Source organism: Pleurodeles waltl, chromosome 6 (assembly GCF_031143425.1).
Source record: "Pleurodeles waltl isolate 20211129_DDA chromosome 6, aPleWal1.hap1.20221129, whole genome shotgun sequence".
Taxonomy (NCBI): domain Eukaryota; kingdom Metazoa; phylum Chordata; class Amphibia; order Caudata; family Salamandridae; genus Pleurodeles; species Pleurodeles waltl.
The window spans coordinates 172966343-173038431 of NC_090445.1; positions in this window are offsets into that span (position 1 = coordinate 172966343).

Below are 72089 nucleotides of genomic sequence, written 5' to 3' on the forward strand. Positions count from 1 at the left end.
ATTAATGACTCTGCTCTTGTACAGCCGCATGAGCCATTGTGCGTCCTCTTGATTTCTCTTTCTATAGGCTAGTCTGTTGTCCAGTGAATTAAGACATGACTGGATTTTCTGGCGTTTTATTGCACTAACTGAAAATAGAATACAAAATTGGTACAATGTATTAGATGTAGGTGTGTGTGAAGGTTTTTTGTTTTTTTACTGCAAAATTCGTGGGGAAATATGCAAAATTATGTGCAATGAAACAAAATGCTAATCTGCAATAATTGAGTGCTATATCTTGTTGTGAAATGCATTCTTTGAATCAGTTTTTGACCCTAGGATGCATTTTGCACTAAAAATATAGCATAAAATACACAATTGTCGCAGTCAAAAGCTGATCATAATCTAGTTGTTAGTGTTATTTCCATGCTCCTGTGCCTTAATTGTGCTGCAAACACAGTATAATTACTTGACATGGCATATTGGTGTAATTTTGAGTAACACGCAGAACACAAAATTCCCAATTTATGCAGGTTTAATTTGTGTATTTTGCCAGGCCTAGTTAGGTGGAAGTGAAGGATTTAATGGAACATTTCACTCTTCTTCTTGAGGCAACACATCTTTCTTACTCAAAGGGATTCATTTAGGGAGTTAACTCAACACAAATCATTAATTTACAGTGTAACCAATTTGGTCACACAATTAAGACCCAAATTGGAAATAAAGTTAAAATTTAACACGCAGGTTAATGTAAACAAATCTCAAAAATGTATTATAAAGATACACAATAATTGTACGGTGGCAAAATCTCCTAAAGAATTTCAGACAAATAACTTAAGACAAACCAAGAATTCAGTTACAGCAATACAGAATATCAGCAATAAGATTTGATGTTCAAAGCGCATTCTTCGGTCTTCCCTCCTATAAACAGGTATAATCTAAGGGCATCTACCTCCATTAGTTTATAGAATGATAAAGAAAAAATCTCAAAAAGTCAAAAAGCTATGTAAAGGAAATTCTCTTTGAAAAGGCATAGAGGAAATTAAAATAAGTCAAGAGTCTTTTTAGAGAGAGTCAAGTATAAGCCTAAACCACATGTAATAAAGATTAATCTTGATGGTACAAAATGTAGGTTCTTTAATAGGAGTATCTTAGCCACATACAGATATGGTCAAGCCAACAGTCAGCTCCAACAGCGTCCTCGGAATCCCTTCTCTCTCACACTCTACTCTGTGCCGACATCAGTGCCACATCAGTGCCAGAGAGAGATGAGATCCCTCACATTCTAATGCTGCATTCTATCATTACACTCTACCACACCACACTTAGCAAAGCATAGGGACAAAGGGGAAGTCAGAGGTCTGTACCTCTCAAAGTCCATGAAAAAGGGTTCCAAGTCAACCTATGATAATGCTAATCAACACCACATAATTTGGTTAGGTAACACCCTCAATCATGCCATCACAGGCTCCATTGTATTATTCTGTCTCAAATTGTCAACTTGCAACATTCAAATGATATCCCAGAGCAGCCCTGAGAACACTACTGCCTTGGTCTTCTGGACATTGTTTGCAACATGCATAAACAGGGAAAGTCATCCTATTCTCGGTTTCTCCATGTTCTTCCGTCGAGGTCTCTTTCTCAGAATCTCTATTACTAAAACAATAGCACATCTATTTCCAAACTAAAAATGCACATGAAATGAAATAACACGCTAGCAGAGGAGAAAAACAGTTCTCGTTAAAGGAAATACAAGCCTTGTTAAGACAAATTAAAAATGTGATTCACCAATGCACATGTTATGTCAAGTTATACTGTGCATATATTAATGTCCACATTCATGTAAGAATCAATTACATGTTCTTAAATAAACTTCATATTATACACAATATAAATGCAATACTTATTAACGCATAGAGGTCATTATAACAAAGAACTACATTTTCAACATTAACTTTCTTAAGGCTTATAAGCTCCATTAGTATAAAGATGGTTTTGTAACATATTTCAATGATTACATTTTGTTTAAGAAGATTAAGGCACACTGTGTACAGAATTCTTTCTAACACTTAAGTGAATGTACTTCATTATTGAATTTGAGTGCGACATTTTACATTAATGACGTTAGAACTCACATTATATATTATCTTACATTTACATATAAGTCAAGATTGTAACATCAGGGATAGAGCGAAATTGACACTGTTCCAGTGTGTAACATGGGTGGTTTGGTTTTATGATGTGAATGAGTGCCCTTCTTGCTATTCTGTCCTCCAGTGAAAATGATGATAGTGCAAACTCACTTACCACCCCACCACGGACCCAAGTGATATGATTCTTTCTTCTTATAATGATGATAGAATTAGAAAAGGATAATTAGCATATGAAAAGGGAACAAACACTGCACAAGAGGTTACCAATTTGGACTGGTAGAGTATGTCTAGGACAAGAGATCATTTGGTACGACGCTGGAGAGGGCTGGAGGCTTAAAGGGGTCATCCATTCTAGATAAAAGAAGGAATCTCTTTACCCAGTCCTGCATCTCTAACAATCCTCGGCAACAGGTATTCTAGAATGCTGTTTTATGGCATCTGCTTGGGTTTTGAGATTTGTTGTGACATAATTCACTGACCTCATTCACTGTTAAGAGTCGAATTGGAAAATAGTCTTTCAAGGACCGACTGTGCATTCATCAACAAAAGAAGTAGAGATAAAATCAAGATGCAAAACCAAGATAGTTAATTAGAGAGGCAGAAAGGCCTATAGCAGTGAAGAGCTGGAGGGGAAGCTGGAGACTATGGAGAGTCCATGTTTCATGTGTTGGCAGTTAACCCCTTAGCTGCTGGGCCTTTTCCCCCCCAGTGCTGAGCCCTTTTTTGGCTATTTGGGGTAGTTCGCGCTTAGGGCTTCATAACTTTTTGTCCACATAAGCTAACCACGCCAAATTTGCGTCCTTTTTTTCCAACATCCTAGGGATTCTAATGGTACCCAGAGTTTGTGGTTTACCCTGGAGGAGACCAAGAAAATAGCCAAAATACAGTGAAAATTTAGTTTTTTCCAAAAAAATGGGAAAAAAAGGGCCGCCGAAGAAGGCTTGTGGTTTTTTCCCTGAAAATGCCATCAACAAAGGGTTTCTGGTGCTGAAATCACTATCTCCCCACCTTTCAGGAACGGGCAGACTTGAATCAGAAAACCACATTTTCCAAGACAAATTTGGCATTTTACTGGGACATACCCCATTTTTACTATTTTTGGTGCTTTCAACCTCCTTCCAGTTAGTGACAGGAATGGGTGTGAAACCAATGCTGGATCCCGGAAAGCTAAACATTTCTGAAAACTAGACAAAATTCTGAATTCAGCAAGGGGTCATTTGTGTAGATCCTACAAGGTTTTCCTACAGAAAATAACAGCTGAAATAAAAAAATATTGAAATTGAGCTGAAAACAACAGCCATTTTTCTTTATGTTTTACTCTGCAACTTTTTCCTGCGATGTCAGATTTCTGAAAGCAATATACCGTTTTGTCTGCTGGACTCTTCTGGTTGCGGGAATATAAAGGGCTTATAGGTTCATCAAGAACCCTAGGTACCCAGAGCCAATAAATGAGGTGCACCCTGCAGTTGGTTTTCATTCTATACTGGGTATACAGCAATTCATTTGCTGAAATATGAGGAGTGAAAAAGAGGTATCAAGAAAACCTTTGCATTTCCAAAATGGGATCAAGATAAGGTTTTGAGGAGCAGTGGTTATTTGCACATCTTTGAATTCCGAGGTGCCCATACTAGCATGTGAATTGCAGGGCATTTCTCAAATAGACGTCTTTTTTACACACTCTCTTATATTTGGAAGGAAAAAATGTAGAGAAAGATAAGGGGCAATAACACTTGTTTTGCTATTCTATGTTCCCCCAAGTCTCCCGAAAAAAATGATACCTCACTTGTGTGGGTAGGCCTAGCGCCCGCGACAGGAAATGCCCCAAAACACAACGTGGACACATCCCATTCTTTCACAAAATACAGAGCTGTTTTTTTGCAAAGTGCCTACCTGTGGATTATGGCCTCTAGCTCAGCCGGCACATAGGGAAACCTACCAAACCTGTACATTTTTGAAAACTAGAGACCTAGGGGAATCCAAGATGGGGTGACTCGCGGGGCTCTGACCAGGTTCTGTTACCCAGAATCCTTTGCAAACCTCAAAAAGTGGCTAAAAAAACAAGTTTTCCTCACATTTCGGTGACAGAAAGTTCTGGAATCTGAGAGGAGCCTTGAATTTCCTTCCACCCAGCGTCCCCCCAAGTCTCCCGATAAAAATGATACCTCACTTGTGTGGGTAGGCCTAGCGCCCGCGACAGGAAATGCCCCAAAACACAACGTGGACACATCACAGAAAACAGAGCTGTTTTTTGCAAAGTGCCTACCTGTAGATTTTGGCCTCTAGCTCAGCCGGCACCTAGGGAAACCTACCAAACCTGTACATTTTTGAAAACTAGAGACCTAGGGGAATCCAAGATGGGGTGACTCACGGGGCTCTGACCAGCTTCTGTTACCCAGAATCCTTTGCAAACCTCAAAAAGTGGCTAAAAAAACAAGTTTTCCTCACATTTCGGTGACAGAAAGTTCTGGAATCGGAGAGGAGCCTCAAATTTCCTTCAACCCAGCGTCCCCCCAAGTCTCCCGATAAAAATGATACCTCACTTGTGTGGGTAGGCCTAGCGCCCGCGACAGGAAATGCCCCAAAACACAACGTGGACACATCACAGAAAACAGAGCTGTTTTTTGCAAAGTGCCTACCTGTAGATTTTGGCCTCTAGCTCAGCCGGCACCTAGGGAAACCTACCAAACCTGTACATTTTTGAAAACTAGAGACCTAGGGGAATCCAAGATGGGGTGACTCGCGGGGCTCTGACCAGGTTCTGTTACCCAGAACCCTTTGCAAACCTCAAAAAGTGGCTAAAAAAACAAGTTTTCCTCACATTTCGGTGACAGAAAGTTCTGGAATCGGAGAGGAGCCTCAAATTTCCTTCCACCCAGCGTCCCCCTCAAGTCTCCCGATAAAAATGATACCTCACTTGTGTGGGTAGGCCTAGCGCCCGCGACAGGAAATGCCCCAAAACACAACGTGGACACATCACAGAAAACAGAGCTGTTTTTTGCAAAGTGCCTACCTGTAGATTTTGGCCTCTAGCTCAGCCGGCACCTAGGGAAACCTACCAAACCTGTACATTTCTGAAAACTAGAGACCTAGGGGAATCCAAGATGGGGTGACTCGCGGGGCTCGGACCAGGTTCTGTTACCCAGAATCCTTTGCAAACCTCAAAAAGTGGCTAAAAAAACAAGTTTTCCTCACATTTCGGTGACAGAAAGTTCTGGAATCTGAGAGGAGCCTCAAATTTCCTTCCACCCAACGTCCCCCCAAGTCTCCCGATAAAAATGATACCTCACTTGTGTGGGTAGGCCTAGCGCCCGCGACAGGAAATGCCCCAAAACACAACGTGGACACATCACAGAAAACCGAGCTGTTTTTTGCAAAGTGCCTACCTGTAGATTTTGGCCTCTAGCTCACCTGGCACCTAGGGAAACCTACCAAACCTGTGCATTTCTGAAAACTAGAGACCTAGGGGAATCCAAGGAGGGGTGACTTGCGGGGCTCGGACCAGGTTCTGTTACCCAGAATCCTTTGCAAACCTCAAAAAGTGGCTAAAAAAACAAGTTTTCCTCACATTTCGGTGACAGAAAGTTCTGGAATCTGAGAGGAGCCTCAAATTTCCTTCCACCCAGCGTCCCCCCAAGTCTCCCGATAAAAATGATACCTCACTTGTGTGGGTAGGCCTAGCGCCCGCGACAGGAAATGCCCCAAAACACAACGTGGACACATCACAGAAAACAGAGCTGTTTTTTGCAAAGTGCCTACCTGTATATTTTGGCCTCTAGCTCAGCCGGCACCTAGGGAAACCTACCAAACCTGTACATTTTTGAAAACTAGAGACCTAGGGGAATCCAAGATGGGGTGACTCGCGGGGCTCTGACCAGGTTCTGTTACCCAGAATCCTTTGCAAACCTCAAAAAGTGGCTAAAAAAACAAGTTTTCCTCACATTTCGGTGACAGAAAGTTCTGGAATCGGAGAGGAGCCTCAAATTTCCTTCCACCCAGCGTCCCCCCAAGTCTCCCGATAAAAATGATACCTCACTTGTGTGGGTAGGCCTAGCGCCCGCGACAGGAAATGCCCCAAAACACAACGTGGACACATCACAGAAAACAGAGCTGTTTTATGCAAAGTGCCTACCTGTAGATTTTGGCCTCTAGCTCAGCCGGCACCTAGGGAAACCTACCAAACCTGTACATTTCTGAAAACTAGAGACCTAGGGGAATCCAAGATGGGGTGACTCGCGGGGCTCGGACCAGGTTCTGTTACCCAGAATCCTTTGCAAACCTCAAAAAGTGGCTAAAAAAACAAGTTTTCCTCACATTTCGGTGACAGAAAGTTCTGGAATCTGAGAGGAGCCTCAAATTTCCTTCCACCCAGCGTCCCCCCAAGTCTCCTGATAAAAATGATACCTCACTTGTGTGGGTAGGCCTAGCGCCCGCGACAGGAAATGCCCCAAAACACAACGTGGACACATCACAGAAAACAGAGCTGTTTTTTGCAAAGTGCCTACCTGTAGATTTTGGCCTCTAGCTCAGCCGGCACCTAGGGAAACCTACCAAACCTGTGTATTTCTGAAAACTAGAGACCTAGGGGAATCCAAGGAGGGGTGACTTGCGGGGCTCGGACCAGGTTCTGTTACCCAGAATCCTTTGCAAACCTCAAAAAGTGGCTAAAAAAACAAGTTTTCCTCACATTTCGGTGACAGAAAGTTCTGGAATCTGAAAGGAGCCTCAAATTTCCTTCCACCCAGCGTCCCCCCAAGTCTCCCGATAAAAATGATACCTCACTTGTGTGGGTAGGCCTAGCGCCCGCGACAGGAAATGCCCCAAAACACAACGTGGACACATCACAGAAAACAGAGCTGTTTTTTGCAAAGTGCCTACCTGTAGATTTTGGCCTCTAGCTCAGCCGGCACCTAGGGAAACCTACCAAACCTGTGCATTTCTGAAAACTAGAGACCTAGGGGAATCCAAGGAGGGGTGACTTGCGGGGCTCGGACCAGGTTCTGTTACCCAGAATCCTTTGCAAACCTCAAAAAGTGGCTAAAAAAACAAGTTTTCCTCACATTTCGGTGACAGAAAGTTCTGGAATCTGAGAGGAGCCACAAATTTCCTTCCACCCAGCGTTCCCCCAAGCCTCCCGATAAAAATGATACCTCACTTGTGTGGTTAGGCCTGGTGCCTGCGACAGGAATAGATCACACAACGGTCAATGTTGGTCCTTACGTGAGGCAGCTGTTGACCCTGGGGTGATCCATTCCTGACACAGACACTAGGTGTAGGCACTCAAGTGGGGTAGTGTTTTTATCAGGACAGGTGAGGAGTCACTGGGTGGTAGGAATATTGTGGATCCCAGCATATTCCTGTAGTTTGTGTGACAGAAATGCGAGAAAAATTGAGTTTTTTTTCAACATTTCAGCTTTGCAGGGTATTCTGGGTAAGAAAACTTTGGGGAAGCCACACAAGTCACACCTCTGTGGACTCCCCCGAATGTCTAGTTTCCAGAAATGTTTGGGTTTAGTGTGTTTCTCTATATGGCCGCCGAATCCAGGACCAAAAACACAGGTGCCTGCCTTACAAAACCAGTTTGTTTTGCCATGGATAATTTTGATGTCTCCACAATATGATTTGGGTGGTGGAATTTGGGGCTGAACTAAATTGGGGAGCTCCCAAGAGAGCACTCTCTCTCTGCTTGCCGCCGCATTCACCTGCTCTCTGGGTTGACCTAACCCACTATTACCCAGTTGCACAAACAGCTTGCGAAGGGACAGCAGGACTGTCCTCATCACCTCCCTCATAATGTACTGGAAGAGGAGTTATCGAATGGGACTCCTCTGACTGAAAAATCACTCCCAGAGTCTGCGCCATTGTCCTATCCCTCAGATGCTGTCTCAGTATCTGATGTCTCAGTCTCTGATCCTATGTCAGAGCGGTCCTCTATAACCCGAGTGTAGGCAGCAGTCATCCATCAAGATGCCATCTCTGCTATTGGCTAAACTGTTGCTCTAAAACACTAGCCTACGTAGACAGTCACAAAATCGATGGTGTGTGAGATACGTGCAACAGTAGAGGCCACCTTACCTGCGCTTCTTCCCTCAATCAGCACGTACTTTCAAGACACTCAAAAAACACCTTGTCACATACCATTCGTCACAGTCTTTAGCACCTCCTGCGCCCAGTCCAACAATCATTATTGGTGCTCCCACTCCCTCCTCCTCGGATTCCCTCATTACCACCCAGCAAAAGTGCCCTTCATCTCTCCATAGACTTTGCTAATGTACTCAGCTATTTACATAAAATACAGATTTGCTCTTTGCAGTAGGCTAATAAACCTTCTGCGCTTCTTTATGGCACTAAAACTGCCACTAGACAAGTCGGACCCTTTTCCCCCCAGGGAAACCACACACATATTGACAAAAGTGATATATATATGACAGCCAATCACCTGAAACTCAACTCAAGCAAAGCCGAAATAATCCTCTTTGGCCCACACAAAAACACCTGGGACCCCTCATGGTGGCCCACCACGCTAGGCCCTGCACCCACCCCCGCCAACCACGCACGCAACCTCAGCATCATCCTAGACTCCTCCCTCTCGATGACCCAACAAATCAACGCTCTCACCTCCTCATGCTTCAACACACTCCGTATACTGAAAAACATTCAAATGGATCCCCACAGAGACCAGAAAAACTGTCACTCACGCACACATCAGCAGCAGGCTTGATTACGGAAACGCCCTCTACTCCGGCACCACTCTAAAACTCAAGCGCAAACTACACGCATCTAGAACTCAGCAGCACGACTCATCCTCGACCTCCGCCGACACGAACACATCTCTCCACACCTCAAATCCCTCCACTGGCTCCCCATTGACAAAAGGATCACCTTCAAGATCCTCATCCTCGCACAGAAATCACTCCACAACACAGGCCCTGCCTACCTCAACGAGAGTCACCTTCCACACCCCCACACGAAACGTCCGCTCAGCTGACCTCTCTCTCGCCTCTGTCCCCCGCATCAAACACACCACCACCGGGGGCAGATCCTTCTCCTACCTTGCACCCAAAACCTGGAACGCCCTCACAACCCACCTTCGCAAGACCCAAAACCTACTTCTTTTCAGGAAGGGCCTCAAAACCTGGCTTTTCGAACAGTGAACCTCCCAGCCCCTTTCCCTCCCCCCACCCCCCCCCCCCCAAGCGCCTTGAGACCCTCACAGGTGAGTAGCACACTTTATAAATCTCTTTGGTATATATAGATCTACCTCTATATATATATATATATCTATGTACATAGATATATCTATAGATATATCCATGTACATAGATATATCTATCTACATAGATATATAAATATAGATCTATATATAGATCTATTTTTTTTAGTTGTTGTATGGTTTCCTTGGGGGCCAAAATGGCCCCCAGGGAAACCCTACAACATCTAAAAAAAAAATTGCCCCCACAGGGGGTCACCCTGCCCACGGGCGACCCCCTGTCATTTTTTTTATTTTTTATTATTATTTAAAAAAAAAAAAAAAAAACAATCCCCTGGGGGCACCTACCTTTTTTTTTTTTTATTAATTATGCCCCCGGGGGGGGGCGGCCCGTTTTCCGAGGGGGCCGCCCCCCCAAAGTGAAATCCCTGGCGTCTAGTGGTGTTTCCTGGCCCCCGATCGCAGCTGTGCTGCGATCGGGGGCCAGGAAACACTTTGAGAAGGCCTCGTAAGAAAGGGGAGACTCTCCCCCTTTCTTACGAGGCCTTCTCAAACTGTTTCTGGCCCCCGATCGCAGCACAGCTGCGATCGGGGGCCAGAAACAGTTTGAGAAGGCCTCGTAAGAAAGGGGAGAGTCTCCCCTTTCTTACGAGGCCTTTTCAAAGTGTTTCCTGGCCCCCGATCGCAGCTGTGCTGCGATCGGGGGGCCAGGAAACCTGAAAGTGTTTCCTGGCCCCCGATCGCAGCACAGCTGCGACCGGGGGGCCAGGAAACACTTTCAGGAAGGCCTCGTAAGAAAGGGGAGACACTCCCCTTTCTTACGAGGCCTTCCCGAACGTGAGAAAGGCCGTTTTCCCCATCAAAGCAGGAAGCGGCCGCAAGGCTGCTTCCTGCTTTGATGGGGAAAACACCTTTGCAACGTCAGCGCGCCGCGAGGCGCGCTGACGTCACAAAGGGGCGGGTGGGGGGTCGGGGGGAGACACGGAAGCTTCCGTGTCTCCCGGGGGGGGTTTAAAAAAAAAATAAAATCCTCGGGTGCGACGCACCCGAGGATTTATTGATACCCTTCCTGGTGTCGGCCACTGGTCGTGACCCGCACCAGGGAGGGTGTGTGGGCGTCGGCCAGTGGCCGACGCCCGCACCTAACAGGTTAATCACCATTTAAAGTGAATAACAAAAACTATATAACAGTTCTTATGACTCTGTAATGTAGTATATGGCATTACCAGAGCCTTCAGTCTCATAGATTGTTATTTTGGTACCAGAAACTCTCAATCTGTGAGACCTAAATTGCCTAAGCAGGGCCCAGCACCATTTAATCATAGTATTAACTTTGCGCTTTTATGCAGCGTTTTGAGAAATGTGGCATGTAACTCCTCTTAATATAGGTGTTTGATTAAAGAAAGAATCCCCAGTATCCTCGAAAACTGGAACTACCTAGTTCATTTTAAATTCATTGCAATTACTTCATGGGTGTGATAGGACCCCAGTGCACAATATTCAGATCAAGAAACAGGTATAACTTGAGAAATAAGCACACTATGAACCTCCATGAAAATAAAATAATATAAAAAACCCTTGCTCCCACTTTTTGTGGTAGAGCCCACCTTGGACTTGTTTGGGTTCAGGGTGTGGGAAGCTGGATGATGAAGCATGCCACATTTTGGTGAGGGTGAGGGCCCTGCATTTCCCAGAGATATCTCTGTATAAGGAAAAGGCAACACAAATATATGATGCAAAACTTTTTTGATGTGTTACTGCTGATGTTGGGAGGGGGAAGGTTCAGGAAACTGACCTCTCACCCCTCTTTTGTGGAATATGTACTACAATAAACAGAAAATAGAACAGGAGTTCTCGCTAAAAGCCCTCCTGTAAGTAAGCATATTGTATGCAGTTAATGTTAGTAAATGTTAGTAAAATCAAAACGTCTTGGGTAACATAGACCTAAAATAGGGGCTTGGCCAACTTTACTTTGTACCTCGTCAGCTTCATTTTTGATTGAAAGCCCCTGAACAAAAAAGAATTAAAAGTAAATAGAAATGTTACTCCTAGTTCAGGAACAACTTGCAAGCAATCTTTCCAGAATGGCTTTCTATCAAGTCTAACACCATGGGAACAACCTGAATGTCTGAAAGTTCTTAAAATAAGAGAGTTAGAATCCAGTGGATCCAACGTAGGTTCGTCTTAGGGAAACCGCTGAACTCTACCACCCATGTTTTCAAAACTTCGTTTTTTATGTTACAGTGTTCTAAATTGGCCTTGGGTATATGCAGTGCTTTAAATGGAAAAATACTTTTGAGAAACAAAATAATGTAATGTAATAGAGTACCTGCTTGTTTCTCAGAAGTGCCGGTACTCTCCAATTAAAAGTATTACATTTTTCTTGAGATAAGCCGGTACTCTCCCTCTCAAAATAAAAAAGTGCCGGTACTCAGTACCGGAGAGTACCGGCCCATTTAAAGCACTGGGTATATGTATTGCTTCATAAAACTCCTATATAAACGGTTACGCTATGTAAGATATGGGTCATCCTTTTCCTCTCACACTTGCTGCAAAGCCACTTACATAACTCTCCCCCCGTTTCCATTTGCTCATTGCACTATCTATTGCATTCACCCTCTTGCTTTATACCATTGATACACCCCAGTTGTTTTGCTATGCATTCAATGTATCTCTTTTTGGTAATACAATCAGTCATAGCACACACTTTACATTTACAGAGCCAACAGACGAATGTATTCGCAGATAAGGTGCATTAAGAAAAATCGCACAAAAAATTTATTGCAGTATTTTCCTTCTAGTGCTTCAAACTCCTGATGAGGCCTGTGAATCATTTTTGATTGGATGAAGGTGGGGCTACCAGCTTATTTGTTCTGATTGGGCGGTGGACTTTGAATTCAAAGTGTTCCATATGTGGGATGAGTTTTAGGTCTGGACGGACAGCACAGCTGTTGCCATACCTTATATGATCAACCTAAGATGAGGTTTCAGGAGTATGGCAGAGTGGTGCTTTGGCTCTGCCCACATGTTGGTGGACAGGAGGACATGTTTTTATTGGGCAGAAGTGATGTGACTACACTGAAAAAAGTGCCTCCCCTCCTTGCAGCTTTGATTATTTAGTTTATCCGGCTGCCAGAGTCAGCATCAGAATGCCTGTCTAGAGAAAGTATCAAGTGCCAAGCTTACAATGGGATAGAGCTTTCCATATTGGGGGCCCACGCATAGCGTTGGAATGTTTAGCTGTTTAGCGATCTCAGCACAGTTCCCTTCCATTTCATTACCAACTTTAGACTTCAGGATGTAGTTATGTGTTTGAGAGCATTATTGATGCCCAGGGCTACACTAATCTACATGCATGTTTAAGTCTTGCTTGGCAGCGCAGCTGTCGGTGACTTTATATGATTAACAAAAACATATTGATTGTGAAAAGCATATGTTAAAGGCAATAGGCACTTAAGGGAGGATTGCTATTATTATATATTTAAGCCCACAAATAGGTATTTTGTTACATTGAATTTCAAAGATTTCCATAGTAGGCAAGAGGTTTTGTGTTACTTGCCCCCCTGTGACAAATTTTGAATATAGATTTGCTTTGTAGGGATCCTTGTTAGGCCCTCTTAAAAGAGAGGCAGTATTTAACATTGTCAGTGGTAGTTTTCCATACCTTTCTAATTTTATAACTGTGGGCTTGATGGCTGCCTTGTGAAAAAGCTTGACTCAAAACAATAAGCCTGAGTTGGTTATGGTGACAAGCTATAAATCTGATTGGTTCACTGGGAAATGTTATGTTCAATACCATATGTCTGATCTGCTTATTAGAAAGGTTTATGATGAAAGCAGTTCATTCAGCTTATTTAATGTGAAAAGTTTGCTAAAGTCACTATGCCAATAACCGTTGCTTGTTATTACATTGTGTAACAGGCTATACACGTAATCTCAGATTACTGTAGTTGGCCACGGTTTAAGCAGTGGCCTCCCATTCTGACAAATCCTGGGGGTTTTCATTATGATGATTCTTGTTAGCCTCTAATGAGAGAATGTAATAAGGTGGTCTTTTATTGAAAGTGGTTCCTCTCTTCAACAAATAATGACTCTAACTTGTCAGGGTGAACTCCAAAGTCACTAAATTAACCCAGGCTCAACCCCCAGGTAGCTATGGCACAGACAGGTTTAACGTAGGGCAATGAATAAAGTATTATGTAGTACCAAAAGAATAATAAAGTCAAAACACCAAACTATACAAATCACAAACCAAATTATAAAAATAGAGTGAAATGTAATAAACAAGATGACACCAAAACTAAACAATACAATAAAGAGAGAACATTTAAAGTCTTAAGTAAAAATAGCCTAATATAGTGTATGGAAATGGTAGAATGGGACGTAGGCACGATTCCAGGCCTCCTGCGATGGAGCGCAGGTCAGATGCACAAAGATGGTTTGTCACAGTCAAATAATTTACCTTCTCACTTACTCTTGCTTATGGGGCTCAAAATGCTCTGTGAATCCATGTTTCAAGCTGTATCCAAGGAAGGTGCATTGAAATCAGACACCTTTTCCAAAAGGTCTCACAGGCGGCTCCAGAAGCCATGAAACTCCAAAATGTTTCCACGGCCATACTTTTCAGAGTTTATGGAGTAGCTCCTCTGGGTCACCTCTAAGGCTCCTAGCATCTGAGAGACAGTCCTTAGGGGGCTGTACTCACTCCACCAGAGCCCCCCTAGAAAAAAACTTTTCAGGTTAATTTGCTACTGGTCAAGTGGTTACTTTATACAAAGGGCCTCTTACAGCTTGTTGTGTCACTGTAGCCACACAGGAGACCAGTCAACTGACCCTTGGAGTCCACTTTTTTGTTTTGGGTACAAGAGGGAGTGAGTCCAGTCCTTCAGGGCTTCTCTCGGGTCACAGATAGCAGGTCAGTTCTCTTCTTATCTTCCACAGTGGCAGACAGTGTTCTTGGAGGGTGCATTGAGGTGCAACATTTATATTGCCACTTGCTTGTGGGTTGGGGGAGACTCCTGGCTTCTCCCTGACCTCCCTTCCTGAGTAAAAGCATGAGCAACCCTGCTGACTTTTGCAGCAGTTTCAGTTTGCCATACTACAAATAATCCCACAGAGTACCTTAATCCTTTATTTCAATGTGTGCGCATCCAAGGTGTGGTGAGGGTAATGAGCAGTACCCTCCTCTGTGGAGACTCAAAATGGGTTCTGAGGGTAGCTCCTCTCCCACTGGGTTTAGTGCCCACCCGCCATGGCTGACAAAGGATTGCTTTCTCCAGATCTCACCTTACATATACTTGTGAAAAGGGAGGCCCTTTACAAGTTAATGAAGGTCCTGAGTCCACCCTAACTGGTCTTCCTTAAAGAAGAAGAAAAGGGAAGAAAAACACAGCCCCACTCCCAGTTCATTATTCCTGCTCTGTGCCTCATTAAGGCCGAGCAATGTCATGCCAACTATTAGTAGGTGAATGCTAATTAGTGTGTTATTGGTTGAGGTAGGTAAAAGGTAACTCTCTAAAAGTTACTTTTTCTAAATATTTATTACAAATACTACCTTGCTATTAGACTAGATTTTATTTGCCAGTAAAATAGTCTTTGAATGACTTTTTTAGCTGTTTCCTGTCAAAATTTACAGATAAACGTTTATCCAGCCATCGCTCTGCCAGTGAAAATAACTTTTACCTGGTAGTCACGTGCCAACTATAACTTTGTATGTGTTCCACTTTTAAGTATCAGGCCCTACCTTGTAGATGACAATGTGTACTTAGGGGTGAACTATTAATATTTAAAAACAGGGTTACCCGACTGTCAAAAAGAATATTTTGACAGGCTTGATAGGTTTTTTAAGCTGCTTCAGTCAGGCATTACATGGTAGGTCTGAAGCTATGCTTTACAAGCCAACCCTGTGGATGGCATCATAGGTGTTACAGTCCACAAGTAGCAACTTCACTTCCAGGCCCTGGGTGTATTTTCAACTTTATACACAGGGGACGTATGGGCAAGTTAAATATGTCAATCAGGGTAGTCCAATTTAACCCTTTTTAAAGGGAGAGCACAGCCACATTTGCTCCATACCATAGTAGGCAAGGGTTTTGGTGATCCCCCCCCGAACAAATTTCAAGGATATAAGATATGAGCTGCAATAATCCTGTTCGTATCTCTTTGAAGAGCTAGTATTTTGCTTTAGCAACTGTAATTTTGTATACAGTTGCAAATTTGCAACTGTATGCTAGATGGTTGCCTTGTGGGAAAGCTTACGCTCAATACAGTAGTCTTTAGTTGGTTATGGTGACAAGCCAATGATAACTACTATGGACTTGATTGGTGTGCACGGAAATGTTATGACGGATGCCATAAACATCTGTTTATTATGGAAAGTTTTGACTAAGGCAGCAGGCCTGGCTTATTGTGAAAAGCATTTGTTCAAGCAAATAGGCCTCTAACAGTGGATTGTTATCACTTTATGTGACAGGCTGTAGACAGGTATTTGGTTATCTTATAGATTACCATAGTAGGAAGGGGTTTTGGTCTCACAATGACAAATCCTAGGGGTAGCATTTATATGTGGTGTTTCTTGCTAGGCCCTATTGGAAGGGGATTGTATTCTGTTTTGTCAACTGTAATTTTGTACATAGAACTTCATACTCAGTGGATGCTAGCTTATAGCACTTCAGTGGCCCTGTGCTTGATTTATTGTCAAGTCAATAGTAAAGGCCAAAGGCTTTATTGGTTCAATTGGAAAACTGTATCGGATTCCTTCAGTGTTATCTGTTTGTAATGCAAAGTTATTAAAAAGCAACTAGACCTTCCTTACTTAATGTGAAAAATATATGTTAGAGACAATAGGCTTTAAAGGGTGGATTGTTTTTACACCCTGCTTAAGTGTGTATGTAGGTAATTTTTTACACACAATGTCGCCGTTTACTGCAGGGGTCAAGGATTTTTGGTTTTGATCACACATACATGGGTGTTGAATTTAATAAAATATTTACTTGTCCATGGGACAGGTTGCTTCTTAAATGTACTTGTTCTGTAAAAAAATCTAATTGTCCCTGTGGTGCCATGTAGTACGGTGACTAATTATGGCAGCAATTTCATTATGTAAGAGCTCTGACAATAGCCTCTATGATTATGCCAGGGCTATTACTATAGTTGGGCTTGAATATTGCAATGTCAATCCCTACTATAGCAATTTCCTTATTTTGCCACATTTCCACAGATCCACATACTGGGGCTGGAGGAAGCAGTAAGCAATAGTTTCAGGGCTGGAATGCCTTTGAGTCTGCAAACCTACTAACCTGCATGTGTTAAGGATTTTCACCAGCTCTTCTCTAATCTTTTGCCATAATAAGAAAGGTTGAAAATGTACTCCTAACAATGGCAGAAGCAGAAGTTCTTCCGGGGTTGGGGAAAAAAGTGGTTGGAGGGAAAGTGAACTTGTAAACTCTCAACTGATTTTTACACGAGCAAATCTACACAAGCATATTTGCTCATGCTAAAATACAGTTCAGAAATATTTTCTAGGAGTATGCTTTTCTGGTCTACTTCTGTAAGTTCTTGTGAATTCTTGAAAGGCACAAATTCAAAGACATATACCATTGGTGCATTTTTGTGATTTTTTTAAAGAATTGGGTCCTTAATTATGTCTGGTGTTAACAAAGACATTTTGTTTTTATTAAACTTCTATTTCTCTCTCTATCTATCGGCTGGCTTTACTGTGAGAGATTGCATTCTACTCTTCCAGAAGGAGCATATTGGCACACAAAGTAGTTTTGTTCAGTGCCAGGAATCACTGTGGCAATCAGTGGCGTAACAAAAAAGGAGGGGGCCCCCCTGCAAAGAACATGGAGGCCCCCCCTCCAGCTCACTCAGGGCAGTGCTGAGTGAGGGGGCCGCTTGAGGGGTTTGGCGGGGCCTTTGTTATGCCACTGGTGGCAATATGTGCTTTTTGAGACCAAAACTTGTTTTTTTTCTTTTTGCCATTGTTTGTTACAAAGGTGAGGGCCTGGCAACTCACACAACAATAAAGTGTTACAAAACCATGTTGAAACAGGAAACACACTGACAAAACTGAAAGACTCACAAAAAATGTTGGATCAGTTGGCTTTGCCAGTGCTTGTTTATTTTTATGCTCTTGTTGAAAATGGTTACACTGATATGATCTTGTTGAAAATGGTTACTCTGATTTTCCACAAGGAATGTTTTTTGGAAATACTAGCATGCATCAACACATTTTACTAAATGACGCTGCAAAGAAATAGCACCTAAAATTTCATAGTAGCAAAACGTTTTTTTCCTACTTGCATTTTTTTCTGAATGTTTTATTTTGAAAGCAAAGAATCGTCATTCTGGCTTCAAGCTTCTGCAACTATTTGAATCTAATCAGCAAGCCTTATAGGGAGCATTATATTTAGCCTCATACTGTTAAACTTCATCAAATGTGTGTACACTTTATTTTTTTACTGGAACCACTGTCAGTAGTGCAGTGTGACCTTAAAACGTTTATTTACAGCACTTACTCAAATAATGAAAGCTTTTCATTAATGAACCATAAATACAAGTCGGAAAAGCATTAACCTATGGACACACTTATTACCTTCACTGCAGATAATATGTCCTGGGTGTCAGGCAAGCAAACTGTGTAGATAGATTTGCAGTATGCTAATACTTGTTAGGCTACATTAATAGAGATTTTATATTATATTGTCAACTGTATTTCTATAAGTATTTGTAATGGTATTGTAGTATATCTGATGGTTACCTTGTGTAGATGCTTACAACCAATACAGTAGGTCTGAGTTGGTTATGGTGACAGGCCAATGTGAAAGGCTATAGGCCTGATTGTTTGTAATGAAAGTTGCAATAAAGGCATTAGGCCTGTCATACTGATTGTATAAAGCATATGTTGAAGTCAATAGGCATTTAAGGGTGGACTATTATTACTCTATATTAAAGCCTACAGATGGGTATTTTTTACATGGAGTCTCAGATTACTCTAGTAGGCAATGGTTTGGGTTCAGAGTACACTCTCTGACAAACCATCAGTATAGAAGATGTACACTGCGAGAATTCTTGTTAGGCCCTCTTAAGAGAGAGTATTTTTCTTTTTCACCTATAATTTCAAGCTCTTTTGTGATTTGGTATGATTGTATGCCTGGTGGTTGCCTGTGTGAAAGCTTAAGTTCAGTACAGGAGGCCTGAGTTAGTTATGATGACAAGCTAGTGATGCCAGCTAGAGGCCTGATTGGTTCACTAGGCAAAGGTATTTCAGATGTCATGCCTGATAAGTTGATCCATTTTTTAGGAAAAGACAGTAGGCTGACATCTCTAACAAACAGATGCTAATGCCTGTAGGCATTTAAGGATGGATTGTTTTGCTCTGCATTAAAGACTACAGATAAAATGTATATATATTACACAGTGACAGTCGGCACTGTGTAGTTACAGTGAGGTCACAATTCTATAGGAAGGGCATCTTCTGTTTTGCTAATAACTTTGGAGCTGTTCCACAAATCTGTAGGAAGCGTACCAAAAAAAAATGTTCATCCACCATGGCTTCTTCAGTGAAAGTTCTGAGCCTATTCATCAAGCAGGAGTCACAAAAAGGAAGGGGGTCCCAAAACGTTGATTTCTCTTGTTAACTTCCATGAGAAAAATTTCTCTCCAATACAGAAAAATAGACTGAACAGAATTACACCAACTTTGTCAAAAAGTTAGATCTTTACTCAGAAAGTGTGCTCTTTGTGATTTGGTGTATATCTGCTCCACTGTGTTCAAGAAATGTGCATTTAAGGAGATACTCCAGTTAGGCTTGAAAATGTTAGGTATATCTGGACGGTTGTTCCAGCAAGAGTCCAGCAGCACCGAAAATTTAAAAAATAATGACCTCTGACTGGCAAAGGGAGCTTTTTCTCCCATTGACCATATTGGTTCCATGGGACTGATCCCGCTGTACCAAGCAATTTGATTGGCTGCTGCCACCATTGCGGGACTCGGGGACTCGGTCACTGTGTCCTTAAAAAAGTTTGTAAAATATGGTTTAACAGGGAAGGGTAGGAACACTTTGCACTCCAGGCAGTGGTGGGTGGCCCCGCCTCACTATAACATCACATTCATCTTTTGTGTTTTTCAGTGAATTTGTAAGGTTTTTTAGAGGTAAGCCAGGATCTTTTTACCATACCTACCTATAACCTATATCTCGTGCACAGCACAGGCACCCATCCCGACTGGCTTTCCACGGGGTCTGCTGTGTTGTGGGTTTCTCCCTGGTTCTCTGTAGCCGCGCCCTCCTCTGGTCGCACCCTTGTTGTGCAGCTTGTTTCACGTTTCCTGATTGTGACGCTCTGACCGTGACTAAGCTCCTCATAAAATAACTCGCAGGCTCCCAGGAGCTCCCTGCCCGTGTCCATCCTTCTGTTCCGCCCCAGAGCACACTGCTGCCAGGACCCCTTTGTCCTGCACGCCAGTGCTGCATTGATGCCGCCTTTTCATCCTTGCAGCTCACAGTCCCAAGCCTTGGCAGTGACAAATAACTGCGCGATTTATATCGAACAAGCCCGTCAAGTTTACTTTTTGAATTCAATTACCGTAATTCACTTAAGCTCAATACAATTCAATTCGGATTTATTGGCGTGACTTGGTGATTTCAAAGAGTTGCCAAATCTTTACCAGTTGGCCTTTGAATGCCTGGTAGTGTCACGGCTTGACAGGGCTGACAAATATCCGGCTGCGGCTTCTGCTATCTGGTGATGCACAGCTCCCCGCAACAGAGAGTTCAAAGGGAGGGCATTTTATACTCCATTGAAGGATCCTTTCTACCTGCCCCCTGCAGCCTCCCTAAAAAAATGGGCACGCTTTCTCCCTTCTTATCTCCCCTAGACACCCTTTCCTTTTGTGATAGATGTACTTTTACTTTTCCCTCCTGCTTTCCTCTCATTAGCTCCCTGAAGCACATCATAGGCGTTAGAAGATGCTATGAAAATCACAGCGCTCGGCCTCTTTCGGCTACTTATCCCGCCCTCCTTTCATCACACACTGCCCCTTCCTCTCTCCAGCCTCCTAGGCGGCCTTGTCTTTCAAGCAGCGTCATTTTATTCACAGTATAGAATCTCTCTCTCCTGTCACCCCTTTCATCCCAGACTGTCAGCCGCCGCCGTCCTCCCCACTCTGTTTGCGCTCTCGCCTTATTAAAAGACTGCCAGGCCTTTTATGCAGTCTTTTCATTTTTACCTCCAGAGCAACCATTATTTTCCCTTTCTCTCTCTGGTTCCTTTTGAAAATGAAACTGCACAATAGGAAATGTTTTTTTTTTCTGTCTGCATGACTGAAGTGGCATAATTAGACCCTATTTACTGATTTTTGAGTTTACACTTTTGACCAATATTTGACAGTCAGTCTACATATTCTGCCTCGCGTTTCTAAGTGCCACTATGCATTTGTAATTGCATGGACGTCAGTTCACCAAATGCCAGGGGTAGAGGGAGACATCAAATGCCCTTTGACCGCTACTTCCACTCACATACTAACACATACATACAAATTCACACTTACCTACACTCTCTTTCTCACATAAACACACTCTCACCCGCAAGTACGCACACGGCACTCACTCAAATCTTTTTGACTTACCTCTGTGGTATTCCAGCTAATTGTGCTCGATTTTTATTACACTCATAGGAAATGATATACTATTATTTTCTATTAGTTTAATTAAAAAAAATTACAGAAAACAAAGAGAGCGGAGCCCCTACTGACGAGCAGCCCCTGTGTTCCTGGCACTGAATTTGCTACCTCTATGGCCAGGGGTCGCAAAGGACAGGCCAGGGGTCGCAGCTGCGACCCCTGGCGACCCCTAAATGACGTCCACGTGTAATTCCCGCATCTTCTTTCATATTCTGCTTCCTTTCAGCTGGCAGTGCAATGGATGATGGCGGAAGCATAGATGAGGTTACCAGCTCCAATTAGGTATAAACTATTATGAGCCTTTCTAGGAGCAACCCCAGGCCTCCGTGTTTTTTTTTTGTTTCATCAGAGCGTAATTCCCAAATATTGGCCTGTATGACCCTTGCGATTTTTGTTTTTCGGCATGTTATGGTTTACTACTAATTTTCGCTTGCGAAAGTCTTATTCGAGAAGAAAATGTCTAGCAGTAACCTGTGAATCTGAAAGGCCGTGAGGGCTGCATGTGGTGTGCCTGCAACCTTCAGAAACATATGGAAAATACAGCGCGTAAGTGCCTGGCGTGACTTTTGTTCGCGAGGGAATCCCATACTTTTCACACAGACAAAATCATAAGTATAATTCGCACAATTCACATAATGGTTCAAAAATTATGTGGTTTATAAAAGGATAAATATTCATATACGTGTGCGGTTGTTCTAACTATTAAGACCATGCTGTAAAGTGAGACAAACTCAGACAACAAGTCCCGCGCCCTGGCGTGTCCAAAGCACATCACAGCTAAAATATTTCTCCTAAATGTTCCATAAAAACATAGGGAGGATGTTTGGGTTGTTATCCAAATCCACGCACCTCCCAGCCTGTTTATTGTAGTAGAATGACAATGACACCTGACATTTCTTAGCGATTTCCTATGGTTACTCAATCAATACACCTTGACTGGTGGGACCTACTTGGGGGAGGACCAGCCATATATAATACATACATCAACTCTTTCTTGCACCGTGGCACCTTCAGCCATCTAACAAACTGGAGAAATTCAGATTTTTTTCCCCACTAAACTTTAGCCATGCTTGTTCTTTCACTGGCACGCGGATCTAGAGACCTCCAGGCCCTGCTGGGGACTTTATCAAGTCAGTCTTAGACCTTTTGACACCTTTTATCCTTAATCGTTCCAGTTTTACCTTACTATGTGATTTGAATATTCATCTCAATAATCTATCACGTTTCCAATCCATAGCTCCTGAATTTTCCAAGTTTAACAAGCTATCGGTCAATCAACCATGCACTGTTCCATGGAAGGATCCCTTTTTTGATTCCGCATTCGCTCTCTTTCCCTACTTCGGCTACCAGCTGCCCACAGACATGTGACGATTTCCACCTCTTGCCTAAAATAAGGGAGGAACATCTTGTGGCAACTTTGATTTGAATATCTAGAACGCTTGATTAATAAAATGCAGAACATACATTACCATTTATTAAATGGATCACACAGGCTATAGATGAAATCACCCCCATAAAAACTTACGACCCTAAGTGTTGCACACTGTCAGCTCCTTGGTCTACTACTACGATTATTAGTTCTAATCACCAGTGTAAAAGGTGTAATGTGTGTGTCTTATTAACTAAGAAAGCATAGCAAAGCAAACTTACAGAAAGGCAATACATAATTACGATAAACTCATTCATGCCACCCGCAAAACCTATTTATTATAAAGATAAACTTGACAAATATGAACACCTCACTAATTTTCTCAATAGTTAAGGCCTTCCTTAATCGTCCAGTTTTAGGACAAAAAGCCACACCGTCGTGAAACATGTCTTGAGCCTACATTTTGTTTGCAAACCAAGATACTTCAAATCTATATCATTCATGATAGCTTTGGGATGGAAATGTTGTATCCCACTGACAATAAGTGATTAGGCTACCCTTCTATGCTTCCACTGAACTAATTAGAGTTAGACCCCTGAAAATAGTGATTTGTAGGTGAAAAGTTTACGACTGGACGCAGCGTCCTTATTGACCTGCAGTGAGGTAACTGCATTCTAGTGGGGAACTGTACCATCCTTAATACAATGACAGAGCTTCTCGTGGCTTGTCCTCTGTTTCCAAGATGCGAATACAAGATCCCAGTAATCAGAAGAAATTAGTAGAGAATAAACTGATCAGACAGGGAAGCGTATCCCCGTGCACCCCACACTTCATCTACCACTATTACTAGGTTTGTAGTGAAGGATAGCCACCGATGCCTCATGGGATGAAACATACAGGCTGGAAATTGAATTGTCTGCTAGATTGGGCAGAGCTCCACACAGCATGCAGGTCAGTCTACAGATTTATGCACAATCTTCTACTGCACATGCGTGCATGCTAGTCATTATTAATATGGAGATGAGTGGGATTTTCTTTGTATTGCTTTTATTTGCTCTTGCTTGTGATATTGATAGGCCTAGGTGGGCTACCCTGATCTCACTGTTTTTGCCACTGGCCTTTGATTGTTCAGTCAGCCTCTTCATTTTGCTTTGCATTTATGCTGCTGCCTTTGTATTAAACGCTGTCCTATCTTCCTCTATTGAACCTCTTACAGTCCCCCAGTACCATCTTCTCACAGATTGAGGATTAGTCTATATGGATTTTTGCAAAAGGCTGCTTTCTTGGGGGAATGAGGCCCTTGTGTCTACCCAGAGTTGCCAAGCAAGGAAAGGACGAGGAGTCCCTACACCTAGAGGCTCAGACACAATCTGATCAACTTCATGGCAGAAGGAAATAATGGAAGACACAGTCCTCTCATCAGTCTTTATGCTGGTTTAATATAACGAATAACAGTAGATCAGAATTTAGCACCATTGAGACCCTTATGCTACCAGGTATTTCCATAGTGGACACTGCTAATGGTGTGACATTGTGGCACTATTGCTTAGGCTGTGAGCAGTTACAGGTGGAAGTCTGCGTGAGTTGAGAGATAGAGATGTGGACCTTCAAGGTGTCCTGTGCAGAAAGAGTTGATTGTGGCACACAAGGGCCTTAGATGCACTCAGGTTGTGCCGCAGTGGACTTGAAGCAATGGCTAAGTGTGGTGGTGTAACAGCGATAGCATTAAATACACATGGAGATCATGGTCCTACACGAGGTCAAACAAGTGGCTAGAAAAGAAGATATTTTTGTGTTGGAAAGGTAGGTGGATCTTGAAGACATGCTCCATCTGTGTGGTTTGCTGATGTAGCCAAGCATGCCAATTTGCAGAGAGGTTTTGCTAGGACTGAGTTTGCTATATACTGCAGACTTAAATGGCATGGCAGGTGTATCCTGATCAGGTTTGCAAGGCCACCTTACAGATTATAGTTCATCTGCGTCACTGGTCCCAATTCCATAGACGTCAATTTGCCAGGGGTAGTGAAAATGACATCATGCGTCCTTTGACTCCACTTTCACGCACACACACATACTTACAAATACACACAAATTCACACTTACACACACTCTCACATAAACACACTCTCACTTGCAAGCACACACACAACATACATTTAAAAGCATTTTTACTTACCTCAGCTGCCATGGAAGGGCATATCCTAGCCAACTGAACCCCATTTGTATTACACTAACAGTGAATAATATGTTATTATTCACTTTATAGTGAATATTGTGCTATTATTCACTATCAGTGTAATAAAAGTTAACAGAAAAGAAAGAGAGTGGAGTCCTAACTGACCTCCATAAGAAAGAGCTTCCACTACATTCCTGGCACTGAATTTGTCACCACTGTAGCCAGGGGTCTTAAAGGCAGTGCCAGGGTTGCAAAGGGCAAGCCTGGGGTCGGAGCTGCGACCCCTTAATGACGTCCATATCCGACTCCTGAGCTCGTCAAGATTAGTTCAGTGGATGATGGGCACATTAGCAAGGGTATTGGAGAACTAGATATATGTGAATGCTAGGTTTTGGGAGCTTTCTGGAAAAGTACATTCCCGATGTGAGTTGGTAAAGCTGTAAATCAGAATATCGTAGTCAAAAATATTGTTTGACTTAAATATTGTATTGTAATTGCATTTATATAGCGCTTTCTACCCCTGACAAGGTATTGAAGTGCTTGTGCCCCAATTATTGTTTAGAAGCATACCATCCAAGTGAGTGTGGATTTTGTAGCAACTGCAATGGGGCAACATTTTTGTGAAGGATGTTATTGCACACTATTCATGTCAGATGAAATTCTGACAATATTCTGGTACCATGCCGTTTGGAAGGAGTTCCACAGTTTGGAAATTTTACCACGATAGAGGTACCTCCTCGGAGTTGTGGAAACAAGGAATCTACAAACAAAGCTAAAACTTGTAGAGAAGACTAGACACACAACCCTTGCCGGAAAAGTCTTGTGTAGACTTCTTGTAGTCATCAGTATGAAAACACAATGACTTAACTTAGAATTGGTGTATCAAAGGTGAGGATTTAGGAGACATCTGGCCGTGGAGTCTTGGTCCTGCTAAGAAGGTTTTCAGGTTTTTTAAAGATGGGTCAGTAGAAAATATTGCAGTGGACAAAAGCATGGAGCTAATCTAATGATTTTCGTAGAAAAGTCATGCCAGCTCTGCTTTGAAATCCCAGATCCCGTATATAAATATATATTTCAAAAACTTACATTTTCCTAAAAAATTAAGTTTTGTAAGAAAAAAAAAATACAGAGGGAAAAAAAACCAAGAAGAGGCAGAGGAAGTCTTTCCTCAGTGAGTACTGCAATCAGGAAGAGAAGGGGAAGAGGGAGATGACAAAAGAAATAAGCATTTGCAATGCAATTGGTCTCACATGCTTAGAACAAGTTAATTGTCATCTTTTGATGACAGCACCCATGAGCAAAAAGAAAAAAAAAGTTGCAAAAGAAACTGAAAAAAGACGACTTTGCAAAATAAAAAAGTTAGCTTTAAAAAGTAAAACTTTGCCCTTTTGTTTGTCCTGCTGGGCACGTTTTTGCCAGTCACAAGCTTTCTGTTTGCAGGGCACTAGCAGTTAAAAAGAACAAAAAGTACCTCGACCACATTGGGAGCAGCGGACAGGCACTGATTAAGTTGAATCAATTAGTGCTTGATCCCTGCTCCACACAGACAAACTGAAATGATGTCAGGTGTGCCTTGACGAATTACGAGGCTGTAAAGAAGAGTGCCACGCAAACCAACAAATGATGAGTGACAGGTGGAGTCCAAGCCCTTTACTGAACACAACAGAGTTTTGCAAGCGAGACGCATGTGCTAGCGCATGCACTTGCAGGCTCGACCTAAAAAAAGAAGAGGACAGAAGAGAAATAACAGTAAGGAGGGGAAAGGGAGCAGGAGGCAAAGAGGACACAAACAGCTTTGACTAATGCATTCATATCTGCGGTCCATCCGTTTCAATACATATGTGGATCTAGGGTTCCCATTAAAATGATATTTTCGGAAAAAATGTAATTACATTTTTTTAACATATGTTTATTAAATTGCAGAAGGAAATCCTTTTCCCAGCCATTGCTTATTTGATTTACTTGCATTTGAATATTGAGGTGAGTGGGCGTGTCCAGAGGTCATGAATCTGGTTTGTTTTATCCTGCCCAGAAACCACTGTGCTCAGGCTTATAAACATCTGAAGTTAGTAAATTACGTACAATTAAACTGAGTAAAAGTTATTTACACTGCGTGTGGTATGAAACACTGTACAAGTGTAAGTTGTTATTAATATCTTACTCAGGATGACATGAAAGCTTGAAAGGCATGTTAGAGTATTTTGTCCTATCCAAGTGAGGAACAGACTGGTCCCCACGATCTACAATAAATGTTCATTTTAAACAAAGGAATTCCTGCTGTTGCTGTGTAGCCGGCTTTTATGATTTTTCAACAACCCTTTACTAGTTAAGCCAAAACACAACCTTTTAGCCTAGTTTGCTAAGATCATAGCTGTATCATTCATTGTACTGGAAGGACAACGATACCCAGTGGGTCTCCTACTACCATTTAGTTAAGTTTTACCATTATCCGGTTTCACACAGGGACAGCTTTGGGATTAGAGCCACAAGAAGGAGTGGGCTGGATTGCAAGCGTGAACGCTGTAGCATTTTGCTACATTTGCTCATTTTTTTAACTCTGTTGCTGACTATAAATTTGCGTTATAATTGCATTACATCAGAGACACTGATGAAACAATATAGCCTTATGGCCTGCTGTCAAGGGCTATACCAGTTGTTAAAGGCCCTGGACCCGAGTTATAGGCTCTGGCCTATAATGAGGGAAATTATAAGTATAGCCCGAGGCAGAAAGACTAGAAGGCTATTAGAACATTCCACCTACCGAGGGTAGAATTTTCTTCAATAAAAAAGGGAGAAACACAAAGACCATCTCTAGAATATTGGAGCAGAAGCCCTATATCAACAATTATTAGCCCTGAGCCACTTCAGTTTCTTTACTGGAGACCTCAACTTTCCATTTTTCCAATGGTAGATGTTTATTTCAGCTCTCTGAAGTTAAGTTTAGTGAGGTGACCGAACCTTCAGTAGAACTCTAGATCGCATGGTCATCACATTGTATGAGAGCAGTAAATTAACTGTACCTGTATAACTGTTCTAAGAGAAAACCAAGTAAGAGCTAAGAAACAAGGATGAAATCAATAAAATAATTCAGTGCAGCACTTGACAGAGTGTAACTATATACTGTATTTCCTACTGTTATTCAACCCAATAATTTTGTATTCAGAAATGGCCAATCACTTTTGGTCCTAACTCCATGCCTGTTCCATTGGGCAAGTAATTTCCCATTCTAGCACCACATTTACCAACACAGCTTGGCACTACAATCACTGCAGTCGTCTTACTTTTGTCACAGACACTCCCATCACTCAATTCAATAATCTTTCTTCCCACTCTTTAAGACCCCGGGAAATTGTGTCAATGCCTATGATCTTTTACCATCTCTTACCAAGACTAATGGCCTGATTTAGATTTCGGCGGACGGGTTACTCCTTTGCTTTCTCCAGTCATTTCCTTCACACAACACAAGCAGTAAATAGTCTTTAAGGGCTGTATTTCATCTCTCTACCAAACAATTACTTTGTTGGTGCAAATACAATGACGTGCAACTATGCTTATGCCTTTATGCTTTAACAATTCTTTAATTTTTCAGCAAATGAACAATTGAATGTGTACATTTGTGTCATAGGAACGTTTCCTTTAAAAATTCCCCTACCTCAGGTGTATCCACTTGATTTAGAAATGTAACTTCTATCCACTGATGAAATTCATGTATGGCTACTTATTCCAAATGCATGAAAAGCTCCCAGGCCACCGAAGGGACAAGCAATATAAAAATAAATTAGTTTTTTCAATAGGCCAACAGGCAACTTTATCATCTTGCTGGGATGTGTCCCTATTTTTTGTGATTTACTGCTTCATACTCATGCAGCACTAGAATACGCTTCATTCAACACAATGATCTATACTTGGCCACCAAAATACATTCTGACCCTTTGCTTTCTTCAGCTCATTTTCAGATGCTCTTCATATGCCAAAACCCTGTCTTGCAACACTTTCAGCTTTCCTATTTGCCCTGCATACAAAATACCAGTTATCCGCCATAATTCATTTAGAATGCCTTAACATGGGATCATTTTTTCTGCCAATTGTTTTCACACTACAGTATTCTTTGCTTTTCCCCCCACAAATCTCATCATCATTCAGTGCTATGTGCCATCCCTCTCTTATGATAACCACTCCAGATACCCCTGACACAGATGCAATAGATTTCACCGTCATCATCTACAATTTCTTCCCCTCCCTTTAGTGGGTCAGGCATGCATGAATGACAATCTGTGACTACCTTCTTGATGTCAGGTGTATTCTACATGAAAACTGAACTCAAGCACTTTAAGCTGTCATCTAGCATTTCCTGGTGTTGCATTGCCATACCTCTTTATGGGGAAAAAAAGTCCACCAATGGCTGATGATCTGTGTCAACACTTAATGATGTGGCTGTTCATTTAGAATAAAATGTATTACACCTCAACACCATGCTGGAGCCTCTTTCTCAATTGTAGTGAATGTTTTCAGCCTCTCTGAATGATCGCAATGGAAATGCTGTTGGGTCCAATTGCTATTTTTTCTTGAACCAAAACAGACCGAGTGCTACGTTATTAGCATCAATTATTATTACTGAATTACACTTCATATTACAAGTCTTCAAAGTGATGCATTGGATATACACTCCTTCAAAATCATAAATTATTCCTCACATTTGTTGCACAATTGCTCCTACTATATATTTTGAGAAGCAACATCTCCTTATTTAGTCAGTGCCCCATATAATTAACAATTTCAACCCCAATTTTATATTTTTCTTTGGAAATGATCAAACCACTATCTCCCAATACAGATAGAACTTTGAAAAAGGTTAAGATTTTACCATACTCTGTCTTAGTTGAGCCAAAAATCAAAATGCAAAAAATCGTTCTTCATTGTTTGACTTCTTCAAAAAAACAAACGATGCGTAGTGCATTAAAAACTACTGATATGGACACTAAGCCAAAGGACATTCGCTTATAAACATATTCACCCTCCAATGTCTCAAAAGATGTTTTAAGATTTTGATTCTTCAAGCTAAATCAAGGGTTGACAAAGTTGTGGCACTTTTTAATGTTGTTAATATTTCTCTAACATTGGTGGGGGTGACTCTTCACTCTCATTTAAAACACTCCAGTGAACACATAGGGCCTGATTTAGATCTCGTTAGAGGGGTTACTCTGTCACAACGGTGATGGATAGCCCTTCTGCCGAAATCTAAATACCATAGAAAACAACGGTATTTAGATTTTCGCAGATGGGCTATCCGTCACCGATGCGACGGAGTAACCCCTCCACTGAGAACTAAATCAGGCCCATAGTTTGATGCTATCATTAGGCATTTTAGCCACTAGAACACAGAAAACATTTGGAGGCTACCATTTCTTCGATTTCTCCCTCCTGACATAATCTATTTAATTTTTCTCTCACCTCCTTTCTGACAGACACACATTCCTTACCTTGTGCACTTTTTGTTGTGTATTGTTCTTATGAATACTTTTGTACACAAATCCTTTAATAATCCCAATGAATTACCTAGGACCTTTAGAAGTAATGTTTCCCACTTGATGCTAGCATTTTCTCTTGAAATGGTCACAACTACAGTACATCCTCCTACCCTAAGTCCTCATTAGGATGATTATAATCGAACTTCACCTTGTTGCATATAACCTAAATTAACATTAACATTATTTTTCTCCTGAGACATAAATCTTAGCATTGATCTATTTGCCTTCAAATTCTACATCACTAACAAAATACCTTAACACATCTGTGGGGTTAAGTCCATAACCATTCAGAAGAATGTTAGGTGGATTTTAGATGGCACTCCTAAATAACTTCATCACCTATCAACTTATAACTAGTATCTGAATCTACTAATACTTGTACATTGTTTTTCCCTATATTTATCAAGCAGTGGATACCATCTTTGTCTGCATTTACTACTTTCTAAATATCTAAAATGAACTATTTGGAAACATATTCATCATATCTCTCTAATCTGGGTTGACTACTTTATGTTTTGAAACTTTTACCATCTTCACTCAATTTCACTTTATGCAAACTGGCATAATTTCCTGTGCCCTTACACTTTCTTCATTCTGTGGTTCAGGACAAATAGTGGCTGTAGCAATATGGACCTCAAATTCACAACTGAAGCATATATATATATATATATATATATATATATATATATATATATATAAATATCTTTATATATATACATCTATAAATATATATATTTTACTTCCTGAACATTTGGTTTCATGCCAACCCCAAGGGACAGTTCGTTCATTTCCTCAGAAGTTGCTTCAAGACTCTGAGCCTCATTATGAGTTTGGCAGTCTCAGGACCGCCACAGGCTGGTGGAGAAGACCGCCAAATTATGACATTGGTGGCATTCAGTACAGAACACAGCCAAAGCGCCCCCAGCATCGCCACTGCGGTCTGGCCCCCATGGATAACGGTAGCCACCTGCAGGCCGGCAGGGAGCCTATGTTTCTGCCTTACACATTACGAGGTTACACACCGCCAAGGTTTTTGCCGTGGTCGCATCACCACGGAAACCCAGGTGGAAACCAACTGCATAAACGGAGACACTCATCTTCAGGAAGCCATACTCATTCGGAGCCGCCATGGACATCTTCCCACTGTTCCTGCTCGCACGACTCCAGAATCTGCAATGATGACAGCAACCGTAAGTGTACACACTTACCTGGTACTGTTGCAGATTGTCAAATTTGTACACTCACAAAACATACATTCGGAAAGGGGGTGCGAGGGTGACACACACGTAACAGCACACGAAAATGCACACTCACATACAGCCAATGACGGCTTCTCCATTTGGGCGGAGGAGCATAGCCCCCCGCCAGCAGCAGCTGCTGCAAAACCTTTAACAAAGAAAGAATAATAAACCAGATTTATTATCGTTTCGTTTGTTAAAGGGGCAGGGCAAAGGGGATGACGAGGATGAGGGGAGTGCACATGTAGGTTTGGCCGGCAGTTTCAGGCCGGCCAAACACACAAGCGCAGTAGGCTCTCTTCACCCCGACACTGTGTTGGGTGCTCTGCGCCAATCCTGGCGCTGCTCTGAGCAGCGTCAGGATTGGCCGCAGGGCAGGCTGGGACCCTGTGCCTGCCGCAACAGGAGAAAGAGGAGCGGTGCGGCGGCAGATCAGGTAAGTTTTTTTAATTTATTTTTATTTTTTTATTACATTTTACCCCCTCGAATGCCTCCACCCCTGCGTGCCGCACCCGCCCCTTGTGAGTGCAGCGAGCCACGACTGCATACAGTCACACACACACACACTCGCATTTACACAACAACCATGCTACGGCCAACAAACACGCATACACAAGTCACAAACACACACAGGTACACACGGTAACACTGTACAGGCCCACACTCACCCAGTACCCCACAACACGTCACAACTGCAGAACAACCGCACCATCCCCAATCTCATGGCAGGAACCCACACAGGAACACTACAGTGGGACACAACACACATACATCACAACTTAACACCAAGAGGCAAAAAATACACAACCATACTACTTACCGATCGACTTACACAGAACATAATTTCTAATATACCATGCACAAAACACGCACACAGTCAAAGCACACAAAGCCACAGAACACACCAGCAAACACATCTCAACACAAATAACACTCAATACCAACATTACAAAAATATCTTGAACACACATTTGTCCATCACACAACAAACACCCTACTACTTTCAGAGAAAGGCACTGCACACAACCTCACATACTGGCAAAACAACACAGTTAGCCCAAGCAGCACACACACCCACATACAGAAACACAACTAATGTCAGCCAGGAACACCTCCATACTAGGGAAATAAATGCATGACTAAGATTTAAGAAGGAAACCAACAACAGTTTGGGTCAAATGATTATTGAATCGAATAACTTGGAAAAACAAAGGCCATAAGCCATAAACAGTGCAAATATGTGTGCCCCGAACTTGACTCTTGAGTACCATGTAACCTCCACAGGTAGGGGCATCTATGGGGTAGGCAGGCACTTCAGGGGTTATGGGGGGAAGGTGGCAGAGGGGGGAGAGGATAGGTTTAGGTTTTGTAGGGTCACCTTTGGGATCTGGTTTGGGGGGTCTTGGCTTCATCTTAGGTTTAGGCTAAGGTTTTTTTTTTTTGGGAGGGGTAAACGTCTTGGCAGGGGAGGGGGCATGGGTACTTGCAGGTGGGCAGGGGAGGGCTTGGAGGTGATAGGGCTGGACTTGGGGAGGGACATAGAACATCCAGGGGTATCATACGGTGGGAGAGGAGTAGGGAAAAGGGCAAACTCCAAAAGGAAAGCTTTTTTAGACACACAGGGACTGTCATAGCTAAAGGGTTTGGGTGGGGAGGGAGAGGGAGTGGTTGTCTGAAGTGTAGGTGTGTGTGCATGTTTGTGCGAAGTATGTTTGTGTATGGCGGGTGTCTGTTGGGTGGGTGAGGAGCAGGGAAAAGGGCAAACTCTAAAAGGAAAGCTTTTTTAGACACACAGGGACTGTCATAGGTAAAAGGTTTGGGTGTGGAGGGAGTGGGAGTGGTTGTCTGAGGTGTTAGTGTGTGTGCATGTTTGAGCGAGGTATGTTTGTGGATGGTGGGTGTCTGTTGGGTGGGTGAGTGTGAGTGTTTGTGTCTGATGATGAGGGGGGAGGAGGTGCCGGGGAATGCTGTGGTGGGTGAGTGACTGTCTGTTGGGGTGCTGACTGCAGGTATGGTTTATGTGCTGCATGTAGGTGTGTCACTGGTTGTGGTGTCTGCAGGTGTGGTGACTGGGGTGGATGTTAGAGGGTCTGCTGTGGTGCTGTCTATGGGTAGGATTAGTGAATGTTGCTGTAGTGTCTGCAGGTGTGTCAGGTGTGCTGTCAGTGATGCTGGAGGTGGTGGGGGTGTCAGGGCAGGTTATGACTGTTGGTGTGTGTGCATCTGAATGTTGCTTGTGTCCATGCCAGTCTTGTGTCTTGTGGTGCTTGTGTTTGTCTGAGCTACCCTTGGATGTTGAGGTGGATGCATGCCTGTCTGTTTGCTTTGGCTGGGTCGTGGAAGAGGGATTTGGGATTGAGAAGAGAAAGGTGGAGGCGGGACAGGAGACAAAGGGTGACTGGCTGCCATCAGTGTGGAGGCCAGAGTCTGGAAGGATCTCTCCAGGCCAGCCAGTGCACCATGAATGCCCTCCAGGAACGCATTACTCTGTTAAATCTGAGCTGCTAGTCCCTGGATGGCATTTACGATGGTCAACTGACCCACAGAGAAGGACCTCAGGAGGTCAATAGCCTCTTCACTGAGGGCAGCAGGGCTGACAGAGGCAGGGGCAGAGGTGTCTGCAGCAGAGGAAACCCCCACTCTCTTGGGTAAGCTGGCACGCCCAACTGGGTGGGGAGCTACAGGTAGGGCTGTGGTTGTAAGGGGGGAGTGGACTTTGATGGTGCTGGGGTTGTCCCAGATGGGTGTGCCACCCCCAGGGAGTGTCCACGGGAGGAGGATACCGAAGATGAAGACATTGATATTATCTTTACTGTGGTGCTTGTTAGGGAAACTACTTTTCCAACCCTCCTCAGAGGTGCGAAAAGAAAACACAAACACCAGGCAAGGCTTCGAAACAGATGAAATCTTTGTTGAGGTACTGTAGTGCTTTCCTCTTATTTAATTTCTAAGCACTAACATAACACAACAGAAATGCACTTCTGAGGTCAAAGAAGACTTTTATTGTTGTTAATTCTTCCCCAACCACAATGTTTATGAATGAATGACGAATTAGTAGCTTTCAAGTCCGCGTTAATCAAACAAAATATATCAGTTTGCAATATACACAGCAGGTTATATTTATAAGATATTGAATGCAAAGCAAAACAAATACTTCACCGTGTAGGAACTATTTACAGCTACATCTTTCTAAGGTCTGCAAGCTGAGACCCCTGTCAGCCGCGAGAAAGAGTGTCATCTACCCACACGGGAGGCTGGCAACTGGCGCCAAGCTCCAGCACGAGGTCCGGCAGATTCGAATCTGACTCTCTGCAGCCTGTTACATTCGTTACAAAGGTGTGCCCCCTCCTCTCAGACCTGGGAAACTGAGCAAGCCTTTTGGAGACTGGCCAGGTCTCCAAGACTACTCCTGTTCCCAAGCTCAAGGGAAGAGAAACGACGCCCATGTACTCTCTCTTATCAGGTCTAGTCTACTGTGAGAGCAAAACATCTTGGTTCTCTGGTGCAAAAACACAGCTTGGAAAAATACAGAACTCCACGTTAAAGGCAATGGGCAGCTAACCTAAATATCAAATGCAATGTCATGTTAAAGGCAATAGGCAGCTAACCTAAATATCAAATGCAATGTCTAGTGTCATGTCAAAGCCAATAGGCATCTAAGCTGAATACAAAATACAATGTCTAATATCATGTCAAAGCCAAAAGGCAGCGGAGCTGAATACAAAGTGTAATGTATAATATCATGTCAAAGCCAATAGGCAGTTAAGCTGAATACAAAATGTAATATATGATATCATGTCAAAGCCAATAGGCAGAATATCTAATAGCATGTCAAAGTCAATAGGCAGCTAAATTGAATACATCATGTCAAAGTCAATAGGCATGCAATGTCAAAGCCAATAGGCGGCTAGACTGGATACAGCATGTCAAAGCCAATAGGCAGAATACAGAATGTAATGGCTAATGCAATGTCAAAGCCCATAGGCGGCTAAACTGAATACAGAAAGCAATGGCTAATGCCATGTCAAAGCCAATAGGCACAATACAGAATGTAATGACTAATGCAATGTCAAAGCCCATAGGCGGCTAAACTGAACAAAACATACCATGTGCTACTGGTGAACATTGAGCAACTAATATGCGCAGTGATGAAACACAAAGTCATTGGTCAAAACAAAACTCCATCAAATAGCAGGACATTCCGCCCTTTGACCAATGAATTTTTGTTTCACATATCTCATATTTCAAACAAACAAAAAAAACATTATCAGCAAATCAAATTTCAATGATCAAAGCAATCCCTGTAAAGCAATAGAAGTGAATTAACACATTGATCTCATAACCTTTCACATCAGATACATCTACATAGAAAAAGACTGGGCAATTTTTTTTTTTTTTTTTTTCTGAATGAGTCTCTAATTCAACAGTGTTAGCAATTTGATGTGGCATGAGTTCTGCTCATGTAAAGGTGCACGGTCCACCTGAAAGGTTTTCTGGAAGGTAAGCAAAAGTCAGAGTTCCATACGAGAGGGAAAAAAAAAAAAAACACAGCAAACAAGTTGAACTTGAACTGAAGGCGCAGTTTGCGCAAAATGGATCCATGGTGCTGGCACTTTACTCAGCCAGGTTCAGGTTGGGGATTCGGTCCCTTCCCCGACCCCACACGCACACACCGGAAGGGGGACCACACAGCGCACTCAGGGACAGTGGCGAAACGTGGTAGGATCTGCAAAAGAAACAAGTATGACTTTTCTTGCAAATAACATTTTTCATTTAAACTGCACCCTTCCTCTTTCTTTCCCTGTTTTATAATCAGCAGGACGTTTTTGAGGCCCTTTGTTATATTTTCTGCAGGTTCTGGAGGATCACTTGGGGCTTCAGCCCACACATCAGCACTGAGGTTTTTATCTGCTGCGCCACAGCTCCCCTTTTCTTGCACTGTCAGAAGGGCTGGGGCAGACTCCTTCTTTACCAAACCTCCATTCACTGCATTTTTGTCAAGTTGGGCCATTCTGTCTCCAATTTGTATGAATGAATCAGATTCTTTTCTAGGTATCAGCATAATTTCGATTTTTCCTTGGTAATTTGCAGCAATCACTCTCCCTAAAACCTGATCAATTTGCCATTTCTGTTCTGGTAACTTTCCTCTCCCCAACTGCTCTGTGACTGCTTGCATGACAGATTGCTTTTGTGCGTGCTGCACAGTTTTTATCAAATCTAGGGGAATGTGCATCTCTCTCATCTCTGCCCACCTGTAAGTGGCCTTTTCACATTTCTGGGGCACCCACATAGCCATCCCCACTAAGGCAGAATTCTGGGTGAACACTTCTCTCTCTGCATTTTTCTCATTAACATCTGCAAGGTAATTGAACCAGTTAGGTACAAGCCATGTGGCTAAAACATTATCAAAGAACCAAAAATCAGCATAAAAATGACACATCTCATGTAGCTCTTGCTTTAAAATCTGACACACATTATACAACGCTGTTCCTTCTACGGTGCCAGAAAACAACTTTTCAGTCAATGAATCATCAATAAAACAAACATGCTTTTTATCTTCAGTAGACACGAATTCAAATGGTGCACACAATTTCATTGGTAACTCTTTTATCTGTGGTACTCTAGCCCTGTCTTGCAAGTACCAGATCCATTGTATGATTCTAGCTAGGGGCACTATTTTCTTCCCTTGTTCATGATTTAAATGTACATAAGTATTTCCTTCTTGCACTGCGCAGAAACCTAAAGTCTGCATTATTTCATTTGCCAAATCACAAGCGCGCAGCTGCATATTATTTTTCACAGTGACCATGTACAAAAGTGTTAGGATTTCTCTCAAATGAGGGCTATTCTTTTTCCAAAAATCAAACAAGCTAATGAAACTCGGGGTGTCTTGCTCTAAAATCCTTCGTTTTACTTGTGCATTTTGCAACGGTAACTCGTCGTCCGTGTTATCAATTAAGGAATGCACTTTGGCTGCCAAAAACCCTGGCTCACACGGAAACTCAGTGCAGCTCGGAGCTGTCTTAACCCCCTCATTACTGGGATGGGACAAGAAAGATTCTTCAAAAACAGCCCTTTTATAACTTTCAGTCTTATTTTGAATTATTGTATCCTGGCTAATTTGCTCACGTAAATTCCTATTTTCATGTTCCAACTTCCTACATTTCTCCTGCATTTCTCTGTAAGCAGATAAAGGTATCCAGACCTTTCTGTCATCATTACTTCCAAAACACACGTTTTCTACATATATACAACAGGAATTATTTCTCAAAACATTATCAGGCCTTTTAGCTACACATGCATTTTCTTCTGTAATTCCCCAAACAGAAAACAATTCACAGTTTTTCTTAGCACCATCAGGCAGTTCATCAACACATGTATTCTCAGACATGGTCTGCCGTGCTACTGTGATTCTCCAAACAGAAAACAATTTCTGTAATTCTCCAAACAACAAAAAACAATTACACTTTTAAAGTGTGCACTTAGAAATCTACTAACTCGTCAAACCCCTTCTTAATCACCTCTTAATGACCGACACCCCACGACTCCAGGTACCAATTGTAGTGCTTTCCTCTTATTTAATTTCTAAGCACTAACATAACACAACAGAAATGCACTTCTGAGGTCAAAGAAGACTTTTATTGTTGTTAATTCTTCCCCAACCACAATGTTTATGAATGAATGACGAATTAGTAGCTTTCAAGTCCGCGTTAATCAAACAAAATATATCAGTTTGCAATATACACAGCAGGTTATATTTATAAGATATTGAATGCAAAGCAAAACAAATACTTCACCGTGTAGGAACTATTTACAGCTACATCTTTCTAAGGTCTGCAAGCTGAGACCCCTGTCAGCCGCGAGAAAGAGTGTCATCTACCCACACGGGATGCTGGCAACTGGCGCCAAGCTCCAGCACGAGGTCCGGCAGATTCGAATCTGACTCTCTGCAGCCTGTTACATTCGTTACAAAGGTGTGCCCCCTCCTCTCAGACCTGGGAAACTGAGCAAGCCTTTTGGAGACTGGCCAGGTCTCCAAGACTACTCCTGTTCCCAAGCTCAAGGGAAGAGAAACGACGCCCATGTACTCTCTCTTATCAGGTCTAGTCTACTGTGAGAGCAAAACATCTTGGTTCTCTGGTGCAAAAACACAGCTTGGAAAAATACAGAACTCCACGTTAAAGGCAATGGGCAGCTAACCTAAATATCAAATGCAATGTCATGTTAAAGGCAATAGGCAGCTAACCTAAATATCAAATGCAATGTCTAGTGTCATGTCAAAGCCAATAGGCATCTAAGCTGAATACAAAATACAATGTCTAATATCATGTCAAAGCCAAAAGGCAGCGGAGCTGAATACAAAGTGTAATGTATAATATCATGTCAAAGCCAATAGGCAGTTAAGCTGAATACAAAATGTAATATATGATATCATGTCAAAGCCAATAGGCAGAATATCTAATAGCATGTCAAAGTCAATAGGCAGCTAAATTGAATACATCATGTCAAAGTCAATAGGCATGCAATGTCAAAGCCAATAGGCGGCTAGACTGGATACAGCATGTCAAAGCCAATAGGCAGAATACAGAATGTAATGGCTAATGCAATGTCAAAGCCCATAGGCGGCTAAACTGAATACAGAAAGCAATGGCTAATGCCATGTCAAAGCCAATAGGCACAATACAGAATGTAATGACTAATGCAATGTCAAAGCCCATAGGCGGCTAAACTGAACAAAACATACCATGTGCTACTGGTGAACATTGAGCAACTAATATGCGCAGTGGTGACACACAAAGTCATTGGTCAAAACAAAACTCCATCAAATAGCAGGACAGGTACCAAGGTTTATTGGCAGGCCAAGGCAGAAGGCAGACGCACATCCCAGTATCACGTCTTTGAAACAAGCATCTTATGCCCTGAGTCATTTAAGTCAGGCAGTTATATATGCTCAAAGTGCTGCCACAGCAAAACCCCAAAAAGGGGCACAGTCCAAACATGGGCAAGCATATACAAAATAGAAATGCTGCATATACAAAAACTTCAAGACCACAGAGTAAAATTATACATAATGCAGTGTGGGTAGAAACAAGTGAACAGACAACAGGTGGACTGTAAGAAAATGGGGGCTGGGTTGCTGACTGGCTGAACTTAAAGTGTGAGACCAAGCTAAACTTAACGTGGCTTGGAGAGGTTTGTTTGCACAGCTGGTGTAGGTGTCAGAAAGGTCAGCAGGGAAGTCTTGGGGCAGTGCTAAAATAGTAGTGTGGATGAGTGGAACCATTCTGTGAATAAGAGGAGAGCTATTGAGCAAGCATCTTGGTAAGAGAAAATAATAAATAGCTTAGTGGGATTCTGATAATGGCGGAGAGAATGGGAACTAAAGTATGATTTCTATAGGTACATAAATATATATATACATGTATATTTGTTTTTTCCTCAACAGCGCTCCCCTCGCCCTTCTGGCCACTGGGTCCCTCGATGTTGGTGGTATCAGCATTTCAGGTTCCGTGGCTAGCAGCTTTCCCACTCTGCTGTGCCCCATCTCCTTCACCTGCCAATGCTATGCAGACAGAGATAGGGTGATCACATTCTTTACATACACATAACTTACACCATACACAACAGTAACATAAACATCGATGTGTAAAACACCCCCAGGTAGGAACCATTTTGAGTCAACATCATGTCACAACAACGTACTTCCTACAACAATGTCACACCCAACATAAGCCTACTACCTGACTACAACATCACCATCCTATCATTACAGCTAAAACACAAACTATCCCTGCACAAGATGATTTGTCAACATAAACAGTGTGTCCTTATACAGAGCATCACTGTGAAACAACAAACCATCAATGGAAATCAGTGTTCATTTTGATTTCAAATTCATACTTACCACAAATCTACACTTGCTCAGTCCATTGCCAGATACCATGTTCTATGAAATTTACTTCATCACATTCCAATTAGAATACAGAATGTTGTTAAGCTATCACATGTGTAAAATGTAACTGTCTAAAACATTCACATTGGCAAATTACTTAGCTGCATCTACACCATTTGGCATATCCAATTTTGAAGTGTAATAGACTCCCAAACCATTTCTCCAACCCATGTATCAACTGTGTTTTTGCAAAAGATTGCACAGACATTCAGGACCCACTCATCTTAGTCATTTTCACATAGAAAACAAAGGCCCTCATTATGACATTGGTGGTGAATTCCGAATACCGCCACAGTGACTGCCGCAAACATACTGTCGCGGAGGCGAACATCCGTCTGCCACATTATGACACATACACGCAAAACTGACAGAAAACTGCCACAACCACAAATCCGCCAGACCCACTGAACGTGATAAATTACCACCCATACCTTTACGCCACCAAAACGACGCCCTCCAAATAATGACCCACAAATCACCACTGCGGACATTCAATGGCGGTAAACCATTGGCGGTGAACATCGCTGCGACGGATAAGGTCACCCAAACACAAAACAAGACAACATTGGCCAGAACAAAAACCCCACACCTGACACAAATACACACACCCCACACACCCACCAACAGCACTGTAAAACACATACCCACATCAACCACAATCCTTTGCTAACACAACAATACCGATACATTTAGCGATGCCAACATAAAGGAGAACTGCACACACATATCACAACTACCTATTCATCCCACATGCACCACACACCACATACCCCAACACATCACACATCACCCTGGAATGACCTACGGGGGAAGGTGTGTTCCATTGCAGCAAGGCACCAGCTTGCCATCCAGAGAACTGGCGGTGGACCCCCACCTCCTCCCCCAGAGCTGACAGCATGGGAGGGGCAAGTCTTTGCAATCCTTTATCCTGAAGGACTCACTGGAGTAGCCAGAGGACTGGACACTGGTGAGTCAACATTAACTACCTATTACCCTACCCATACCTGCATGCAACCACGACCCCTCACCCTGACACCAATCATCCCACTCCGTCCCACACAGTGCACCACCACAATTAACAAACCTAAATGCCAAGCCCTACATGCCATACCCACTGCATGCCCATCCCTTCCAGCCCTGCATGTACACCCACCACCAATGCATGCACAGCATGGAGAACTAACAATCCCACAATACATCACCATACACATACAAAGGTGGCAGGGCAACAGCAACAATTTAGGGGAAGCTAGTGATGCAGAATATGTCACACACATGTAGCATAATACACCACTTACAACCCCACAGGTACCCCAGCCAATCTCAGCGACGAGGATGTGCCACGGCTACCCAGTCCCCCACCAGAAGATGCCCCCAGCAACTCTGGCGCTCTGGATCTAGATGAACTCCCTGGTCCATTTGAGACCACTGGTCAGTCTGCCACCCCAGCCCACACCCAGTCCACTACAGAGCTCCCCCCCTCAGAATCCAACACCACAGCAGCCACCCAACATCCCCAGACCTCTGTCCCCAGGACACGTCAATCAGTTGTGTGCCCACTTGTACAGGGACCCCAGCCCACACCTCACAGGCAAGACATTTTGGGTCCTCAGGTCAGTGGGCACACCATTCAGGGGACACAGGCACAGGGGGCCAGGGAGGGTTGGAGGACAGCTGTGTGCTGGGGCGGACAGGCCCAGGGAACTGACTGCCCAGGAGGCACCTACTAATGTCCTGGGGGCTTACAAGCAATCCGAGGACAAGATGGGTCAGGTGATAAACATCATGCAGGAGAACCAGCGGCTGCAGGGGGAACACCACCAGGAGATCAAGCAAGAATTGCAGGCCCTGCACACCACCATGGTCCCCATTGCGGTGGTGCTGGTTGATATGTCCAACATCATGAGGGACTATACAGCACACCAGTGGGCCCCTTCCACTGGCCAGTGTACTGACCAGCCCTCCACATCTGCTGCAGCACGTGGACAGGAGGCCCTGCCACAGGACCCACAGGCTACCAGCACCCCACCCCTGCAGAAGGTAAACCACCCCGCAAACGGTCTCTGCGACCCAGGCAGACACCAGAGACAGTTGCCAAGACCATGACCACCTCCAGGAAATGAGCCCTTCCTGAATGTCCCCCTTGTGTTCCACTGTGTCACCTTGTCAACTTTGAACTGCCATTGTTCCCCTTCCTATTGCCCCTTGGACACTGGACCTGTGCCACAAACAGACTGGCCCACTACACTGGACTATTCTCAACCATCACCCCACTCTATTGCACTTTGCATTGTATACCAATTCTTAATAAACACCCTTGGGCACAACTTGAATAATAGTGCTTTATCTGAAAGTAATGTACAATGTATGGAACTGTTATGAACTGCATCAACCTGTGTAAATGTCCAGTTAAATGTTGATCCATCATACACATGTCTCTCAGCAGTCTGTAGACATCACATCATTACACTGTTGTAACCACAGCAACATCTGCAATAAAGGAAGGCACAGGTGACAGTCAGGTGGGATGCAAAGGCAATGACTAACATTATGCTACGGCCACACAGCACAACAGTGAAATGGAGAAATGTTTAGTTCAACAGTCTTACCTGAGTGTCATTGGAAGAACTCCTGGATCATATGTGTCCTGTTGTCCACATCCTCCTCCTCTTCCTCCTCCTCACTGTCCTCAGTGTCCACTGCTACCACAGCTACATTGTCACCCCCCTCCTGCTGCAGATAGGGCACATGCCATCTGAGGGCTAAATTGGAACATGCAGCACACAACAACAATCCTGCAGACCTTCTCAGGGGAGTAGCATAGGGATCCAACTGTCAGATGGAGGCACCTGAACCTAGCCTTCAAGAGCCCCAAGGTCCTTTCAAGAATCCTCCTGGTACGCCCATGAGCATCATTCAACCTATTCTCAGCCCCTGTTCTAAGGTTCCTAACAGGGGTCAGGAGCCAGGACAGGTTTGGGTCACCTGCAGGAAGTTAGAGACACACATTAGTCCTGCACAATGGCATGGGGTATGACTCCTCAAGGCATACACTGACACTCATTGGGTGGAGACTCAGACTCATTTATAGGCCACGCACAGTGCCTCTGTAGTTGTGCCATCAGCTGTGGGACACTGCTATTCCTCAGGACAAAGGCATCATGCACCGATCCAGGATGCTTGGCAGTGACGTAGGAGATGTACTGGTCAGCAAGGCACACCATCTGGACATTGAGTGAGTGGAAACTCTTCCGATTCCTGTACACCTGTTCATTGGCCCTTGGGGGGAACTAAGGCAATTTGGGTCCCATCTATGGCCCCAATTACATGTGGTATGTGTACCATCACATAGAATCCAGCCTTCACAGTCGGTAAATCATCTACCTGGGGGAATGTGATGTAGCTGCACATGTGTTTGAGCATGGCAGACAAAACCCTTGCAAGCACAATAGAGAACACTGGCTGTGACATTCCTGCAGCCAAGCCCACTGTCACCCGGGAAGAGCCAGTTGCCAGGAAATGGAGCACTGAGAGTACCTGCACAAGAGGGGGTATTACTGTGGTGCAATGGATATCAGGTAGCTGATCAGGCTCCAATTGTGCACACAGCTCTGTGATTGTGGCCCTGTCCAGACGATAGGTGAGTGTGATGTGCCTGTCCTCCAGTGTAGCCAAGTCCACAAGGGGTCTGTACATGGGTGCTTGCCTCCTCCTCCTATTCCTCTGCAGTGGTTGGTACCTAAGGGACCCAAAAGTAAGAAAGGAGTGAGAACAGGATCCATGAACACACTACAGCAGTGTACACAGAGCATGTTTGTATGTTGGACACTGGAATTGTAGAGGTGAGAACATTCAACTACAATGACGCACTTTTAAATCTATACATGTGTACTAGCATTAGAAAATAGCAACTGCCTGTCCTGTATGCAGGGACAGGTGGAAGTGACCTCACTCTGCCGGCGTTCACGTCATAGCGGGAGGCGGTCTGCACCGCCGTGCAATTCCTCATTGGCTAACATGCCCGTTTATGGAGTATGGGAACCAATGATGATCAACGCCTGTGGTGACGGTGTTCACCGCCGTGGACGTGACCGCCATTTTATTTCTACCACTTCATTTGATTCCTGGCTTTCCACAGGACCACATCTACACTGCATGTGCTTCTGTGACCTGTGTCTGGATCCTGCCATGGCACGTGCTACAGGTGAAAGGGCCCCAGACTTCGTGCCTGAAGAGTTGTATAGCTCGTGGATGGCATCCTACCCCTGTATGGGCAGTTGTTTGGACGTCCAGACCAACAGGTGAGTACATCATGGGTACATTGCATGCAACATGGCTGCATGGAGATGTATGAGTGTGCCAGCAGTGTGTCATTGGGGGGGGGGGTATGGCTGGTGGCAGTGTTAATGCATGGGTATGGGTCATGTGTGTGCCTGATGCTAATGCAGTTTGTAGGGCAAATGTGTGACAGACTGGATTGTCCTGTTCATGGTGTCCCACTGTTTATGTTTCCTCAGCAGGTTAGCACCCATCAGAAGGAGAGGTTGTGGCGTGCCATCACCAAGGAAGTGCGGACCCTGGGGGGACCCTGGGGGTGTTCAAGCAGGCGGAGCACCCACTGCAGGAAACGGTGTGAGGACCTGAGACGCTGGGCCCGGAAGACCACAGAGGCCCAGCTGGGGACGGCCTCCCAACGAGGGACGAGTGCCCGTCGGAACCTGACCCCCCTAATGGCCTGCAAACTGGTGGTGGCCAATCCTGAGTTGGATGGGCACTTGAGGACATTACAGCAGCCACAAGGGGGTGAGTACAGTGTTTTTGACAACCATCTCTGTTGCCTGGCATGGGATTTGGGAGCAGGGTACTAGTCAGTGGATGTCCCAATATGCCAGTTTAGACATTGCTGAGTGGTCCAGCTTAGGTGAATAGGGTAAAATGCATGTTTTTGACAGCGAGGTAGCTGGCTTTCCATGGCAGACAGGGCTTAATTGGTCCCAGTGGGTGTGCAGCTGGCAGTGTTTGGTTCCTACCTGCTGTGGTACGTAGCCAATGGTATGCCAGTGTGGTCCATACTGCCCATTCTCAGTCTCAGTGATGTGTATGCCATCTGGTGCTGTGATTGACCTTGTGCTCCCTTTCTTTCTCCCCCCTCTCTCTCCTTTTGTCATCCTGTCCATGTGTATTGTATTGTATTGTAATCGTATTTATATAGCGCTTACTACCCCTGACGAGGCGTCGAAGCGCTTTTCGATGAGTAGCACGCTACTCTGGAACCCAACAAGAATTAGTGATGGATTAGTATCATTTAATAATGAGTACAGTTTTAGTATTATTATGAGTTAATTTGAGCTGCGGATATGAGAGTTTGTTAGTTAGATTGACTGGAGTAATGGAGGGGTGGAGGAGGAAAGAAATCTAAAAGTGTTAATTGGGAGTATATCCTTCATTTACTCAATCCAAAGGCTTGGGATGAATAGAGGGGGGCAGAGGGGGGAAGAGTATGTGGAAGGGTTAGGGAGAGCATAGTAGCAGAGTGAGATGAATGCAGGAGAATTTAGTAGGGTTGTGTGGGAGGTCACAGAGGTAGAGTGAGGTTTGGTGAGTTAGATGTGGAGGTGGAGGGAAGAGCTTAGGCAGAGATATTTAGGAGATGAAAGTGGTCGAAGGGATTTGGGATGAGTCAGAGTGAGAAAGGAGGATAGTTTGATAGAGACATGACATAAGAGTGATGAAAAATGAGATCAGAAATTCATAGATATCTAGTATAACAACCCAAAAAAAAAAACAGGAGCCATGCAATGATCCACAACATGCCAAGCACAGAAACAACATATACACATACATACACACATACATACACACATATATATATATATATATATATATATATATATATATATATATATATTTATACACACACACACGAATACACACATATGCACATACAATACATAATTAGAATCATGGGTAAAAAATACTTAGTCAGACAGGTTTAAAAGAGTGTGTGTGTATTTTATTTTTATGACAGTAGCAATACATATTTTCCAAAGAAACTATAAATAAATAGAAATATACATATAATCTGAAAAAATATTTATCCACATAGGCATATGCAGTTCATAGTTGTTTGAAAAAGGTGGTTATGAAGGAAAGAGCCAACTCTTGAGTAGTTTTCTGAAAACAAGAAAGTTATCTGTGGCTCTTATAGTTGGGGGTAATGAATTCCATAGTTTTGCTGCTTGGACGGAGAAGGATGTACCACCTACAGTCTTTTTCTTGTATGGTGGTGTTCTAAGGCGGGGTGCCAGTCTTGAGCGGAGGGTTCTTTGTTGGATGTATTTGGTAATTTTCTTTCTGATAAAAAGCGGTCCTGTTCCATGTATAGCTTTGTGGGTGATACAAAGCAGTTTGAAAGTGCATCTTCTGGCAACCGGTAACCAGTGTAGTGCTCTCAAGGCAGGGGAGATGTGGTCTTGCGGCTTTATATGTAGTAGTAGCCTGGCTGCGGAATTCTGGATACGTTGTAGTTTTTTCATAACAGATAGAGATGATCCATGGTAGAGGCTATTGGCATAATCCAGTTTGGATAATACAAGTGAGATAGTAGCTTGCACCTTGTGTGGAAATCCGAGGTGGGGGAAGATGCGTCGTAAAGTCTTTAAGGTGATGAAGCTTGTGCGTGCTAATTTGTTTACTTGGGTATTCATAGTTAGCTTGGAATCCATGGTGATTCCTAGGTTTTTCACTTCCTTGGATAATTGAGGAGGTGGTCCGAGATCTTCAGGCCAGATGCACGGAGGGTCATAATTTTTCCAGTCACCACATATGAGTATTTCTGTTTTGGAGGTATTTAGTTTGAGATGGCTCCAGGTCATCCACTGATCAACGGCTCTGAGGCAACTGAAGATTTGTGACTTTTCAATGTTTTTGGGGTCTTCTAATTGAAGTAGTATTTGTGTGTCATCTGCATAGTTGTAGCATGTGAGATGGAATTCATTGATCAGTTCTGGTAAAGATATCATGTAGATGTTAAAAAGCAAAGGTGAGATGATTGACCCTTGGGGGATCCCTGTTTTTGTGAGGTAGGGTTTGGACGAGAAGGGGGGCGAGTGGATGATATTCGCTCTTTTTTGGAGATAGGAAGTAATCCAGTTGAGAGCAATCCCTTGTATGCCGGCTTCGTGGAGTCTTTGAGTTAGGGTGTCATGGTCAACCATATCAAAGGCAGCTGAGAGGTCCAAGAGAAGTAGTGCAGCAACTCCATTTCGGTCGACTGTGTTTTTAAGATCGTCCCAGATTGCCATGAGTGCCGATTCAATGCTTCTTCCTGGGCGGAATCCAGTTTGGAAGTCTGAAAGTATAGAATTGTCTTCAGTGAATTGTGACATCTGGGCGAATGCTGCTCTTTCTATCAATTTGCCCAGGAAAGGTCCATTTGTGATAGGTCTGTAGTTGTTGGGGTCTTGCGAGTCTAGGTTTGTTTTCTTTAATAATGGTCGTATGTATGCCTTTTTCAGGTCTGTATGAAAAGTTCCTGAAGTTAAAGAATTGTTGATGATTCTTCTTACAGGTGTGGCAGCAGAAGTAGATAGCAGGATGTTCTTGAAGATTTGTGGTGGGCAAGGGTCAGAAGGGCAACCAGAAGGTCTGCTTGCTTTGACCAAATCCATAAATTCATCCTGGGATAGTTGTTTGAAAGACTGTAGAGGTTGGGATGGTTTATTCTTAAAGGGTATTTTGGTAAAGGGGTTGGTGCTGATGCTTTTCTTCTGTTTTAAATAGGAGTCCAATGTGTCTGCCTTGGTTGTGTAGTGAGTTGCCAATTTGTTTGTGAAATCTTGAGTGGTGGGATGACTTCCTTCCATGCATGTGGGTTTTCGAAATTCATTGAGAATTTTATAAAATTCCTTGGTTGTAGATTGAGCATTTAGAATTCGGTCTGAGTAGTATCTTTTTTTAGCTTTTTTGATTGATGATTTGTATATCCTGTTAAGTTTGTGTAGCTGCAGTTTGTCTTGACTGTTGTTTGTTTTGAGCCAGGTCCGCTGCAACTTTCTGATTTGTTGCTTTATCTTTTTAAGTTCTGTGTTTCTCCAAGGTGTTGGTTTTCTTTTGTCATGCTTAGTTTTTCTGAGTGGTATTAGGACATCAAAAGCTTCCTGTAGCCACTCATAATGTTTTGGTACAGAATTGATTGTATCTAAATCTGTGTTTGCTGTTAGTTGTGTTTCTAAGTGATCCAAATTGAGTTTGCTCCATGGTCGGTAGGTATATGTATGTAAGTGGTTGTGGGGTGTGTTGATTTGTGGAGTTGTCTGTCGGAAAGTTATTAGATGGTGGTCTGACCAGGTGGTTTGTGTGATGCTATGAATAGTAACGAGTTCAGGCTTAGCAAAAATGACATCTAGGATGTGACCAGCGATGTGTGTGGGATTGTGTACAATCTGATGTAGGTTCAATGCGAGTAGGCCAGTGGTGATAGCTTTTGGATGGGGCATATTTGGTTTATCAAACCAAATGTTTAGATCCCCAAGAATGCATAGATTGGAGTATAGTGTAATAAGGTTTGAGACTGTGTCAAGAAAAGCATCAGGGAAAGTGGAGTTGTTAGGTGGAGGTCTGTAAAGGAGGAGACAGTTACAGGATGAAGTTGGAGTAGGGTGGCATCTGGTAAGGAGGGCTTCACAACCTTGTATGGAGATGTTGTCTGTTTTACTGAGGTTTATTGCCTGTTTGAATATAATAGCTAGTCCACCTCCTCTCTTGCCTATACGGTTTTGTGTGATGGTTTGATAGCCCGGAGGAAGGGCTTCGTGCAACACTGGTGCCATGTCATCTCCCAACCAGGATTCCGTAATGAATAGTAAGTCAGGTTGTGTGTCTGTGAGCAGGTCGTAGATGTGGTGCTTGTTTTTTGAGAGTGATCGAGCATTTATGAGCTGGCAGTTTAGAGAGGGTGTGTTAGTGGTAGTGTTGTTTTGTTTAGTAGAAGGGTAAGTAGTATAATGTGAGCTTGAAGCAGGAGTGTTGCTAGTTGTGATAACTGTTTGAGGCTCACAATAGTCTTGCTTTTCAAGATAGTGTTCCTCCTCCAGCAGGTTAAGGAGGCATTTTGTTGGGTCTGTGTGTGTGGGTGGTGAACTTGGTGGCTGAGAGAGTCATGAGGAGTGTAGTGTTTTTTGTAGGGTAGTTGTATTCTGTAACAAACAAGGGGATGCGAGGTTGCTACGAGTGGCATGTTTTTTATTTTGTTTGCGTTTGTTTAGTGTGGATGGAGTATGGGTTAGGGGTGGTGGAGGAGCATGTGGATCATGATGTAAGGCCCTAAATTGTGCAATGGAGGAGAGGCGAGTGAATGAAAGTTGCTGGGATGGGGTGCTTGTGGTAGGTGTTTGTGAAGAGTGGGGGGTAGGGGTGGAGATAGGATGGAATTTGTATCCTTTGTGTAGTCCTGGGGGTGGGAGTGGGTATGATGATGAGTGTAATGTAAGTTTGTGTTGCTTTGATGTGCTGATGTTTGTGGTCGGTATTGTTTTTGTGGAAGAATGAGAGGGGCTATTGGTGTAGTTGTTTTTGGTGTGCATTAGCATCATCTGGCAAATGAGCAGGAGCACCGGCGAGTGAGGGAGCTGCAGCCCACGGGACCCAGGAGGCAGAATCCACTGATGCCAAGTGGACCAGTGGGATGGAGGGCAAGGGGAGCACCACGGCGGGGACAAGAGGTGATACCACTGACTCTGATTCCTCCTCCGATGGGAGCTCCCTGGTGGTGGCGGACCCCCCTGGGACCACCCCAGCTACATGTTCTACCGCCAGCCCAGTAGCCCCCTACCGCCCTCCCAGTAGCCCCCTACCGAGTTGCCTGTGCCTGCTCTCCCAGGAGGGTGGGCATCTCCTTCGCCCCAGGGACCTCAGGCCCTGCCCCAGTAAGCCCTGCTGCCCTCAGTGAGGAGGCTATTGACCTCCTGAGATCCATCTCTATAGAGCATTCAACCATAGTGAATGCCAGGCAGGGGCTTGCATCCCAGATGCAGCAATACAATGCCTTCCTGGAGGGCATTCACTGTGGCTTGGTGGCCCTACAGAGATCGTTTCAGGCTCTGGCCTCCTCTCTGATGGCAGCCAGTGTCCCTGCTTTTTCCGTCCTACCTCCAACTACCACTTCCCAGTCCCAGTCCCTTCACCCCCAACCCATCCCATGCACACATTCAGACAAGCATGCACACAAAACATCACACAAGACTCGCACAGACAAACACAGGCAGCACACTTCAGTCCACAAGCACTAACACAACCAACAGACAGATGCACACACAACATCATCTACTGCCTCCACTGTCTCTCCTTCCTCCTCCCTCACAGTCACATCCACACTCACACCTGCATGCACTGCATCAACAGTCCCTGAACCTTACACCTACACAGCCTTGCCCACAGTCACCATAACAGCAGACCTGCAGACATGCACCCCAAACACCACATGGGCAGTCACCATCACCACCATCACCACATCATGCAGCACACCCACCTCACTTGCAGACACCACCACAACATCCATCCACACGTCCTGGTTATCCTCCCCCACCCTGTCTGCCCCCTTCCAAAGACACACAAACACTCACACTCAGACCCCAACAGCCATCCACCTCACACATGCACACTGTCCATGCACCTGCACCCAAGTCCAGCACACCTCCTCCTCCTACAACCACTCCCTCTACCTCCACTCCCATCCCTCCTCCCACATACCGGTCTATTGGCCCTAAGAAACTTTCCCCCTTGACCTCTTCCCTTCCCCCCGGCCAGCCCGTAAGAAGAAGGTCCCACCCCCCCAGGACAGTACCTCCAGCACACAGTCTGACACTGTACCACCCCAAAAGTCTCCAGCCGCCACTAAGGGGCACATGACTGTGATGCTGGCCCCCCACCCCAAGTACACTTCTCCGCCCCAAAAACAGAGAGCTAAAGTGCTGCCCACTCCCAAACAGACAACCAAGAGCATGGATCCACCTCCAAAACCTAGGGCCATGGAGACCTCTCCTAAGACCAAGGACAAGGAGGCCCCTACAAGAAGTAAGCCCAAGGAGGCCCCTACAAGAAGTAAGCCCAAGGAGGCCCAACAAAAACAAAGCCCAAGAGGCCCCAACAAAAACAAAGCCCAAGGAGGCCCCCTCAAAAACAAAGCCCACGGACACCCCTCCAGAAACAGTTGCCAAGTACACCCTTCAAGAAATAAGGGCCAATGACACCCCTTTAGAACCAGTAGCCAAGGACACCCCTCAAGTAACAGTGGCCAAGGACACCCGTCCAGAACCAGCTTTCAAGGACACCCCTCAAGAACCAGTGGCCAAGGACATACCTCCAGAACCAGTGGCCAAGCACACCCGTCAAGTAACAGTGGCCAAGGACACCCCTCCAGAACCAGTGGCCAAGGACACCCCTCACGTAACAGTGGCCAAGGACACCCCTCCAGAACCAGTGGCCAAGGACCCCCTCAAGAAACAGTGGCCAAGGACACCTCTCCAGAACAAGTGGACAAGGACACCCCTCTAGAACTAGTGGCCAAGGACAACCCTCCAGAACCAGTGGCCAAGGACACCCCTCAAGTAATAGTGGCCAAGGGCACCCCTCCAGAACAAGTGGGCAAGGAGCCCCCTCAGTATCCAGTGGGCAAGGAACCCCCTCAGTATCCAGTGGGCAGGACCCCCTCCAGAACCAGGCGGCTGTACTCACCTTCGTCATCTTCGTCGGCGTTGGTGCTCCAGGATGTCCATGGCATGGTACAGCATCGGGAAGGCTTGCAGTTCCGGTTTCATGGCGGCCGCGGACTCCTCTGTGTCCCTCGAGGTGAGCGTCTCCTTTTAAATGATATGCTTCCGCCAGACTTTTGGTGTTGTTGTCGTTTGGTGGCATGGAGGGATAGGCAGGGCACATGCGTTAATTACACACATGGCAGCTGGTCCAGTATTGACAGGTGGCTGGGCACCAGAGATGTGGAGCTCTGGACGAAGTCAATTGAGCATATGCCTTGCACCTTATCGGATCATTCGCCGGTTCTGCTGGAGCTGCATGTGCCTGGGGCCCCGCCGCAACATTTCCTGGAGGTTACCCTGTGGGGCGCTGAGGGGCCGGGCCTTCAGGGAAGAGATCCGCACTGCCATTGTGGATTACTTCGATGTTAATCAGGGTTCGGTGTCCTTGGCGGGCACTCTATTAGAAGCCTTCAAGGTCGTAATATGTGGAAGTTGTCTCGCTAAGCAACACAGGGTGCTAAGGGCACTTAGACGGGAGCTGGCGGACCTGGAGGGGCAGCTTGCTGGCTTGGAGAGGCGATTGGCTTCTGGCTGGTCTGTTGGCCTCCTGGCTGAACTCAGGAAGGCGCTGACTCAGTATCTGGAGGCGGCGCTTCGCAAGGTATGCTTTCTGGGTAAGGAGGCTAAGTTGAGGAGATATGGTAAGGGCGAGAGGGCTGGAAGGACACTGGCTGCTATGCTTTGCAAGCTGTGGGCTGGTAACTATAGTGGAATTGACTGACTCAGTGGGGGTACTCCAGATGGGTACGGAGGAGGTTAAGCGTGTCTTGACCGACTTTTATTCGGACCTGTATGCTGAGTGGCCGGGAATGAACGCTACGGACGCTGCTGAGTATATTGAGGATATTAGCCTGCTTTGGCTTGAGAACTGGCTTGAGAACTCGCACAGAGAATATCTAGATGTCCCCTTCTCGGTGGAGGATGTGGTTCAGGCTATACGCAGTTTACCGGGCGATAAGGCCCCGGGACTGAACGGCTTGACGCTTGTCTTTTATAAGGAATATGCAGATATATTAGCACTGCACCTCCTCGAGGTTTATGCTGAAGCGCTTGAGAGAGGTGCCCTCCAGGCCTTGTTGCGGGAAGCTCTCGTGACGATTTTAAAGCCTGGAAAGGACCCAAGTAGTTGTGATTCCTATCAGCCACTTTCGCTAATAAATATAGACAATAAGATTCGGGCGAAACTCATTGCGGTCCGTCTGCAGCTCCTCCTCCCTTCTTTAGTGCTGCCGGACCAGTCTGGCTTCATGCCGGGACGTTCAACATTGTATAATCTCCGCACCTTCTTCGCGATCTCCCATATGATCGGCCCTGAGGATCGCGCAGCAGCGGTCTTTCTGGATGCCACAAAGGCGTTTGACTCACTTGCTTGGCCGTACATGTTTGACTTACTGGCTTGAGTGGGGCTTAGTTCCAGGTTCATCCAGTTAATCCCCCTGTTGTACTCGAAGCCAACTGCCAGATTGAGAATAAACTGGATGCTGTCAGACTATTTTCCGATTGCCAGGGGCACTCGCCAAGGTTGCCCCCTCTTGGCGCTGCTTTTTGCACTGGTGATGGAACCCCCTGTGGTGCGACTGAGACAGCATCATAATCATAGGGGGTTGGCGTTTCAGCAGCTCCCCATTCTAGTTTCTATGTGCGCGGATGATGTCGCATTATATGTCCGTGACCCGCAGTTGCACCTCAACATCTTATTGGATGAAATAGTTTGATTCGGCTGGATCTCTGGGATCACTATTAATTGGTCAAAGTTGGTGGTGTTGCCCTTGTCTGATGCTATGTTGCAGTGCTGCTCTGGCTATCCCCTCTGCTGGGCGGACGGGCCGGTGCGTTATCTGGGTATTTGGCTGAGCCGGAAGGTGGAGGAGCTGTGGTCAGCCAATTATGGCAAAGCCGTTGCGTGGTGGGAGGATAAGGTGGCGTCTTGGCGCTCGCTGCCACTCTCGCTGATTGGACGCATTGCGAAGATGGTGATTCTGCCTAAATTCTTGTATCTTTTTGTTAACTTACCACTTGTCCTCACAACTGGTTTCCTGAAATGACTTAAATCCTCACTCGTGGCCCTCGCGTGGGCAGTCCAGAATTTCATGGGAGACTATGGCTATCATTATGAACATGGCGGTTTGGCCCGTCATGCCGGCGTTGGCGGGTGAAACCGCCAGCCGGCATGGTGGGTCAAACCGCCACATAATGAACCCGGTGAGGGCCGCCATTGGCAGCCCTCACTCACCGCCAGGCTTCCTCCGTCAGGCAGCCTGGCAGTGGGCGGAAACATTATCCGACAGAGCAGCGGTGCTACTCCTCGGATAATGTTTCCTCAGCCGCCAGCCTTTCCCTGGTGGGTTTCCCTGCCAGGGAAAGGCTGGTGGAAGGGGTGCACCGGGGTACCCCTGGGAGCCCCTGCACTAGCCATGCACTTGGCATGGGCAGTGCAGGGGCCCCGGTGCAGTGCCCCATCGCGCAGATCACTGCCCGATCTTCGGCGCGGGCCTGGGCGAGCTTGCTGCAGCGTGCTGGGGTGCGTGAGGTGTTTGCGCCTTCGATGCCAGTGCGGAATGTAGCGGGTCTTCCTCCGTCAGAGGATGGCCAACTGAATGAACACCTTCAGGAATTAAATATGACTACTTTGGGGTCTTGATGTCCGGAGGGGACGTTCGTCTTCTTGGAGAGCGCTCTAGGAGTCTCCTGCGACACTGCACTCTACCGATTCTTCTTCTTGAGGATCCGGGCCATGTTGCGGGTGCGGTACTCCTGCTTTCCCGCAGAGCCCCCGTTATGTCGAGCTGGGAAATAGTATACATGGCACCGTCCCCCCTGTCGACTCATTACGAATCTGTATGTTTGCATGCAGAATACGGACCCTCTTGTTGAGTCCAAAGCTAAAGTTCACTGGGAGGCAGATCTGGGCATGCCCATTCTGGATAAGATGTGGCGATACTGCTGTGCGCAGATGAGGGAGCTCTCCCCTAACTGCAGATTGCGCCTTCTACATTTCAACTTCTTACATTGTCTGTACTATACGCCTAGCAGATTAAAGAAAATGGGTCTTAGGGCGGATGCTATATGCGAACGTTGTTCTGCCCCAGAGGCAGACTTTCTGCATCTGGTGTGGGACTGTGGGACGCTGCAGGGTTACTGGTCTGAGGTACTGTGTGCGCTTGAAGAGATGACTGAAGTTGTGTTACCGCTCACCCCTGAGGTTGCCCTCCTGGGATAGGTTGAGGAGGTCCCCTCTGCATCCAAACGGTTGGTGGGACTGCTGTTGCTGCTGGCTAAGCGTAGGGTGGCGCTGTGCTGGGGAAGGAAACGGACACCCCGATGTGACGAATGCTTGAAGGATGCTGCGTACTGCCAGGAACAACTTTGATTTACTGAAAATTGATGACAAAGGGTTCCTGCCCGCGAGATATATGGGCCCCCTTTACGGCCTTCCTTGAGACCCGAACACAAGGAGAGGACTAGCTCTTTACACATCCCCTTGAGTATGCAGTTGTAGCAGATTCCCCCTCCGAGGTAACAAGGTATAGCTCCCCGTTTATGGGTGATAAGACAGCAGCGCTGCCCTCTACCCCTTCACTCCCTCTCCTCTTCCCTCCCCCCTGACCAAAGAGCTGGACAACTTACCAACAGGATATCTGGACTATGGATCAGTATGTGGGAAGGATGACACAGCAGCTTACACATGTGTATTGCATTGTAGAAGTACACATATGACACAGTCACATGTGCATCATCACATGCTGTCATACAATAGGCTTAACATAGGTGGGTTGTAATTCCCCTTACACGATAGCATGTCCACACCTGTGTAACAGTGGTACCAACCGTACTTCTGTGTGTACCTAGGAGACCCTTAACCTTTAGTAATGATCACATTGTTACAGTTTAGATACTTACACTTTAGACACTGAACTGGCAGGGGGATTTAAATGTCTGTAGTCAGTACTTACCCCCTTGTGGCAGCTGTGCTGCCCTCAAATGCCCATCCAACTCAAGTTAGGCCATCACCAAAATGTGGACCATGGGGAGGGTACACAGCAGCTCAGGTAGTGGAGGTCTTGCTGACAGCAGTGTCAGGAGTCAAGTGAGCAATACTGCAGAAAATGGCGGACACGTCCGCCACGTATAGGCCCATCACCTCGGGCTGACATCGCATTCAGCCCAAGTCCGCCAAAGGCAGGAATGTATTCCAATGGCAATGTCCACCACGGTTGCAACCACCTACAGCCATGACGACATCTGCCAGCGGAGTGAGTTCACTTCCTCATGTCCAGTACAGTGAGTGAGGCAGCTGCCATTTTGATGCTATTATATGTATGGAAAAGTATCTGAATCTGCATCATTAACCATTCCTTATATAGTGCGAAATATCAGTGAGTACTACCTTCATGTTTAGTTGTCTAATTGTGCATGTGAGTAGTAAAACTGTGTGACAGAGGGAATGGTGGAAATTGAAATATACACCTATTCTCAACATCCTATGTGCATTGGTAATGTAGCACAGTTGCTACAAATATGTTTCACATGTACAATCAAATACCGATAGTCACAGATAAGTATGCATGTATAGTATATATCATGGAATGTGAACCAAGGGGAGTGTTATAGGATGCATAGCAAGATACTGTACTTCAGATGTCATATGTTGTATCTGACATTGACAGAAGGTGTGTCTGACTTGTATATGAACATATTCATTATATGTACATTGTAAACATAAAAATGTAAATATTTTCAACATAGTTACCCTGGCAAGAGGAGAGGAAGACAACCTATCACACATATCTATCACCTGAATATGCAGACAATCATTGACCTTTGTGATCAGCTGGAGCCAGATCTGATGCCTGCCATTTGCAATCCCAATAGCATACCTCTCATCGTTCAAGTAAAGCCAGTGCTACACTTCCTGGCCACTGGGTCCTTTCAGAAGACAGTGGCACTGACTGCAGGGATGTCTCAGTCCTTGTTCAGTCTAGTTTTGAATGATGTACTGTGTGCATTGTTGAAACACCTGGACAGCTACATCAGGTATCCCCAACATGCAGATTTGGCCCATGTGAAAGGAGAGTTTTATGCTGTGGTCACAGTTCACATGTGGTTGGAGCCATAGATGGCACCCATGTGGCCTTGGTTCCGCCTGGTGCCAACGCACAGGTGTACAGGAACAGGAAACACTACAACTACATCAACATCCAAGTGGTGGGTTTGGCAGACCAGTTCATTTCACAAGTCTGTGCGAAGTATCCAGGATCAGTCCATGATTACTTCATCATGGGCAACAGCAATATCCCACTGCCGATGACACGACTCTACACAGAGGGGGCTTGGCTGGTTGGTAAGTCACATTTGACATATGTGTTTGGTAAGTTCCTCTCTTGTTATCACAAGTGTGCATGTACCAGATATATGTTTGTGTTGTTATACCTATTCCTTCCAGGGGAATCAGACTATCCAAACCGTCCTTGGTGGTTGGCACCAGTGAAGTACCCACCCATGCCAGGGGAAGTCTGCTACAATGAGGTCCACGGAAGGACAAGGTGTGTCGCTGAGAGATCTTTTGGGCTCCTGAAGACAATGTTTTGCTGTCTGGATATATCTGGAGGGGCCCTCCTCTACTCACCCAACAAGGTATGTCAAATAATTGTTGCCTGCCGCATGATCCACAACCTTTCCCTGAGATGTCAGATACCATTCTTACCAGATGAGGGGGAGGCAGCAAAACCTGTGGGTGCAAATGCAGATTTGCCAAGTGATGATGAGCCAGATGAAGATGAGGCAGATCTCATCAATCAGTAATTCAGTTGGCTCAAGGTATCTGATGTCTTCTTCATGGTGAGATTTCATTTTGTAACCTAGAATTGATGGATGGGATGTCACCTCCTATTTAACATCATCCATGAGGTTTTAGATAGCTCCAATGCCAATGAGTCAGTTGTGCATGCTGTTTGGCAATTGGTATTGTGTACAGAACAGAGTGGTATACAGTGTCCTGATTTGTTACTGCACATGCAAAGTCACACTTGTGAAAATGACTTGTAAGAATTGATGTATGTTTACAGCTATGTCCTCTCCCTCATCTCTGTCAATCACTGATTTGCTGAGTTTCTGTTTGGCCCTTCAGCACTCGCAACTCACAGACAGTGTCAGAGGCAGATGGGAATTGCAGGCAGCCATCAGAAGTGGACATGGATGAAACCAGGTACTGATTGGCATGAGTATGTGGAGTATAACTAATATGGCCAGACTGTCAGGACACTGGGATGGAATTGTGTTTTGCCACCAAGAAGACCTGTTTCGTACTGGAGGTGGTCAAATTGTGTCATGTGTGTGTCCATATGTGTGACACATAAAAATGTTGAACTAGAGCCTCTGTCATCTTAATGGTTTCTGTTGTATGTGACCTACCTGTAGCATAGCTGTCAGTGTGTTCCTACTTTGCAGACCAATGTGCATGTCTCTGTGGACTGACATAGATGAGTGGCAAGCCTACAGGCATATGACCAATGTAAGTGAAAGGTCCCTGGACAGGGGACATCAGTATTGATCTCTGTCTGTATAATGGGGTATGAATACTAGGAAGCTAAGGTATGGGTATGTGATAAGGCTTTACACAGTGTTACAAAGGACCAATCTGTATGCCTCCTGGCTTTAGGAAGAATGAAATATCCCTAACTTATCTATCCTGTGGGTTAGTAGTGTATGACACCTACGTTGACAATCATAAGTCACTAGCAGTACTATGCCATCTGCTGTTTGCTAATCTAAGAATAATTGTGTGGAGAAGTAGAATGTAACAGTATTGGCTTCTGTCTATGTTACAATCCCAATGTAATGGGTCTCCTGGTAATACAGTACACGGGTGATGATCATAACAAAGGTTGTACAATAAAGAGGGACATATTGACTCTATAGTTGACATACATGACAGTGGTACCTGTTTGATGAACGACACATACACAGGACCTGTGTTATTTATTGGAGAGTGCACACCAACATGTGTGAATAAAAACAAAAAATACACAAAGTGTACACTGAAGGGTTCAGCCATGGTGGCTGAAATCATCAGGGTAGCTGCCATACCATTAGGAAACACAAGACAGTGTCCTTGGACCATAGGGACATGGAGTTAGGTTTCAGAACAGTTAACAGGGTTTAGCTGTGGCACATAAGTGGAACCAGTCAGGAGAGGTTTACTTCCTGGCCGTGGGTCTGGTATTGGCATCTGCTCCTCCTGGATGTCTAGGTGGATGTCCACGTTTGTGGGGAGGGGGGTCCTCTTCTACAGAGGGTGGGATGTCTGAGGCATGTCCTTCCCCTGGCAGGGCCTTCATTCCACTAGCGGCCGCAGATGTTGAAGGGCCTGAAGAGTCAGTACTAGTGGAAGATGCTTGATGTTGTGTGGCAGACCTACTCACGGTAGTATTAATATCCCTCAGCAACTCAGTAATGAAAGCCAGGATGGAATTTTGTGACTGCCACTGCTGCATGACTTCCTTGGTTGACAGTCAGGTTACCCCCTGTTCAAGCAAAGACCCTCACTCTAGTCAGGGTAAAAGAGAATCACCCTCAGATAACCCCTGCTTACCCCCTTGGTAGCTTGGCAGAGCAGTAGGCTTAACCTCAGAGTGCTAGGCGTAAAGTATTTGTACCAACACACACAGTAACTCAATGAAAACACTACAAAATGACACAACACAGGTTTAGAAAAATAGGAAATATTTATCTAAACAAAACAAGACCAAAACGACAAAAATCCACCATACACAAGTCAAGTTATTAATTAAAAATCAAAAAGAGTCTTTAAGTAGTTTTGAAAACACACTAGCGCTGCTAGAGTGAAAATGTACCTGGTGTGCGTCAAAAATAACCCCGCACGTGCGGGTGTGCGTCGAAAATAACTCCGCACGGCGGTACTCGAGTCAAAAATCCAGCCGCACGATGAGTTGAAGATCCCGCCGCGCAGGTTGCGATCTCCCAGCCTCCGTCAGCGATGCTGCGCGTCGTTTCTCCTGCTCCGTGCGTCGATTCTTCGGTCGCGTTTCCGGCGAGCGTCGTTTCTCAGCTGTGGAGCTGGCGGCGCGTCGTTTTTCAGCCGCAGATCGGATTCGCGTCGATCTTTTCCCCGCACGCCGCTCTGTGCGTGGATTTTCTTGTCTTTAGGCTGCCAGCTTCTCCTTTCAGGGTCTCAGGAACTGGATGGGCACCACAGGGCAGAGTAGGAGTCTCTCCAGAGGCTCCAGGTGCTGGCAGAGAGAAGTCTTTGCTGTCCCTGAGACTTCAAACAACAGGAGGCAAGCTCTAGATCAAGCCCTTGGAGATTTCTTCTCAAGATGGAAGGCACACAAAGTCCAGTCTTTGCCCTCTTACTCTGGCAGAAGCAGCACTGCAGGAAAGCTCCACAAAGCACAGTCACAGGCAGGGCAGCACTTCCTCCTCAGCTAACAGCTCTTCTCCAGGCAGAGGTTCCTCTTGATTCCAGAAGTGTTTCTGAAGTCTGTAGATTTGGGTGCCCTTCTTATACCCATTTTAGCCTTTGAAGTCACCTTTCTTCAAAGGGGACTCACACCTACTTGTGAAATCCTGCCTTGCCCAGGCAAGGCCTCAGACACACACCAGGGGGCTGGAGCTGGCATTGTTAGAGGCAGGCACGGTCCTTTCAGATGAGAGTGACCACTCCACCCCTCCCTCCTAGCAGAGATGGCTAATCAGGAAATGCAGGTTACACCCCAGCTCCCTTTGTGTCACTGTCTGGTGTGAGGTGAAAAACAACCCAACTGTCAAACTGACCCAGACAGGGAATCCACAAACAAGGCAGAGTCACAGAATGGTTTAAGCAAGAAAATGCTCACTTTCTAAAAGTGGCATTTTCAAATGCACAATCTTAAAATCAACTTTACTAAAAGATGTATTTTTAAATTGTGAGTTCAGGGACCCCAAACTCCACATGTCCATCTACTCTCTAGGGGAATCTACGCTTTAATCATATTTAAAGGTAGCCCCCATATTATCCTATGAGAGAGACAGTCCTAGCAACAGTGAAAAACGAATTTAGCAGTATTTCACTGTCAGGACATATAAACCACATTACTATATGTCCTACCTTATCCATACACTGCACCCTGCCCTTGGGGCTACCTAGGGCCTACCTTAGGGGTGCCTTACATGTAAGAAAAGGGAAGGTTTAGGCCTGGCAAGTGGGTACACTTGCCAAGTCGAATTTACAGTGTAAAAATACACACACAGACACTGCAGTGGCAGGTCTGAGACATGATTATAGAGCTACTTATGTGGGTGGCACAACCAGTGCTGCAGGCCCACTAGTAGTATTTGATTTACAGGCCCTGGGCACCTCTAGTGCACTTTACTAGGGACTTAACAGTAAAACAAATATGCCAATCATGGATAAACCAATTACATACAATTTACACGGAGAGCATATGCACTTTAGCACTGGTTAGCAGTGGTAAAGTGCTCAGAGTTGAAAAGCCAACAGCAACAGGTCAGAAAAAAATAGGAGGCAGGAGGCAAAAAGACTGGGGATGACCCTGCATAAGCAAAAGTCCAACACGACCCCCTACCAGCCTAAAGCCAGGGGAGAACAATCAATACCTTGATGTACTTCCCTGATTGGGGCGATAGAACAAGGACCCAGGCCCACAACAGCAGGGGCATGTTCCAGTTCTACGCCTTCCTGACTCCAGTTGGATCCCTCTGTCCATACTCTCAGGGCCCACTAAGCTAACCCATGGGGAACCCTTCTCCACATCTACAGACACCATCTGTGCAGCGCCTAACTTTACTTTGCTCACAGATGAATTGCAATGGGCAGATAGTACCACCAGGGCCAACACAGTGGTGTTGCCCACTCCACCCCCGGGGTGTGACTCTCGTCCCCCCCCCAGGGGCAACTCTGTCCACCAGGACAGCAAGCCACGGTGGCCCCGGACAACTGTCAGGGATGAGAGCCCGACCTCAGGCCTCTCCAACCACTGTGACTGCGGAGAGTGGGGGGCGGTAGCCCCAGGTGCCTGGCACCCTTTGACCACTCTCTCTTCCACCAGGTCAGGGATGACAACCTGACCCTGGTCCTCCCCTCTGGGGCTCAGTACCCTCCCTGCAGAAGCGGCACCCCCAGAGTCAAAAACTGTCAGGGTGCTTGTAGAAGCAGTCCTGCACAATTCTTCCACCAGTGCAGGGCTGTTAACCTGCAACTGGTCCGCCAACCTGGGGTCTGTACCTTCAGGTTGGACCAGGGCCAGGGGTGAGGCTTCCCTCCCCCTGCCCTCCCTTCTGGGGTCCTGCACCCCCCAACTAGGAGTGGCCCCCTCAGAAGACAACCTGGGATGGGCACTGTTAGCAGTAGCCCCTTCCTCCAGGTCAGGGGGGACACCCTGAACCTGGCCTTCCAATCCAGGGTCTGTACCCACAGACTGGACCACTGCCTGGCAACCCAGGACTTCCTGGGGGGCATACCTACCACCCCCCACCAGGTCAGAGTTTACCCTCTGAACCTGGTCATCCAACCCAGGGTCACCACCCTGCGGTTGAACCACTGCCTGGCACACCAGGACTTCCAGGGGGGCACACTTACCCCCCTCAAGGGACACACTGTCCCCAAGGGCCACACAAGAGTCTGGCTGGCGCAGGTCTCCTGACCTCTGCCCATCTGACAGAGTCTGGATTCCCCCCAACCCCGAAATGGTCTTACCAAGGTCATTCCTGGGGGGCTCTGCTCTCAGAGCTGACCCCTGACCCTCCAGGTTCTCCACTGGGGTCCGCAACCCCCTCTCAACCGTCTGTCTGGACTTCTGCACCCCCTCACTAGGAGTGGTACTGCCAGACACCAGAACTGGTGGGACGCTGGCTACAGCCGCCCCCCCAAGTTCTCCTGACACTGTGGGGTCTCCCTCAACAGATGGCCCTATGGTACAGGCTAGGCTCCCCTCCTGGTGTTCCCTCATGGAACCCTCCAGGACCTGGGACCGGATCTCGGGCACCTTGGACCTCAGCCCATCCCCATTCCCTCTCCTCAGAGACTGGACATGGGGTCCCTCACCCATCCCACTACACTGGGACCTACCTGGGACACTACAATCCTTCCCTACCTCACCTGGTTGGGAAATACCTAGACCACTCCTCTCAGGAGCAACCCCAAATGCCTCTTCAGACTCTCTGGTACTCACCAAGAGGTCTGCCTCCATTGTAAGCTCCCTGGGGTCAGAGAACTCACACTCCACCTGGTGTTGGCATAGCTCTGGAAAATAAGGACTAGACATATGCTCTCCAGCAATTACATCACTCAGCCCCTCACATGAATTAACCAAAGTACCCTTCACCCAACCATCCAGTGACTCTGCTTTGAAAAAGCACCGCACATCACCCTCCGGAGACTGGTGAGACAGTACCTGACTGTCCCTGACACTCAACCCACACTCTTCTTGGATGTCTTCACACTCCATAACCAGGACTTCTACCTGGGGGGAACCCCTCTCCCTGTCACTCTCACCTAGAGTCAGTAGGGTGTCCTTCCCACCAGTAGGAATATGACTCCCCATGCCAGTTCCCCAATCCACCTCAGGGACCCTGTGCATCACTGGAGCTACCTCATACCCCTGAACCTCCTGGTGTGTGTTAACTCCCTCCTTCAAGTAGGACACCACATCTCTGGGCATGTGCATTTCTTCAGCAGCACTAGATATAAAATTGTTGCTGCCACCATTCCAGCTGGATTCAGCCCTCATGACTTCCAGCGGTTTCAATTTAAGCTTGTAAGCATAAATCATCCTTTGTATCTCGAAGTCCCTTTCCCACTTGTCATACTCCCTTTGCATCCTCAACTTTTCTGCCTCCAACCGGCGAACCCTTTCTGCCTGTCTGTCCTGCACATCTTTAGGAGTCAGACCCTTAGACAACACCCTGCTACCCCTCCTGGGGACCCTCCCCCCAGGCGTAACAGGTACCTCCACTACACCACTGTGTATCCTCTGCACTTCCCCACCCACATTCTCCTCCTCTGTGTGCCCTCCAGCCTTCTTGATTGTCACCCCGGCCCTCTGTGCCTTTTGCAGCTCCCCCTCCCTGGTGGAGCTCTTAGTGGGACAGTCAAGATCTTTAAGGAACTGTTTCAATTGAGCAACTGAGTACTCCTTCAGTTTCTCCATTTCAAACACAGCTCCAGCTGTTGCATCTCCAGATTGAGACATGATGGTCACAAGTGCAAAGTTCCAAAGGCAGAAAATAAGTTCCCAATGAAGTAAAAAGAATCAGTCAAGGGATCAGCAAAATCATGGAAGTAGAACAAAAAGGAGTCCTTAAGAGAAAAAGCAAAAGATCACCAAACAAGTAGTATGTGGTCACGTAGTGGTCTGAGATCAAAACAGTAGTGTACACTTAATCACTGTATGTCAGGCACAAATACAAGTCCAAATCCCGACCGCTGATCACCAATGTTAGAAATGGGGTCCTTGGTTGACAGTCAGGTTACCCCCTGTTCAAGCAAAGACCCTCACTCTAGTCAGGGTAAAAGAGAATCACCCTCAGCTAACCCCTGCTTACCCCCTTGGTAGCTTGGCAGAGCAGTAGGCTTAACCTCAGAGTGCTAGGCGTAAAGTATTTGTACCAACACACACAGTAACTCAATGAAAACACTACAAAATGACACAACACAGGTTTAGAAAAATAGGAAATATTTATCTAAACAAAACAAGACCAAAACGACAAAAATCCACCATACACAAGTCAAGTTATTAATTAAAAATCAAAAAGAGTCTTTAAGTAGTTTTGAAAACACACTAGCGCTGCTAGAGTGAAAATGTACCTGGTGTGCGTCAAAAATAACCCCGCACGTGCGGGTGTGCGTCGAAAATAACTCTGCACGGCGGTACTCGAGTCAAAAATCCAGCCGCACGATGAGTTTAAGATCCCGCCGCGCAGGTTGCGATCTCCCAGCCTCCATCAGCGATGCTGCGCGTCATTTCTCCTGCTCCGTGCGTCGATTCTTCGGCCGCGTTTCCGGCGAGCGTCGTTTCTCAGCTGCGGAGCTGGCGGCGCGTCGTTTTTCAGCCGCAGATCGGATTCGCGTCGATCTTTTCCCCGCACGGCGCTCTGTGCGTGGATTTTCTTGTCTTTAGGCTGCCAGCTTCTCCTTTCAGGGTCCCAGGAACTGGATGGGCACCACAGGGCAGAGTAGGAGTCTCTCCAGAGGCTCCAGGTGCTGGCAGAGAGAAGTCTTTGCTGTCCCTGAGACTTCAAACAACAGGAGGCAAGCTCTAGATCAAGCCCTTGGAGATTTCTTCTCAAGATGGAAGGCACACAAAGTCCAGTCTTTGCCCTCTTACTCTGGCAGAAGCAGCACTGCAGGAAAGCTCCACAAAGCACAGTCACAGGCAGGGCAGCACTTCCTCCTCAGCTAACAGCTCTTCTCCAGGCAGAGGTTCCTCTTGATTCCAGAAGTGTTTCTGAAGTCTGTAGATTTGGGTGCCCTTCTTATACCCATTTTAGCCTTTGAAGTCACCTTTCTTCAAAGGGGACTCACACCTACTTGTGAAATCCTGCCTTGCCCAGGCAAGGCCTCAGACACACACCAGGGGGCTGGAGCCGGCATTGTTAGAGGCAGGCACGGTCCTTTCAGATGAGAGTGACCACTCCACCCCTCCCTCCTAGCAGAGATGGCTAATCAGGAAATGCAGGTTACACCCCAGCTCCCTTTGTGTCACTGTCTGGTGTGAGGGGAAAAACAACCCAACTGTCAAACTGACCCAGACAGGGAATCCACAAACAAGGCAGAGTCACAGAATGGTTTAAGCAAGAAAATGCTCACTTTCTAAAAGTGGCATTTTCAAACGCACAATCTTAAAATCAACTTTACTAAAAGATGTATTTTTAAATTGTGAGTTCAGGGACCCCAAACTCCACATGTCCATCTACTCTCTAGGGGAATCTACGCTTTAATCATATTTAAAGGTAGCCCCCATATTATCCTATGAGAGAGACAGTCCTTGCAACAGTGAAAATCGAATTTAGCAGTATTTCACTGTCAGGACATATAAACCACATTACTATATGTCCTACCTTATCCATACACTGCACCCTGCCCTTGGGGCTACCTAGGGCCTACCTTAGGGGTGCCTTACATGTAAGAAAAGGGAAGGTTTAGGCCTGGCAAGTGGGTACACTTGCCAAGTCGAATTTACAGTGTAAAAATACACACACAGACACTGCAGTGGCAGGTCTGAGACATGATTACAGAGCTACTTATGTGGGTGGCACAACCAGTGCTGCAGGCCCACTAGTAGTATTTGATTTACAGGCCCTGGGCACCTCTAGTGCACTTTACTAGGGACTTAACAGTAAAACAAATATGCCAATCATGGATAAACCAATTACATACAATTTACACGGAGAGCATATGCACTTTAGCACTGGTTAGCAGTGGTAAAGTGCTCAGAGTTGAAAAGCCAACAGCAACAGGTCAGAAAAAAATAGGAGGCAGGAGGCAAAAAGACTGGGGATGACCCTGCATAAGCAAAAGTCCAACACCGATAGTCACAGATAAGTATGCATGTATAGTATATATCATGGAATGTGAACCAAGGGGAGTGTTATAGGATGCATAGCAAGATACTGTACTTCAGATGTCATATGTTGTATCTGACATTGACAGCAGGTGTGCCTGACTTGTATATGAACATATTCATTATATGTACATTGTAAACATAAAAATGTAAACATTTTCAACATAGTTACCCTGGCAAGAGGAGAGGAAGACAACCTATCACACATATCTATCACCTGAATATGCAGACAATCATTGACCTTTGTGATCAGCTGGAGCCAGATCTGATGCCTGCCATTTGCAATCCCAATAGCATACCTCTCATCGTTCAAGTAAAGCCAGTGCTACACTTCCTGGCCACTGGGTCCTTTCAGAAGACAGTGGCACTGACTGCAGGGATGTCTCAGTCCTTGTTCAGTCTAGTTTTGAATGATGTACTGTGTGCATTGTTGAAACACCTGGACAGCTACATCAGGTATCCCCAACATGCAGATTTGGCCCATGTGAAAGGAGAGTTTTATGCTGTGGTCACAGTTCACATGTGGTTGGAGCCATAGATGGCACCCATGTGGCCTTGGTTCCGCCTGGTGCCAACGCACAGGTGTACAGGAACAGGAAACACTACAACTACATCAACATCCAAGTGGTGGGTTTGGCAGACCAGTTCATTTCACAAGTCTGTGCGAAGTATCCAGGATCAGTCCATGATTACTTCATCATGGGCAACAGCAATATCCCACTGCCGATGACACGACTCTACACAGAGGGGGCTTGGCTGGTTGGTAAGTCACATTTGACATATGTGTTTGGTAAGTTCCTCTCTTGTTATCACAAGTGTGCATGTACCAGATATATGTTTGTGTTGTTATACCTATTCCTTCCAGGGGAATCAGACTATCCAAACCGTCCTTGGTGGTTGGCACCAGTGAAGTACCCACCCATGCCAGGGGAAGTCTGCTACAATGAGGCCCACGGAAGGACAAGGTGTGTCGCTGAGAGATCTTTTGGGCTCCTGAAGACAATGTTTTGCTGTCTGGATATATCTGGAGGGGCCCTCCTCTACTCACCCAACAAGGTATGTCAAATAATTGTTGCCTGCCGCATGATCCACAACCTTTCCCTGAGATGTCAGATACCATTCTTACCAGATGAGGGGGAGGCAGCAAAACCTGTGGGTGCAAATGCAGATTTGCCAAGTGATGATGAGCCAGATGAAGATGAGGCAGATCTCATCAATCAGTAATTCAGTTGGCTCAAGGTATCTGATGTCTTCTTCATGGTGAGATTTCATTTTGTAACCTAGAATTGATGGATGGGATGTCACCTCCTATTTAACATCATCCATGAGGTTTTAGATAGCTCCAGTGCCAATGAGTCAGTTGTGCATGCTGTTTGGCAATTGGTATTGTGTACAGAACAGAGTGGTATACAGTGTCCTGATTTGTTACTGCACATGCAAAGTCACACTTGTGAAAATGACTTGTAAGAATTGATGTATGTTTACAGCTATGTCCTCTCCCTCATCTCTGTCAATCACTGATTTGCTGAGTTTCTGTTTGGCCCTTTAGCACTCGCAAGTCACAGACAGTGTCAGAGGCAGATGGGAATTGCAGGCAGCCATCAGAAGTGGACATGGATGAAACCAGGTACTGATTGGCATGAGTATGTGGAGTATAACTAATATGGCCAGACTGTCAGGACACTGGGATGGAATTGTGTTTTGCCACCAAGAAGACCTGTTTCGTACTGGAGGTGGTCAAATTGTGTCATGTGTGTGTCCATATGTGTGACACGTAAAAATGTTGAACTAGAGCCTCTATCATCGTAATGGTTTCTGTTGTATGTGACCTACCTGTAGCATAGCTGTCAGTGTGTTCCTACTTTGCAGACCAATGTGCATGTCTCTGTGGACTGACATAGATGAGTGGCAAGCCTACAGGCATATGACCAATGTAAGTGAAAGGTCCCTGGACAGGGGACATCAGTATTGATCTCTGTCTGTATAATGGGGTATGAATACTAGGAAGCTAAGGTATGGGTATGTGATAAGGCTTTACACGGTGTTACAAAGGACCAATCTGTATGCCTCCTGGCTTTAGGAAGAATGAAATATCCCTAACTTATCTATCCTGTGGGTTAGTAGTGTATGACACCTAAGCTGACAATCATAAGTCACTAGCAGTACTATGCCATCTGCTGTTTGCTAATCTAAGAATAATTGTGTGGAGAAGTAGAATGTAACAGTATTGGCTTCTGTCTATGTTACAATCCCAATGTAATGGGTCTCCTGGTAATACAGTACACGGGTGATGATCATAACAAAGGTTGTACAATAAAGAGGGACATATTGACTCTATAGTTGACATACATGACAGTGGTACCTGTTTGATGAACGACACATACACAGGACCTGTGTTATTTATTGGAGAGTGCACACCAACATGGGTGAATAAAAACAAAAAATACACAAAGTGTACAGTGAAGGGTTCAGCCATGGTGGCTGAAATCATCAGGGTAGCTGCCATACCATTAGGAAACACAAGACAGTGTCCTTGGACCATAGGGACATGGAGTTAGGTTTCAGAACAGTTAACAGGGTTTAGCTGTGGCACACAAGTGGAACCAGTCAGGAGAGGTTTACTTCCTGGCCGTGGGTCTGGTATTGGCATCTGCTCCTCCTGGATGTCTAGGTGGATGTCCACGTTTGTGGGGAGGGGGGTCCTCTTCTACAGAGGGTGGGATGTCTGAGGCATGTCCTTCCCCTGGCAGGGCCTTCATTCCACTAGCGGCCGCAGATGTTGAAGGGCCTGAAGAGTCAGTACTAGTGGAAGATGCATGATGTTGTGTGGCAGACCTACTCAGGGTAGTATTAATATCCCTCAGCAACTCAGTAATGAAAGCCAGGATGGAATTTTGTGACTGCCACTGCTGCATGACTTCCTGGTGGTTGTCACTCTGCAGCTGTAGGATTTCCCCCATCATGGTGACTACTTGGCCCATCATGCCTTGGGAGTTCTGGTAGGCTCCCAAGACTTGGGAGATGGTTTCCAGGTCAGTATTGTCACTTGGAAGCCCCATCCTCTGGCCCACACCATACACCCACATGCCTGTGCCCTGGCACAGTGTGCCCACTCCCAGTGCTGACAGGACCATCATTGTCAGGGGTGACAGAGAGACTCAGGTGCCTGTACTGGGGAGCGCACAATGGTAGACAGTCCTTGGGACACAAGGTTGGGGGAGAATGGTTGCCTGTGATGTTGAGGCAACAGGGCTGGGGCAGGGTGAGGCTAACAATTGTTGACTGACCAGGTGTCCCTGATAGGCCAGCTTCATTCTCAGTGTCCACACATCCAGGGGTGTTTTCCTCACTGGGGCCTTCATCCAGAGGGGTAGTGGCAGTCTCTGGTATGCTATCCATAGTGGCAATGGCAAGGTTACCTGCGGAAGAAACGGAACGCAGAGTTGCAGGTAGTGATACAAGTGATGTTTCCTTTTGAGCATTAGTGATGTTGTAGGAGATGCCTTAACAAGATCCCCAAAAATGAGAATGACAGCTGCTGCAAAATCTTGCTCCTCAGTACAACCCAAGACTCTGCAATTTCAATACCATACACCATGCTTAAAGATGTTAAACTATGTTGGTAGTCATTAGACTGCTGATACCATCTTATGTTGCCTGCCTATTAACATGGGTGCTCACCTCTGTTGCCTAGTAAAGTGTCTGGCATGATACATGGCACAATAAATGCTGGACACTGCACAATAGTGTCAGAGTAGGGACACAGTATGGGAGTAAGCAGTAGAGATTTACTTCTATCTGGGTGTGCTGCATGTGCATCTACTTTGGCATCTAGATTTCCAACCCAGGTAAGTATATTTCAATCTTAGGTATATTTGTTCTAAGGCCAGTTTGAAGGGGCACTCAGTTGTAGCTGTGCTTTACTTGTAATGATAATGGGAGTGGGCCTTGCATTGTTGTAATTGCCATAAACTGTTTCACAGTTGGACATTCGTGATGGGTTAGATTGGTAGTTAGTTTCACATGCATGTCAACTCACTTTTGGTGCACTGCTCAGGTTTTCATGATGGTGGGATATTGCCTTCTGGGAGTTGTAGTGCTATTGGTTCCCAGTACTTCACATACCATTCCGAAGGGCTGTGGTGCCAGATGAGTTTAGTGGGCATGTGGCATGCCAGTGAGGGGTATTAGGACATTTGGACAGATGGTGTGTGCATTGGAGTATGTTAATGGATGTATGATGGTGGGTTCTTGTGTATGGCAGTGTGTGTGTATGAGTATAATGGTATGTGTGTTTGCATATGACGTGGGTTGTGTGTTTATAAAATTGGTGGAGTTTTAGTATATTATGTTGGTTTTGTGCATATATTGTGATGGGTGTTTGGGCCTGTGATTGCGATTTTGATTGTTGCTTGTGATATGACAGTGGGCTTGTTGATATGTGGCAGTGGGTGTATTGGAGTAGATTATGAAATACAAAAATAGTGGCTATGCAACTGGTTCACACTTCCCATGTGTGTATCACGCAGATAGTTCAAAAATCTTTTAACTTATAGACAGTCCTTGGAGAGGTGCCAAAATGGTATACACCCAGCCACTTCGAGTGTAATCTTGTCTACTGGAGGCCAGTTGACAAGTGCTAATACAATGTTCAAAATTGCAATCAAGAAAAAATGCACAGTCTTGATTGGACTATTCCTGTGCATTTTTTCTTGATAGCAATTTTTTGTTAAATACTTATATCTACAGACATGAAAAAGTAAATTTGACGATACACGTGTTGGCTGTTGTTGCATGGGACTAGCTGCTCCTTGTCATTTTCTTCATCTATGGAAGAATAAAGGAATTATGAACGGTGAAATGTGACTACGCAAGAGTCGTCATTTCTGACTGGACTACATAAAGAAAATAGGGTGTGCCGTGGCATTTTGAACGGTGTATTGGAGTACAATGATGGGTATCCTGGTGTTAAGGTGACCATGTGGTTTTGGTATGGTCTGTGTGGATGTACAGTGGTAAGTATATAGGCACCTCACAGTATGTGTAATGTTATATGACAATGCATTTTGATGACATATGACAGTAGGTGCACTGGTGTATTAAGGTAGGTGTGTTGGCATATGGAAGTATGTGTGTTGACATATGAAAATTGATTTTTTTGCATCAGACAGTGGATATATTGGAGTATGATAATGGGGGTTTGGCTTAGCATGTTTAATGCAGTCTGTGTTGCATGCATGGTAATGGGTGTATTGGTTTATGATGGTGATTGTGTGGATGTATGTGGTAAGTGAGTGGTTGTATGATGAGGGTGTGTTGGAGTATGATGTTGGTTGGGTGGAGTTATGAGTAGTATGCCTCACGATTTCCTGCAATCTCTCTGTGTGCTGCCCTGCCTCTGCAGCCCCTGTA